This window comes from Bubalus kerabau, chromosome 1 (genome assembly GCF_029407905.1).
Source record: "Bubalus kerabau isolate K-KA32 ecotype Philippines breed swamp buffalo chromosome 1, PCC_UOA_SB_1v2, whole genome shotgun sequence".
Lineage (NCBI taxonomy): Eukaryota > Metazoa > Chordata > Mammalia > Artiodactyla > Bovidae > Bubalus > Bubalus kerabau.
The window spans coordinates 77,059,877-77,131,965 of record NC_073624.1 but is presented as its reverse complement, the minus strand read 5'-3'; the positions used below and the strand labels follow the sequence as shown (position 1 = coordinate 77,131,965).

Sequence of the window (72,089 nt, the reverse complement as noted above, 5' to 3'; positions counted from 1 at the left end):
CTTCATGAGCTCGCACAATCTGTGGTTTTGGCAGCATTCTCAGAGCTGTCCCATGAGCTAAAAAATTCTCTACCCACACTCCAGGGCTTCAGGCTGAAGTCACCAGTGACTCTCCATTCCTACAGCTGCCACCTTCTAGACCTTTACTTCCCCAGCTCCTCTCTGTTTATGTAAGCTGTCATTTCTATATGAAGTTCCTTATTCCTATACCACTTATAGTGGCTCTGTTTCCCTGACAGAACCATTCTGATACAGTATATGTAGCCCTAAGACATGTATCGAGCACTCTAAATATTAGACAATAATAGTAACACTAATCATAAAAGGTATTGTTTACAATAAATTTGAGATGAACAGATGAATGATGTTAGAAATGGGTGAAGGGGGTCAAAAGTTACAATCTTCTAGTTATAAAATAAGTCATGGGGATGTGATGCACCATATGGCAACTATAATTAATAACACTATATTGCAATTTCAAAGCTGATAAAAGAGTAGTTCTTAAAAGATCTCATCATAAGATAAAAAATTCTGCAATTACGTATGGGAATGGATGTTAACTTATTGTGGTGATTGTCTTGCAGTACATACAGTTATCACATCATCATGTTGTACACCTAAAACTAATGTAATGTTATATGGCAATTACATATCAATAAGAAAAAAGAAAAATTGTTAAACCATGTGAGTTCTACTGTTTAGGAACAGCAAACATGAGAAGTTGTATAAAAGGAGACCATTCTTAATACCTCATAACAAAAACTGCTCATTTCTATAACACTTTTCAATTTACGACGTGTTTACACATATCTTACTGCATTTGTCTAAGATAAAGCATATATTTGAAACACTTACTTTCTTAACAATAAAAGCCCATGATCAAGAGAATAGTACATGTAAAATATCATGTATGAAACGAGTTGCCAGTCCAGGTTCGATGCACGATACTGGATGCTTGGGGCTGGTGCACTGGGACGACCCAGAGGGATGGAATGGGGAGGGAGGAGGGAGGAGGGTTCAGGATGGGGAACACATGTATACCTGTGGCGGATTCATTTTGATATTTGGCAAAACTAATGCAATTATGTAAAGTTTAAAAATAAAATTAAAAAAATATATATATAAAATAAATAAATAAATAAATAAAAGTTAACATTTTTCCAACAACAACAACAAAAAAAGAGAATAGTACAACTACAATGACAGAGTGATTTATATTGGAAAAAGAACACTTATTTAAAACATGAATGTGTTCCACAGAGTTCTCTCTCATCAGAAGAGAATGAAGCTGCCCTCTGTCTCATGTGTTTCCTAGTGTTAAGGTGTGAGCCTTGGATCACAAGGGAGTAGTAACAAACACTAACAACTGTCCACAGAGTTGCAGAGTTTGGCTTTCCAATTAATATATTGAACACACACGTTATGACATGTATATGCGCTATTGTACTTCATGGTACTAAGTTGCTTCAGTCATGTTCAACTCTTTGCAATGCTATGGACTATAGCCCGCCAGCTCTTCTGTCTATGGGATTCTCCAGGCAAGAACACTGCTGTGGGTTGTCACGTCCTCCTCCAGGGGATCTTCCTGACCCAGGGATCAAACCCGCATCTCCTGTGGCTCCTGCATTGCAGGTGGATTCTTTACCGCTGAGTCACTGGGGAATTAGGCATAAATGGTAGTACGAGTTTATAAACGACCATAGTTGTAATTACTTTTAGAGAGCCAATATTTTTTCTCTTTTGGGCTCATTAATATTGATAATTTTCCTTAATGCTATGTTTTACACACCTATAGGTAGAAAGATGAGTTCTGGGCCCAGATCCTCAGATTATTTCTGTTTTCCTTGCTCCCCTCTAGAGTAGGGGTTCCTGTGCTCTTCTCATGTCTAATTCCCATTCTTCTTCTGCCTTTTGTCCAATTCCCCTCATCAGAATGTCCTGCTGGCCCCTGGGTCTGGCTTTCCTAATTGCCTTGTACCAACTTTGCTTGAATCTCTGGAAATACAAGGCTATGGATGATATTCTGTGGAGGCCAAGTATAATACCATGCCACATGGTAAGGCAGGGGAGATCAGCATAGGGAATGAAAAGCGCACAGCAAAATCCAGGCCTAGTGCCTGAACGAAGGGAGCCAAGTGCTGGCAGGTACCCTTCTTCACTCCTGAAGGTTTGGGGTCTAAGACTCTAATAGCTGCATTGAGACTAGTTGTCAGTGGGAACAGACATTTTTTGGCCTATGGCTTCAAATGTATGCTACTTGTTAGAACACTGACCATGTAGTGGGAAGATGCTTACAGTGATGCACTGTCCATGTCCTGCTGCTATTGGCTGTGTTGAGCTTGGCTCAATAAATATAAAAAATATAATAATGTATAAAGTATAAATAATTATATTTTAAATTAAAATAAAATTGTATTTAAATATATAATTTATAAAATTATATTTTAAATTAAATTATAAAGTATTAATAATATAATAATAAAATAATACAATAATATAGCTCAGCAGGCTATATCCTGCTTTCAGCCCCTTTAGGGATTACCTTCACTGCAGACAGCCACCGTGTCCAAGGCCATACACTTCCTAGGGAGGCCAATAGGGTCCAATGCAGGACAACTCTGATGGGCCATGCTAGTTTTGGACTCCCTATGGAGTTGGCTGAGGCTGTGGTGAGGCTGGTCTTGCAGCTGGACTTCTGCTCATTCCTGCTCCCTTGATCTCCCTCCACAGGTGTGGAACCCCAGGGCCCTCATTAATAAACATTTGACACACATAACTACATCTCAGAGTCTGCTTCCCAGAGAACCCAGTCTGCCACAGACTGCTCTTCATATCACCAGTATTGTTGATATCTCTATTTTGCCATTGTTGCCTCTGCCTTTCTCTTTGATCTTTTCAGTTTATACCTGTTTTCCTCATTTACTGTCATTTTTTAGAGTTTTAAGAGGGACTGGAGATAAATGAGGAGAAGGCAATGGCAACCCACTCCAGTACTCTTGCCTGGAAACTCCCATGGATGGAGGAGCCTGGTAGGCTGCAGTCCATGCTGTTGCTGTGAGTTGGACACAACTGAGCGGCTTTAATTTCACTTTTCACTTTCATGCATTGGAGAAGGAAATGGCAACCCACTCCAGTGTTCTTGCCTGGAGAACCCCAGGGACGGGGCAGCCTGGTGGGCTGCCGTCTATGGGGTTGCACAGAGTCGGACACGACTGAAGCGACTTAGCAGCAGCAGCAGCAGCAGGAGATAAACGAAAGTGTCGAATCCATCACTGTGCAACTCAGAATTACACTACAGAGAACATAATTTATTCTAGCAATTCAAAACAGAAAAAGTATTTTTAGTGCATTCAGTGTTGAGGCAGATTTATTGCAATGATGGCCCCAATTATTTCATTCCTCCTTTACAATGTGATTTTGTAACTCCTCACATCAAAGGATTGAGTCTGTTTCCTTCTCATTGAACCTTGCTTTGGCCTATGAAATGTGGTAGAAATGGTGTGCTGTTTCTAAGCTGAACCCTCAAAAGCCTTGTACACCTTGTTCTTCCTCTTGAAACTCCATGAGAACAATCCAGTCTATGCTGCTAGAAGATGAGGGCCCACATGGGGCAGTGATGAGTTGTCCCAGCTGAGGCCATCTGAGACCTGTCAGCTTCTGGCTAGCCCATCAGCTGACCACAAACACGTGAGCAAGCTCAGTAAAATCAGCCAAGCTCAACCTGAACCAGTAGAACTGGCTAGCTGACTGATAGATTCATGCAATAATAACGGTTATTGTTTTAAGTTGCTGCATTTAGAAATAATTGCTATACAACATTATTATGGTAACAGATACAAGTGGCTTAAAGATTCACTGGGATATCTGAAGAAGTAGACTCTGGATCCATGCCACATGACAGATTCACTAAAGTCATGAAGTTGTAGAAGCAGGATACTCCCTGCTAAACTAACAAGTCACTGCTACAAGCCCTGTTTCCAGAGCCCTGTCACCTCTCCTGTAATCAGGAAGCTGTTAACTCAGAATCATGCTGCTGCTGTTACTGCCATGATTTATGCCATGATAGCAGATACCTATGTTTTCCCTTTCTTCTGCTTAATTCATTTTCTTCCATCTAATTCATTAAGTGCTTATGAGCAGAATGTAAGTTTTAACTGGACTTCAGCTGCAAACCCTCTAAAGTGTTAGTCATTCAGTTGTGTCTGACTCTTTGTGACTCCATGGACTGTAGCCTACCAGGCTCCTCTTTCCATGGCATATTCCAGGCAAGAATACTGGAGTGGGTAGACATTCCCTTCTCCAGTGGATCTTCTCAACTCAGGGATTGAATCTGGGTTCCCTAAATTTCAGACAAGCCATCTAAGGTCAAAGGGAGTTTTAGCTTTCTAGTTCTGCAGGACATGAGAGGGAGGCTGGAATGGACTTGGAATAAGTCCTCCTCAGTGTCTGCCACAGCTGCTGCTGCTGCAAGTCACTTCAGTCTTGTCCAACTCTGTGTGACCCCATAGACGGCAGCCCATCAGGCTCCCCCATTTCTGGGATTCTCCAGGCAAGAACACTGGAGTGGGTTGCCATTTCCTTCTCCAATGCATGAAAGTGAAAAGTGAAAGGGAAGTCACTCAGTCGTGTCCGACTCTTAGCGACCCCATGGACTACAGCCTACCAGGCTCCTCCATCCATTGGATTTTCCAGGCAAGAGCACTGGAGTGGGGTGCCATTGCCTTCTCCGGTCTGCCACAGCTATGATTAACTAAAGTGAGCATTATACAACTTATTTCACAGGTAGTTCAATAATACTGAAACAACTTCTTTAAATTCAGTGTATTTCACAATTGGGCATATCACTCACTACACTGTCAATCACCATTAATTCAATAAACAGAAGTTAAGAGTAAAGGATGAACAACACAGTACCAAGAATTTGTGAACTCATTGCTTCAGCAAAATTCAAACACAATTTCTTAAGGGAACCAACAACTATCAGTCACTAAGGAGAGGAAAACTGATTTATATGCTGAGAAATTCTTGATCCCTTATTGATACTTGATATAGCAATGCTAATAGAAAGAACAGTGATTTCAGAAACAATATTTGGTCTTGATCTGTAATTATCAAGGTATATACACAACTATGTGATAAAAGACCATTTCAAAATTTATGTGGGCATAGACTAGAAATTTACAAGATTCTAAGGAAGGCAAGTGGGGAGCATCCTTCGATCTGATCTTTAAGATACAACATCTGGTTTAAGTGGTCAGAAAATTAAAGCTTCCAAATCTGCTGAATTAGCAACTCTAGAAAAATCTGTAGGGATGGTGACAAGATGATGAGTAATCAGTGAAGATAAGAGAAGGTAATTCTTAGATAATAGGATCTTGAACTGTGAAGGCTTTAAAATGGAAGGAATTTCATCCCCCCCAATTTCGTTCTCTGCACCTTGTTCAGTGGAGGCACAATGTTATTATGGTATGTAAGGCTTGCAGTGGTTTATGCCTTACTGAGAATTACTGTACTCAGCCACAGCCTTGTATGGCAAGGAGTCCCTCAGGCTTTCACACACAAAAAGTCTGTGTTGTCAGAAGAAACTGGAGTCCCTCCAAAAGGTGCCCCACTGATTCAAAAGCTAGACACTTCTTTGTCAACAAAGGCATACGGGGCTAAAAGTCTGAAGGGCAAATTGCATTTGGCTCAGTCGTAAGCCTTAATCACAGACTGTTTATTTGGTTCTTGCTGACAAAAATCGTGAAGTATCAGCAATTTTGCTTCTAAGGCAGAATCAATTGACTTAATATTTTTTACTTTTTTTCAGTTGTGCAATCAGAAATTCATTCATATGAGGAAAAGGCAGTTAATACCTATGGGAAAATGCCAAAAAAAGCAGTAGTCAGACTGATTTCTTTTTGGCAAAGGCTGAGCTGATGCTGAGGCTGAAACTCCAATACTTTGGCCACTTCATGCGAAAAGTTGACTCATTGGAAAAGACCCTGATGCTGGGAGGGATTGGGGGCAGGAGGAGAAGGGGACGACAGAGGATGAGATGGCTGGATGGCATCACCGACTCGATGCACATGAATTTGGGTGAACTCCGGGAGTTGGTGACGGACAGGGAGGCCTGGCGTGCTGCGATTCATGGGGTCTCAAAGAGTCGGACACGACTGAGCGACTGAACTGAACAGAACTGAGCTCAAGATTTACCAAGGGAAGCCCATGTAAGTGTGACCTGAGGGGAAGTTACAAGTGCCAGAGCATTGCTGAGCCTGGAAACTGGTCTTTCAGCTACCTTGTAAGGTATTTCAGAGAAAATTACACATATACATATGTGAGGATGATGTCTTACCATGTTGCTAAAATGATGATTTCTAAACCAGCTTTACTCTCATTTCTGAAGAAGTAAGAGAATAAAAGAGAGACAACAGACAGCAAGTAATTTACCTTTTGGGGCAAGAATCTTGAGCTAAAGTTAGTTAAAATCTTCCTGATCTCTGGCCTGGATTCAGCTCCTTGAGGGCATAACAAAAGAAAGCGAAACATCCTTTAGATCAGGTGTTGCCCATGATGGAATTTATTTATTTATTTATGAGTATTAAGTTCACAGATTTTTTCATTTGTTTAATAAAATCATTATTTTCCTGGGCAAGACCTACTTGTTTTAAGAGCAAACATTCTATGGCGGCTTGTTAAGTTATAATTCCAGATATTTTATAACACTGCTGCTAAGTCACTTCAGTCGTGTACGACTCTGTGCGACCCCAGAGACGGCAGCCCATCAGACTCCCCGGTCCCTGGGATTCTCCAGGCAAGAACACTGAAGTGGGTTGCCATTTCCTTCTCCAATGCATGAAAGTGAAAAGTGAAAGGGAAGTTGCTCAGTCGTGTCCAACCCTAAGCAACCCCATGGACTGCAGCCCACCAGGCTCCTCCATCCATGGGATTTTCCAGGCAAGAGTACTGGAGCTGGGTGCCATTGCCTTCTCTGGATTTTATAACACAAGGATTTATAAATTTTTAAAATTATGGTCAGTTGAAAAAAACATTGTTTTAATATATTTCAACTGTGACTCATTCAGGGAATTTTTTTTTGGTTTCTTTTTTTTAAAAATTTATTAATTTTAATTGGAGGCTAATTACTTTATAATATTGTAGTGGTTTTTGCCATACGTTGACATGAATCAGCCATGGGTGTACATGTATTCCCCATCCTGAACATCCCTCCCCATCCCATCCCTCTGGGTCATTCCAGTGCACCAACCCTGAGCACCCTGTCCCATGCCTCGAACCTGGACTGGCGATCTGTTTCACATATGATAATATACATATTTCAATGTTATTCTCTCAGATCATCCCACCCTCACCTTCTCCCACAGAGTCCAATAGACTGTTCTATACATCTATGTCTCTTTTGCTGTCTCACATACAGGGTTAACGTTACCATCTTTCTAAATTCCATATATATGCGTTAGTATACTGCATTGGTGTTTTTCTTTCTGACTTACTTCACTCTGTATAATAGGCTCCAGTTTCATTCACCTCATTAGAACTTATTCAAATGAATTCTTTTTAATGGCTGAGTAATATTCCATTGTGTATATGTACCACAGCTTTCTTATCCATTTGTCTGCTGATGGACGTATAGGTTGCTTCCACGTCCTGGCTATTACAAACAGTGCTGAGATGAACATTGGGGTACACGTGTCTCTTTTAATTCTGGTTTCTTTGGTGTGTATGCCCAGCAGTGGGATTGCTGGGTCATATGGCATTTCTATTTCAATTTTTTAAGGAATCTCCATAGTGGTTGTACTAGTTTGCATTCCCACCAACAGTGTAAGAGGGTTCCCTTTTCTCCACACCCTCTCCAGCATTTATGGTTTGTAGATTTTTGGATAGCAGCCATTCTGATGGGCATGAGATGGTACCTCATTGTGGTTTTGATTTGCATTTCTCTAATAATGAGTGATGTTTCTTTTCATGTGTTGAGCATGATGAGCATCTTTTCATGTGTTTGTTAGCCATCTCTATGTCTTCTTTGGAGAAATGTCTGTTTAGTTCTTTGGCTCATTTTTTGATTGGGTCATTTATTTTTCTGGAATTGAGCTGTAGGAGTTGCTTGTATATTTTTGAGATTAATTCTTTTTTCGTTGCTTCGTTTGCTATTATTTTCTCCCATTCTGAAGGCTTTTCCACCTTGCTTATAGTTTCCTTCATTGTGCAAAGCTTTTAAGTTTAATTAGGTCCCATTTGTTTATTTTTGCTTTTATTCTCATTACTCTGGGAAGTGGGTCACAGAGGATCCTGCTGTGATTTATGTCGGAGAGTGTTTTGCCTATGTTTTCCTCTAGGAGTTTTATAGTTTCCAGTTTTACATTTAGATCTTTAATCCATGTTGAGTTTATTTTTGTGTATGGTGTTAGAAAGTGTTCTAGTTTCATTCTTTTACAAGTGGTTGACCAGTTTTTGCAGCACCACTTATAAAAGCAGCTTCCTTAGCCTGTCTGCTCTTCAGTTCCCAGTCTTAGATAAAAGTTTCTGGCTCTAGATTTATAAAGCATCTTCAGAATACCAGGGTGCTCGCATTAGCCCCTTCCTAGCTTCCTTCTCTATCATTTCCTGGGGTCTTTGTATACATGTCTGTCCTACTGTGTCTTACTCATCTTTGTATCATTTTCCTTCAACTTCTGTTTTTTGTTTTGTCTTTTGTTTTGCTTGTAGATAATACATTTGTTGGTTAAATGAAAATATAGTTAGAGGCAAATACAAATTCTCTAATGTTTCAATTGTTACCAAGAAAATGATGGGATGTTGCTAGCTTTGTGAAGATGATTGACTTCCTGTTCTTAGTAGAATGAGTAGCATATTTACCCTTCAAGTACAAATAATTGCTTTAAGCGATTTTGATATGCTTTTGTCTCCAAAAGAATCAAGAGCCCTATTGGGATAGATATAAATCAAAGTGACTCTAGAAAGGCTCAATGGAAGGAGTCATTTTAAGTAGAAGGATAGCCCTAATGATAGCTATCAATACCATAAAATTTCCATATATTGAAAACTATGAATAAAACATTCATCTTCATACCTACTACTAATGGAGTTAGATTTGTGAAGAAAAAAGTGTTTATGAATGATACCATCTCTTTCTTTCTTTTTTTGTCCTTCTTTTATCCCAGTTAACAGGTATACCACACACACTCTTCTACAACTTGCCTTTTTTTGGTGAGGGGATGAGGGAGAATCATTCCAAGTCAGCTCAAAACAATGCTTATTTCTTTTTAAGAGTTGTATGGGAGTGTGTAAGTTGATAACTGTTGTCTCAATTCTAGTCTCACCCTTTGGAACCTATAGACCCTTTGGATTCTGCTAGTTCTCTGTTAGGTCTGCTAAGAGAGAACACTAGAGAAATAGGAAAATTCTCTTTTGCTACCTTTTCCTCTCTGCGGCTCCTTAACAATGACCTTTACCTCTGTGGTGGCAGTTGGTACAGTCTCCTTGTTTCCTTCCCTCTTTTTTTCTGGCAGCCTCATTTTGTCCCCTCAGAGGCATCAGCACCAGCTAGGCAATGACTGTTTTTCAGCAGTCTGACCAACTCCCATGAAATTTCTCCAGCCAACCTGGAGCTGTGCCCCAATGTGTGTGTGTGTGTGTGTAAGTCGTTCAGTCATGTCTGACTCTTTGTGACCCCATGGACTGTAGCTCACCAGACTCCTCTGTCTATGGGATTCTCCAGGCAAGAATTCTGGAGTGGGTTACCATTCCCTTCTCCAGGGGATCTTCCTGACCTAGGGATCCAACTCATTTCTCCCGCATTCCCGGCAGATTCTTTACTGTCTGAGCCACCAGGGAAACCCTGTGCTCCAGTAACCTCAAAATTTTCCCTCTGTTCTTCCAGCTTCAGGATGTGAGGTACTTCCTGGAATTACCATGCTCTCATTCTCTTTTTAGATTTTTTTAAGTTTTTAAATAACCCATAGCTTATATTTTCTCTGTTGAAATGCTCCTGGTAGTTTCTATTTTCCCTACCAGACCCTGACAGATATACATAATACCTACTTGACATCTGCTGAGTCAGAAAGCCAGAAGGAACAGAGCAGCCTGCACTGCTGTGCACACCTGTTGCATGACCAGTTCCTGCTCTGGCCCTGGAGGACCCATAATGTATGTAACTAGTACCCTGCAGATGGACATATAAGTTGCTTCCAACTTTTGTTACTATAAACAATGCGGTAAACAACATTAAATGAATTGGTTTTTCACATATGGTTAAGTATATCTGTAAGATAATTTATAAAAGTGGAATTGCTGGATGAAAAGCATCACCAAGTTGCCTTTTAACTTCCTGATGTTCAAGCTGGTTTTAGAAAAGGCAGAGGAACCAGAGATCAAATTGCCAACATCTGCTGGATCATAGAAAAAGCAAGAGAGTTCCAGAAAAACATCTATTTCTGCTTTATTGACTATGCCAAAGCCTTTGACTGTGTGGATCCCAATAAACTGTGGAAAATTCTGAAAGAGATGGGAATACCAGACCACCTGATCTGCCTCTTGAGAAATTTGTATGCAGGTCAGGAAGCAACAGTTAGAACTGGACATGGAACAACAGACTGGTTCCATAATAGGAAAAGGAGTTTGTCAAGGCTGTATATTGTCACCCTGTTTATTTAACTTATATGCAGAGTACATCATGAGAAATGCTGGACTGGAAGAAACACAAGCTGGAATCAAGATTGCCAGGAGAAATATCAATAACCTCAGATATGCAGATGACACCACCCTTATGGCAGAAAGTGAAGAGGAACTCAAGCCTCTTGATGAAAGTGAAAGTGGAGAGTGAAAAAGTTGGCTTAAAGCTCAACATTCAGAAAATGAAGATCATGGCATCCGGTCCCATCACTTCATGGGAAATAGATGGGGAAACAGTGGAAACAGTGTCAGACTTTATTTTTCTGGGCTGCAAAATCACTACAGATGGTGACTGCAGCCATGAAATTAAAAGACGCTTACTCCTTGGAAGAAAAGTTATGACCAACCTAGATAGCATATTTAAAAGCAGAGACATTACTTTGCCAACAAAGGTTCGTCTAGTCAAGGCTATGGTTTTTCCTGTGGTCATGTATGGATGTGAGAGTTGGACTGTGAAGAAAGCTGAGCACCGAAGAATTGATGCTTTTGAACTGTGGTGTTGGAGAAGACTCTTGAGGGTCCCTTGGACTGCAAGGAGATCCAACCAGTCCATTCTGAAGGAGATCAGCCCTGGGATTTCTTCGGAAGGAATGATGCTAAAGCTGAAACTCCAGTACTTTGGCCACCTCATGCGAAGACTTGGAAAAGTCTTGGAAAAGACTCTGATGCTGGGAGGGATTGGGGGCAGGAGAAGGGGACGACAGAGGATGAGATGGCTGGATGGCATCACTGACTCAATGGACGTGAGTCTGAGTGAACTCCGGGAGTTGGTGATGGACAGGGAGGCCTGGCGTGCTGCAATTCATGGGGTCAAAAGGAGACAGCCTTCAGAATGGGAGAAGATAATAGCAAATGAAGCAACTGACAAACAACTAATCTCGAGAATATACAAGCAACTCCTACAGCTCAACTCCAGAAAAATAAATGACCCAATCAAAAAATGGGCCAAAGAACTAAATAGACATTTCTCCAAAGAAGACATCCAGATGGCTAACAAACACATGAAAAGATGCTCAACATCACTCATTATCAGAGAAATGCAAATCAAAACCACTATGAGGTACCATTTCACACCAGTCAGAATGGCTGCGATCCAAAAGTCTACAAGTAATAAATGCTGGAGAGGGTGTAGAGAAAAGGGAACCCTCTTACACTGTTGGTGGGAATGCAAACTAGTACAGCCACTATGGAGAACAGTGTGGAGATTCCTTAAAAAACTGGAAATAGACCTGCCTTATGATCCAGCAATCCCACTGCTGGGCATACACACTGAGGAAACCAGAAGGGAAAGAGACACGTGTACCCCAATGTTCATCGCAGCACGGTTTATAATAGCCAGGACATGGAAGCAACCTAGATGTCCATCAGCAGATGAATGGATAAGAAAGCAGTGGTACATATACACAATGGAGTATTATTCAGCCATTAAAAAGAATACATTTGAATCAGTTCTAATGAGGTGGATGAAACTGGAGCCTATTATACAGAGTGAAGTAAGCCAGAAAGAAAAACACCAATACAGTATACTAACGCATATATATGGAATTTAGAAAGATGGTAACAATAACCCTGTGTACGAGACAGCAAAAGAGACACTGATGTATAGAACAGTCTTATGGACTCTGTGAGAGAGGGAGAGGGTGGGAAGATTTGGGAGAATGGCATTGAAACATGTAAAATATCATGTATGAAACGAGTTGCCAGTCCAGGTTCGAAGCACGATACTGGATGCTTGGGGCTGGTGCACTGGGACGACCCAGAGGGATGGAATGGGGAGGGAGGAGGGAGGAGGGTTCAGGATGGGGAACACATGTATACATGTGGCGGATTCATTTTGATATTTGGCAAAACTAATACAGTTATGTAAAGTTTAAAAATAAAATAAAATTAAAAAAAAAAAAGGAGTCGGACACAACTGAGCGACTAATCTGATCTGATCTGATTGGTTTAGTTGCTCATATGCAAAAACAGAATCTATCTGCAGGAGAAACAGAGAAATCAAGAAAGGGAAGAGGGAGCCAGCTGTGACACCCTTATCTTACAGAATGCTACCCATCCGTTAAAATAATTACTTTCTGGCCTAGATTTGAATTATGGACTTCACTTTGAGCCCTTTGGAGAGGAGGAAGGCTAAAACATAAGTGGAAGAACTCTGTAAGACACTTTGGTATTCCTTCAATAAGAGGGGTAACACAAAAAGTGTAGGGAGGTGCTTTGCCACAGATTGCCAGCAGGGCTGAGCAGGCCAAGGAAACTCCAAGCTGTCTGCCCAGTAGTGACTCAGTCCCCAGTAAATGTTAGTGTCTACAGGAAGAGTGACACCTAGAGATGTGTGACTATTGTAAGAAGTGACAGTGCTGCTGGGCAAATTACATGTGGTAGCTGTAAGCACATGTGAGACACTTCCTAGGGACTCCCCAGAACATATGGGTGGAACTTTGTAGGGAACTGGGTCTGCTGCCTGCAGCAGTGAAGTGTTAAAAGCTGGTAAAACAAAAAACTGGTTAAAAACTCATTTACTAAGGTTGTCCTTTTTTTCATGTCTGTATCTTTGGCTCATAAACTGAAGTAGCTGTGCTGTGTGTGCTGTGCTTAGTCGCTTAGCGACTCTTCCCTTCTCCAGGGGATCTTTCTGACCCATGAATCAAACCAGGGTCTCCTGCATTGCAGGTGGATTCTTTACCAGCTGAACTACCAGGGAAACCCCAAAGTGAAGTAGGATTTTCTTAAAAATAACAGAGTAAAACATTCTTCTTCCCTGGGTCCTTAATAACACATCTCAGCAAACTCAGGTTGTGACGAAGTAATTTTTTTTTTTACCATCTGCTGTTTGGTTTTCTTGTCATTTGTTTTCTGCTCAGCAGAGCCAGATTAGTTATTGTCCTTGTTTGGCAGATAGGCTACATTCTACATACATACTGATTTCACCTTAGCATTAAGTGGTAACAAAGCTTTGTGTACAGAGCTGTATCTTTCCTATCCTATAAGATCTGGTCTGCCTTCCTGCAGAGGATTTTATGTTTCATTGCATCTTGTTTGTGCCATTCTTAATTTACACGACAGAGATGCTGTCATCACCAATTAACATTTATCAAGGGCCCCTTGGATGCATGGCTGTACAGGGACTAATTTAATATTCTCTTTGTTTCAGATATCAGGTGGCTCCTTCAAATGAATTTTTAAGTATCTCAGATGATGAAGAAGAATAGAGATACCAATTAGGATTCAGAAGAGAAGCCTCTGCAGAAAATGCTTAAAGGAGGGCATCAAGGATTAATATTAATATTTGAAAGTTTACAAGAGGGTATCCTTTTCTTCAGTTAACAAGTGACGAAAGTAAAATGAGACTGCATTTGTTATTCCTGGAAGAAGCCTGGCAGCATTCCATCCAGACATCTACCCTTTAACTGTTCCATTTCTTTACTCATTTTAGTTCTTCTAATCTTTAAGGCTGAGTCTGAATCTTTCTTCCTGAACTGTTTTCTATCCATCACTTTTAGGGATGACTCCTTCCTCCAATTCCTATGTTGTTAATACCACTTATTTGGCAATTTAGCACATGATACATTGTACTGCTGCTAAGTCGCTTCAGTCGTGTCCAACTCTGTGCGACTCCATAGACGGCAGCCCACCAGGCTCCCCTGACCCTGGCATTCTCCAGGCAAGAACATTGGAGTGGGTTGCCATTTCCTTCTCCAATGCATGAAAGTGAAAAGTGAAAGTGAAGTCGCCCAGTCGTGTCCGACTCTTAGCGACCCCATGGACTGCCGCCTACCAGGCTCCTCCATCCATGGGATTTTCCAGGCAAGAGTACTGGAGTGGGGTGCCATTGCCTTCTCCCGATACACTGTACTATTACTGACTAAATATATGTTCACTCTCTCCAAGCATATTAGAGAACTATCTGGACAATTTAGTTCTTTTCCGTTGTTAGGGTCAGCATGGCATTCTCTCAAAGGTAGCATCTTTGAGATTCTATTGATGATGATAGCAATAATTCATAAAAATCAAACGAAATTTCATTTTTTAAAAGGATGAGAGGAGAAACAAAGCTGAGGCTCTGAGAGTTGAGACTCAAAACCACCATTAATGAACGCGTCCTAATCTAGGAGCTATATGTACATCTTCTAGGGGAAGGGGCTGTGAGAGGCAAGAACATCCCCGGAAGTCAGCAGTTTGCCTTTTGAGATGCAATAAAAAAATGGGCTTTGGCCTGCCTAAGCGCAGAGGAGCCTGTAGGGCTGCCGTCTATGGGGTCGCACCGAGTCGGACACGACTGACGCGAGTTAGCAGCTAGCAGTAGCAGCAGCAGCAAGCTATATTTATTTTCTGGCCTCTTCCTTTTGATGTGATAGTAAACAGTGTAGCATGGCTGTCCATGGCAGGAATTGATATTCCAAAGCACAGACCTGAATATTTTCACTTCATAAAAAGAAACATTCGGTTCTGTCATACACGTTGGAATGAAAAACACACCGTGCTGTTTATGACGTCAAGAATCAGGGCCCACCGAGGTCGGTGACTCAGCGAAGCCCAGCAGTTAGACCATTGTTGCAGAGGGGCCCACAAACCAGACGCCATCAAGAGCTCCTCAGGACGAAGCTCCCGCGGGGCCCCGCCCACTCCGGGTCCGGGAGCCTCATTGGCCAGCCTTCCGCCCGCCACTTCTACCAGCCCGCGGGATTTGGCTCGGGAGGCGGGCGTTTTCCTTTCCGGCACTAATTGGTCGAATCTTAATGACGGCATGGGATTTTTCGAGTCTCAATTGGTTCTTAGTCTTCAGAATGGGCGGGGAAAGGCAGAGCGACAGGGCTCAAGGAGGGAATCGCGGAGTGCGCCGGCGCGTAGTCGAGGACGCTGGGCCGAAGCTTTTGCTAGGGAACCTACTGTTGTCGCCCCGCCCCCTCGGAGCTTTTTGTCCCGTTAACTGTCGGGGTGGCGGGGGCTCCAGCTCAGGCCGACATGCCGGTGCGCTTCAAGGTGAGGACGGGGTCCCCGGGCCCGAAGCCTGATGGGGGTAGTTAAGGCGGGGCTGGTGCGGCGTGCCGGAGCCTCACCGGCTTTCTGGGCCGCGCCCCTCGGCCCCGTAGAACCTGTCAGCTCCCGAGCCTGTCTGTCACTATCCCGGAGGATGCTCATCTCCTCTTACCTAGCCCCCTCTCCGCTCACACTCAGTTCTGAGTTGTCGAGTGGAAGAGTTAGATGGTTTGAGATGGATTTATTTGGGGCGGGGGGGAGGTGCTCAGAGGCGTGTACATAGTGGGCGCTTTCTAATGGGAACTGCGGCGGCTTCAGATCGGGGCACCTGTGGACCACATCACAGCTTAGCATTTAACACCCTTTCCCTTTAAAACTTCAGAGTGTTTTGTGTCTTTTAAAGGCTTGAGAAATGGGACCCTGACAAGATTAAAGACAGGTTATATGAAACACATTATTCATAATCATGCATTTCTTTAAGGTTTGTTGATAGTTCCAGGTAATTGATAGCTGTCAAGGTCAAGCACCCTGCAGCATAACAGTTGACCATAGTGCTCCACAAGCCCTGCAGTCTTCTTTTATCTTGAGGGTTTGTATTCAGAATGGGAGGGAAATTTTTCTTTTCTTGGTTGACTTTACAAAACTTCACAAGGAACTAGGCATAATATTGCAATATAATATTGTGTACTCAGTGAGAACTTCATTAATTAGGATAATTATAGTGATGAGGATTTAAATTGCCACCGATTTTCAGACCAAAGCTCAAGCTTTTGATTCCAACATCCAGCAAAAGGGTAGCCACTCTGAGCCTCAGATTCCTAGTAGCATCTGCCTCAAGTAGTTGTGGGGATTAAGGTTATAACACTGAACTGCTTAGCACAGGGTTGCGTAAATATTAGGAGCTATTATTAAGGAGCTCTTCTGTGTTCAATTAGTCTTAAGTATGTCCACTCTTTTTAGAGGTTCAGAAATGATTTTTACTGATATATACTTTAAAACAACTTTCATTAATTACATTGAACTTAAATTGTACTTTGCATTACAGGGATTGAGTGAATATCAGAGAAATTTTCTGTGGAAAAAGTCGTATTTGTCAGAGTCCTGTAATTCCTCAATGGGGAGAAGACACCCATGGGCTGGACTTAGATCAGATCAATTAGGTGAGTTGAACAATTAGTTGTCATTATAACTTGAATAAACCTTGGGAAAAATGATTAAAAATATGTGGTTTCCCAGAGTGTGAAAGAAGGAGAGAGAAAGAGACTGACTTGATTCAACCTGCTTGCTTAATTCTCCCTCAGTAGAATATAAGATCTCTTAGATCAGAGCTCTGTCTTCACCACCGTGTTCCTGCCCAGTACCTAACATAGGGCCTTGGCACATTCTAAAGCTTATTAGAACTCTCTTTTTTAAAAATTGAATGCATAAACCTGGGTTTGAATCCACATTTGATGTGTGACTTTGGACAAATTGGGCCTGTTTCACCAAGCGGGACTTGGGAAGCCCCTTGCACAGGATTGTTGGGAGTGATGAATGAGATGTTCCTGTTAAGGGCTAGGTACTTCTACACAGATTGTGCTAGGAGCTCCTCCTGTGACCCCTGTAAGAGTGCTGATGTGTAGGATATAATTTCCTCCAATCTTAGATGTTTGAAGCCAGGAAAAGACTTAAAGAGTGGGGTGCCAAGTCTGGAAACTAGTAAGAAGAGCATATTTCCAGGGTTAGGTTTGGAGAACAAAGGGAAGGGTAGACTAGAGTGGGTGGTTCTTTTAATATTCCTCTGAATTGTCAGGCTCCTTTGCCCAGAGCCTGGCTTCAAAGCTCGAGTGTCCCTGCATCTTAGGCAGGGTGGTGCTTTAAGAAACACCTTGGTGAAACAGGCCCAATTTGTCCAACAGGCCCAATTTGTCCATCAAATGTGGATTCAAACCCAGGTTTATGCATTCATTTTTTAAAAAAGAGAGTTTTAATAAACTTTAGAATGTGCCAAGGCCCTATGTTAGGTCCTGGGCAGGAACACAGTGGTGAAGACAGAGCTCTGTTCTCAGATACCTATCCAGATGACCAGAATTCCACAAATTTGAGGCTCTATTAGATTAAATATCCCAACATAAATCTCTCAAATGTAGCTAAGCTAAGCCCATCGAGGGCCTTAAGGGATATTATGACGCTGGCCAACTGGTTAACCACATAACATTTTAGCTTAGATCAGCTACATTTGAAAGGGTGATGATGAAATGAGACTATGGGAACAGAGCCACTTTGGAGTATGATACCTTAATGAGAAAGGAATGTCTAGGGGGAGGGGCAGAGTGGGAACTCCAGGTTGCTCAAAAAGGAGGTGGAAAGCTAGCAAGGAACAGCAGCAGTGTTACCTGAAACTGGCTAGACATTCTCTGTGTCTTTTTCCTCCTAGTGTGTGCTGAGAGACAAGGGTGGACCACTTGAGAAGCTTCCCTTTTCATTTTGCTCTTCTTCCACCAGCCCTGCTCTGTTAAAGAGGGATGTCTAGGGCAGTGGTCTTCAAGTATTTTTGGTTTCATACCTGCTAAAAGAATTTAGAAAGTCTATCTCTCTTCACATTTTAAAGTTGATATTTAATTTTTTTAATAAAAAGTGTAATGAACAGTACAATCAAAGGACATATTTCTGACTTATTGTGCATACACAAATATCATACACATTTTACATGTATTTTGTTAACTTTGGAGCTGCTAGTTTAGTTCAGTTTATGGTAAATGTTCATCATTTAATTGGTAAAGTCAGTCCTCATTGGAAAACTAATCAGATAAAATTTGAATTATTTTCCATGAAAAGAAAGTCTAACTTTATTTTTTGGTTCACATAAGTACATTAATATGCATATATGCATTTCACATAATGACTCTCTTACACTTGAATTTTAGTTTAAGATAGGTAGATGGAAAAGGCATGGAGCTAGATAAAATAAGGTACTGTTTCTTTGTTATTTCTAATCTCTGCCTTCTTTGCTTTGCTGTCAAATATTCCGCATCAGGAGTTGTGCTTTCTTGAATTGTTCCTTTGTTTGTCCTCCCCACCTATGACAATTTTTTTTTTTTAATTCCATAGGGTGGTTGAGAGGCGTATCTTTCTTTTGTAAAGTGGGCAAAGGGTGATTATGAAAGGAGCGGTGAGAAAGGAAACTACAGATGGCAGATGAAGCCCTTAGGCAGATCATTGTCAGGAAATGGCACATATGGAAGTGAGGATCTGGAAAGTGATTCCCTTAAGCTGCTGTTTCTGCACCCCACACCCGGATGTCTTTATATGCCTCCAGACATATATGCATCCAGTGTGAAGACCGTGGTCTAGGGGAGACTTGCACCAGTGGAGACTTTGGGTCCAATGGCCAAAACATCCATGATAGAAGCTAAAGAGCTCTGATTTTAGCTAATGCCAGATTGGCTCTCCACCTTCCCTTCTCTTCTAGTCTTAATCTTTCTTCTCCATCCTACACCATCTTCTATTTAAAGAATAGCTCCAAACTAGGGCAGTATCTCAGTGGCTGTCATTCTGCAGAGCTCCTCTTACCTGGGTAGAAGGTTAAGTTTTTTGGGCATTTGCTTTCCAGAGAGAAATATAGAGAAATAGTATCTTAGCTCTGGTTCAAAGGGTTCATTCTCTTTAACTTCTCAGGAACTCAAGGCAGATACAGAGCCAAGATCCAGCATAATGACATCTCATCCCTTCTCATCTTGGTCTACACTGCATAAGAGAAGCTTTGTGAAAAGTTCCAAATTTTGACAGTACCAGGGCCCATTGTTCTGCTAAGTAGCACAGGAAAGTAATTAGAAACGGAGGCAACACATTCCGCCTGGCTTGCCAGGTCCATCACGTTGCAATTCTAGTGACTTGTGTTAGGATAACTTGAACATCATGACCCCAATTTAAATTTATGGTCAAACTTTTACTATTTCTTTAAAGCAAAATTAGAGATTTTTACATTGAAAAACTGTACTTTTTTTTTAATCCTGTAACTGGAAGGATATTGTGTATCTCAAGTGAATTTTAAATTCCATTTCTTCTCTCATACATGTGATTCAAAGTTGTCTTTGTGGCTTTATGCTTTGGTTTCTGCTAATTTTGCATATTATATTTTGTAGGAATCACAAGAGAGCCAAGTTTTATTTCGAAAAGAAGAGTCCCTCATCATGACCCACAGATTTCAAAATCTCTTGAGTGGAATGCAGCTACCTCAGAGAATGATGTGGTCCTATCACCAGAAACTGAAGCTCCTAGAACACCAGAATCACAGGAGGCAGAACAAACAGATGTTAACCAAGAAAGACTTCTTGCAGTAGAAGCCTTCAGGGGTCCCAAGAGAACCAGATCTCACTCTGCGGACTCTAGAAGTGAGGGGGCTTCAGATATTGTAGAAAATAAGGAGGATATAAAAGCAAATGACGTACCAGCTAATGAAAATGTGGAGCTGAAACATTCTACCAAGCCTCTTTCAGAAAATGTAGATGATAGGGTATGTGTATTTGCTGTATTTCTTTTCAGAAGCATAGAATTCTCTATAAGTTTTATCATCATTTTAGTAATATTACATTTTGTGCTTAATTTTTTTCTGCTGTTTTCTTGTTCAAAGTCTGTAGAATCGACTATAAGGTGATAGTTGACTTTAGTTATTATGAATTAGTTCTATTCTTAACAGTTGCCATTTTGTACTGGTTATTTTCAGATATCCCTTCATTGGGAAGACAGTCTGCCTCTGGATTTCATTTATCATATATCAGCACCTGAGTCCTAAGGGAGAGATCAAGTTGAGACAGAGAAGGGGAGTAGGCTATTACTTCTGGCAGGGATGGTGAGCTGACTTATACTTAGGCCCTTTTCAATTTCTTATTGTATACCAGAGGAAAAAAAACAGAGCCTCAGTTGGCAAAATGCAAAAGAAAGGAGGGGTCTGGCTGGATCTCAAAAGATCTTGCAGTTTGCTCTCTTATGTCACAGCTGGCCTGTGGAAGGCCCCTGCAAGCACATAAGCAGAGGCTGCGGGGCCCTGTGCAGACACCTCACTGCCTTCCACAGTTTCCTCCCCATTTCATGTCCACCACTGACTGGAGCCCTGGAGAGGCATTTAGAAGTGTTGGAAAACCAGGGGACACAAGGGAATCAAGGGAGGTAACATGTAAGTCTGATGGGCAGGGGAAGAGGTGTCCCAAAAAGCAAGGTGTGGATGAGGTGATGTGCTGTTGTTTCTTACTAGTAGATCCATTTATGCATAATTGGTAGGAAGGAACTGAGAAATGTTACCTTTTGTTGGGATGCACAATAATTCCTTGACAGTATTAAGAAAGGAATTTTAAAGAATCACAATTTAAAAGGAACATTATCGATTGGAAGTTTGCTCTATAACAATGTGCATATGGTTAACAATACTATACTATACACTTAAATTTGTTAGGAGTGTAGATTTTTATATTGGATGTTTTTTTAAAATCACAGTTAAAAAATAAGTTTGAATAGAAATTTTTAATAAATTTCAATGTTCTGTTTTTTTTTCTCCCCCAACAGTTGAATAGACTTCTGCAGAAGAAAGCTGGATTGACGGTTGTTCCTTCACATAATGTCTTGAGGAATTCTGAATATCAAAGGCAGTTTGTTTGGAAGACCCCTAAACAACCTGCTCCAGCTTTTGCAGCCAATCAGGTAGTTTAATGGATACAATACATTTTTGAGTGCCATTATCTAATCTAGTATTGCAGTTTACATAGAAATTAGATAGTAGATCTGGAGGTAGGTTCTAGAAAAGTGAAAATGAGAGTTTTGCTAAAATCATCCTATTACTTCTGATTTATAGCAGTAATATTATACTGTCCTAGGCTACTGATGATCATTGTTGCCAGATCCATCACATATACTAAATATGAGACAGGGTAATGAAAACTTGAGGACTGGTAAGTTTTTGCATGCTGTGAATTTTTTTTACTTATTAAAAAATTATTAAATTAAATTGGTTTTATTCTGAACTGTTGTGTTTCATTGACTAATACATTGCATGTTTTCTGTCTAAGAAAGGCACAACTGCTTTGGATATTTACTTTAATAAGTAAAAAATAGGTTGAGGTGATACAAGATGTATAATTTTGTCTTTATATCAAATGAGCAATGATAGGAATTGTCAATTTATGTTTATAAAATTCAAAAGCTAAAATGGTAACTAGAAGTGATATTAAGTTTCATTGTATTCTCACACAGTTTTAGTATTGGGCTACCATTACTAAAATATACTTTTTTTTTTACTACTGTAATTCTCTAGAAAGTTCTTAGCTCTTAACTCATTTGTGTTCTTAACCATATTCCTAGGTTTAAGTAGGAAATACTTCCATTTAGAATATCCCCAAAGGTTCATGGCAGCTTAGTTTTTTCTTTCTCACTCACCTGTGTACTTTATACATCCCCAAAGACTGAGAGGATAATTAGATTCAGAAAGACAATAACATGTCATCTTATACTAAGATAATATTTCCACTGTTATAAATTGTAGCAGATTTAGGTTTACTTGTTATTCAGTTTTTAAAAACCTGAAATATATATAACATTTTAGGAACACAAGAAATAACCTCAAGCAATACATTTCCTTTATAAACCTAGTGAATAGAATCAATACTTCTTTTGCTGGCTCACAAGTGTTCTTAGATAGAAAATGTACCACAAAATATGGCCTGAAAATTGTGATTGTTTAGTTTTTATGGAATATAAGCTAGAGGTAATTCAAATCAAAGCCCTATTGACAACTTTTACATATTTCATTGAAAAGCATCATGTAGAAATGTTCTTTTTATAGTATCAGAAGTATAAGTCACTAGCAAATACGTTTACTATTAGCTTTATTGCTTTCATTAGTGAAGACTTCAGATAATTTTTTGTAAAGAAATGCTCTGTTAGTTAAAACGTATAATCAGTTTCAGGTCTGTGGATTGGAGAGTTGTGTGATAGAAATTTTTTCCATGCTTGTTGATGGGGAAATTCCTAAAGGAACTATTCATTTCTGTTTTATCAGACACTTGTTTTCTGAAAGGATGTCTTATATATAAAGGAGTAAGAACAATTTATGACAGAAAAGTTCTTGAGATTATACTGTACTTAAAAAGATATGCTGTTTGGTTTTGAAGTGTAGGTGTATTATTCAGCATTATGAAGCAATTAAACACCTTATTTGAACTCCATATCTTTTCCGTTACTTTCTTTGTAATCAGTGGCAATATACCATAAAATGGAAACCATATCATGGAATAATAAGGATAAAAGGAAACATTTATAAATAGAAACATGATAATTACCTGATTTTTTTCCTTGCTTCAGGCTAAAAGTAAGTAAGCAAAGGAAGAAAAAATGAACAAATGCATGTCAGATATTGAAAATATTAAGAATATTTTATTGTTGCAGGAATAAAAAAGTTGATGTCAAGGAGGAAAAAATCTGTAGAGCTGACAAAGTTGCCTTGTAAAGCTAATGTGTATTTTCATGTGATTAAAATTTTCCCATTTTACTTATCCTATTGCCAAACTAACAGAGTGGTAGGGAACTTTGGGGAGAAAAAATATGATTTATTATTTCTCTTGACTTAAGTATTATTTTGATTGTAATAACTATTACTCAGAACATAGTAATGAGCATCAAAGTTGACCTTTGGATTTTCCTTCCAGTTTTATTGAGGTATAATTGAGAAAAATTAATGTAATTTTTATGTACAACATAAAGTTTTGATATATGCATTCATTCTGAAATGATAACTACAGTCAAGCAAATTAACACATGTGTTGCCTCACATAGTTACCATTTTTTTGTGTGTGTGAATGTACAACACTTAAAAATATTTGACATCTACCCTCTTAGCAAATTTTAAGTTACAGTACAGTATTACTGAGTTCTTCCCTGGTGGCTCAGATGGTTGAGTCTGCCTGCAATGCACGAGACCTAGATTTGATCCCTGGGTTGGGAAGATCCACTGGAGAAGGGAATGGCTACCCACTCCAGTACTCTTGCCTGAAGAATTCCATGAACAGAGGAGTCTGGTGGGCTATAGTCTATGGGGTTGCAAAGAGTTGGACACGACTGAGTGACTAACACTTTCACTTTTTTCACAGTATTTTAACTGTAGTCATGCTATACTTTAGCTCTCCATAACTTATTTATCCTGCACAGATGAAACTTTGTACCGTTTGACCAACATGTCTCCATTTACCCCATCTCCCAGTCCCTGGCAACCACTATTCTATGAATTCTTTTAGATTCCACATATAAGTGGGATCAAACCGTGTAGTATTTTTGTCTTTCTGTGCCTGGCTTATTTCACTTAACATATGTTCTCCAGGTTCATCCATGTTGTAGCAAATGAAAGGATTTGCTTTTTAAATGCCAAATAATATTCCATTTTCTGTATCCATTCATCTGTCCATGGACACTTAGATTGATTCTGTATCTTGGCTATTGTGAATACTATATTGACCATGGCAGTGTAGATTATCTAGAGATACTGATTTCATATGGCTTGGATATATACCTGGAATAGGGTTGCTGGATCATATGATAATTATATTTTAAATTTTTTGAGGACCCCTCATTACTGCTTTCCATATGAATTTACATTCCCACAAATAGTGGACAGGGGTTCCCTTTTCTCTACATCCTCACCAATATTTATTATCTTTTGTATTTTGTTAATGCCCATTCTAACATACGTGAGGTAAAGTCTCATTGATGTTGATTTACTCCTTGATGATTAGTGATGCATTCGTGTACCTGTTGACCATTTATGTCTTCTTTGGAAAAAAGTTCTTTTGCTTATTTTTAATCAGCTTGTTTTTTTTCTATTCAGTTTTATGAGTTCTTTATTATTTTGAATATTAACTCTTTATCACATATGATTTGCAAAATTTCCCATTCCATCAGTTCAGTTCAGTTCAGTTCATTCGCTCAGTTGTATCCAACTCTTTGCGACCCCATGAATTGCAGCATGCCAGGCCTCCCTGTCCATCACCAACTCCCAGAGTTCACCCAAACTTTTGTCCATCGAGTCGGTGATGCCATCCATTCCATAGGTTATGTTTTAATTTTGTTGATGTTTTCCCTTCTTGTGTGAAATGTTTTAGTTTGATGTAGTCCCAGTTGTTTATGATTGCTTTTGTTGCCTTTGTTTTTGGTGTCAAATCCAAAAAATCATTAAGATCCATGTCAAGGAGCTTAGCCTATGTTTTCTTTTAGGAGTTTTATGGTTTCAGGGCTTATATTCAAATCTGTAATCCATTTTGATTTAATTTTTATATATGGCATAAGATAGTGGTCTAGATTCATTCTTTTACATGTGGCTATCCAGTTTTCTTAGCAGCATTTATTGATGAAACCCTTTCCCCATTTTACATTCTTGACTCTTGACTCCTTTGTCATAAATTAATGGACAATATATGCATGGGCTTGTTTCTGGACTCATTCTGTTCCATTGGTCTATGTGTCTGTTTTTATGCCTCTTTGCCTGTTTTTTAATCAGGTTGTTTCTTGCTATTGAGTTGAGTTCCTTGATTTCTTTAAATATTTTAGAAATTGACCCCTTACAAGATGTATGCAGGTATTTTCTTGTACTCAATAGTTTGTCTCTTCACTCTGTTGATTGTTTTCTGTAGAGAAGTTTTTTTTTTAAGTTTGACACAATCCCATTTGCCTATTTTTGCTTTTGTTGCAATGGCTATTAATTAGCCATGTGAAATCAAATTATAGTCATATATAATTTTCCCTTTTTTGTATCCTGATGATTCAACTTTATATGTGGAATGCTCTAAGCAATTGAAGTTCTAAGTTCTACATATTTAACAAAGAAAACTAAACTAAAGTAATTTTTGTTTTAAGGTTTTCCACAATAAAAGCAAATTTATTCCACAATTCAAAGGTAACTCATTCATCCATGAAACTGAATACAAAAGAAATTTTAAGGGCTTATCCCCAGTGAAAGAACCAAAATTAAGAAGTCATTTGAAGGAAAACGGAAATTTTGAAACAATATCTCCTGAAAAGAAGGTATTTGTCAATTCTTTTTTTTTAATTTATTTATTTTAGTTGGAGGCTAGTTACTTTACAATACAATATTTTCTTTTACTTAGCACCATTTGCAACTTTATAAGTTTCCATTTGAGATTTTTGTTTTTAGCTAGTTCATTATTTTGTTTGTTCACTTAATGTCAAGTGTTCATTGAGCCCTTGGTAGAAGCCAGGCACTGGTAGGTACTGAGAATACAATTATAACCACACTAAGCCTTAAGCAGCTCTTGGGCCACGAGCTCTTGTTGCCTGGGGTAGACAGAGATGTAAATAATTAAGTATAATACAGTGCAACGAATGCTTAATAATATAGCATGTAAGTCTGCTATGCCTAATATCAAATGATTGGCCTTACAGTATTGTGAACTTCAGGGGTTACAGTGGTGATAGAAACACATACTTTAAACTAAATAATGGAAATTAAGACAGAAATACACATACACACATGTTATTTTAAACTAGAGCTTTAGTATACCAAATTATAGCCAGTATAATTCACACGACTTAACTTAGTACATACAAACACCTACTTCTGTAAAAAATTTACAGCTGTTTGAATTGCATCATCAGGTTAAAACTGTTGTAAATTATAGGTAAATCAGGGATAGGTCCTATTTTTGAATCTCCTGGAATGTCATACCTATTTTATGGATTCTAAGAGTGAAAACTATATGACTAAAAGCAAAATGATTTATATATATATATAATAAACATAGTTATATATGTATTATAAAAATCATACATATATATTATATATAATGTATGTGTATAATAATGTATAATACTTTTTTATTTGGACTTATGATATTCTTAAAGAGAAAAAGAATTGTTAAGTTATTCACTAAAGCAATGTGCTAACTTACTTTTTGGGACCTTCCATTTAATTATTGCAACAATTAAGTGTAGATTTAGAATATCAAGGGAAAATTTAAGACCAATGTTCAAAAGGTAGTTGAACATCTAAATAAATAAACTTGATATAATTAAAACATTTTTCCTAGCCAAGTATGTAAAATTTTTACTGTTAGAAAATGGAACCATATCCTGAGCTATATACTTCAAGAAACTAACCAGATATACTAGTTTCAGAACTTGCTTGTTGACTTGTGATTTCTGCATTATCTTAGTAGTAAAATCTTAGTTTTAAAAGCAATTATAATTCAGTATCCAAGTATACTTTATGACATCTGTATTTTCACATTAATGTATAACATAAATGGAGCATGAAAAGTTCAAATTATTTTCATTTTAGTGTAATAAAACAGATGATCCTTTAAAATCAGAAGCAGAGATGGAATCAAAAGACTCAAACCAGCCTAAAAAGAAACTTACTCCTTGGAGACATCAAAGGCTTGGGTATGTATTTTGTAAGAAAAATATCATAGTATTTAGCTGATCAGCATAATATTTACTCTCATTTCATTGAAATATTTACTCTCATTTCATTTCTGTTAGGAAGGTGAATTCAGAATATAGAGCAAAATTTCTGAGCCCAGCCCAGTATTTATATAAAGCTGGGGCTTGGACACGTGTGAAGGAAAACATACCAAATCAGGTGAGTATATAAGCTCAGTAAACCCACATTTTCTCTGATACTACTTGAGTTTAATTTCAATAGTTTTACCTAGTAGTAGAGACTACAATTTAAAGATATATGATGCGGTGATAGCACCAGAAGTATCAGTTGGATATTATTTATCAAGGTATTTACTTTTGTTTTTAAAATATCAACTAGCTCCTTAGAGATTAATTACAAGGTCTTTAAAGTTAAAAATGTTTTTCAAATCAACTATTTATGTTAATGAAGTCAGTCTATAGAATTGTAGCATTATAGACTTGATTATTTTATAATCTGCAGACCTCCACTCTCAAGTGAAGACTGATTAAGTTTTCAAGATTGGTTTGTCTGACTGCACCACTGTTAGCTCCTTGTTTTGGAAGGATTATCTCTTGGCCTGAGACTTTTTAAAATTAAGATGAGTTGGTAGTTAGGGTTTCAGTCAGTTCAGTAGTGTCCGTAGCTCAGTAGTGTCCAGCTCTTTGCAACCCTATGGACTGCAGCACACCAGGCTTCCCTATCCATCACCAACTCCCGGAGCTTATTCAAACTCATGTCCATTGAATCGGTGATACCATGCAACCATCTCATCCTCTGTCGTTGGCTACACCTCCTGCCTTCAATCTTTCTCAGCATCAGGGTCTTTTCCAGTAAGTCAGTTCTTCACATCAGGTAGCCAAAGTATTGCAGTTTCAGCTTGACATTCAGTCCTTCCAGTGAATATTCAGGACTGATTTCCTTTAGGATTGACTGGTTGGATCTCCTTGTGGTCGGAGGAACTTTCAAGAGTCTTGTCCAACACCACAGTTCAAAAGCATCAATTCTTTTGTGCTCAGATTTCTTTATGGGCCAACTCTCACATCCATACATGACTACTGGAAAAGCCACAGCTTTGACTAGATGGACCTTTGTTGGCAAAGTAATGTCTCTGCTTATTAATATGCTGTCTAGGTTTGTCATAACTTTTCTTCCAAGGAGCAAGCATCTTTTAATTTCATGGCTGCAGTCACCATCTGCAGTGATTTTGGAGCCTGTCACTGTTTCCACTGTTTCCCCATCTATTTCCCATGAAGTGATGGGACCAGATGCCATGATCTTAGTTTTCTGAATGTTGAGCTTTAGCCAACTTTTCAGTCTCCTCTTTCACTTTCATCAAGAGGCTCTGTAGTTCTTCGTTTTCTGCCATAAGAGTGGTGTCATCTGCATATCAGAGGTTATTAATATTTCTCCTGACAGTCTTGATTCCAGCTTGTGCTTCATCCAGTCCAGCATTTCTCATGATGTACTCTGCATATGTTAATGAGCAGGGTGACAATATACAGCCTTGACGTACTCCTTTCCTAATTTGGAACCAGTCTGTTGTTCCATGTCCAGTTCTAACTGTTGCTTCTTGACTTGCATACAGATTTCTCAGGAGGCAGGTAAGGGTATCTGGTATTCCCATCTCTTTAAGAATTTTCCACAGTTTGTTGTGATCCACATAGTCAAAGGCTTTAACATAGTTAAGATTTAGATCTAAACATTTAATGGACTCCGAGGATTGTTACATCTGAAGTTATGATAAGGTAACAATCCTTATTCTTGCCCTCATGGAAGAGGACATTTTTGTTTTTGTTGTTAAATTAAGATCTTTCTTTAAGATTTCTCTCTTTAAGATTCCTATGGTAATGTGACTTTTCTGGGGTGTTTGTTTTATTAACTACTACTGGTGGTTTAAAGTGTTTAAATTAGTGGAATAGTTTGCCTTAACTTCATGGTCAAAATCATTCAAAAAGCAAATTGGAGTTAGAAAAGAATAAGAGTTTTTAGTTATGAGATTAGTGATCACTGATGGTGATAACAATTTTAGTTGACCAGGTCATAGACATTTAATATTTTACTTAAATCTTATATACTTTTTTTTCCCTGGAAGATACTTTATGTGGCTGTTTTTTATGTACCAACAATTAGGTATACCCACATTATCCTACTCCTAACATTTCATGGAATATTATTCACACTCTTCAAATGCACCTGGACATGATAACTTCATTATTTGAGTATTAACTCAACTGAAGTCATGTGACAGTTTTCTAGTCCATGTGTCGTCTTCATCTCCCTCTTTCTTCTGTGAGATATTGTACTTTTTGAATCTATAAATAATCTAGTCACTAGGTATTTTAAACCAAGTCCCAAGTTCATATTCACATAACATTAAGGTGGTTGACTTTTTGGTCCAGTAATTGTTTGTTGCCTCCAAACTATAACCAGTGGCACTATTCCTCTTTAAAATGCTCACTTCAAGGGTTGTTTTTTTTAATAATAACCAACAATTGCAATTAAGTCGCATCCTCAGATTAAATGCTGGATCTGTGTTAAATCCCTTTTTCCCTTGATTTTTAGCTAGTCTTCTTATCATCCCAACTACATTGGTTGAGATCATTTTTTTCTGATGTGCGTCCAGAAATTGGACTTTGTTTCAAGATGAAGTGCCACTTTTGAGAGACGTTCTATAATTTGACAGGCTTTTAAGCACTTTTAGGTATAAGATGACTCTTCATTTTCAGGGGATGAATTTTGGAAAAAAGAACTATTTTATTCCCCAATTTTCTGAGTTTGAATTTTTACATTTAAATTTTAAACAAATTTAGTTGTGTTCTTAATTTACAAAGAGAAATTCAGAAAGGAAGACATTTATAGCATTTACGTCATGTAATCTGATTGTATTACTTGACCTGGGAAGGGGTGTGTGTATTGCTTTAATTGTTTGGCATGGCTTATTATATCTTTTTTAGTGACTCTGGTTTTTGGCTGTGAGGATTGTTTTTAACACTGAGTTCAAGCCACTGATTTTTTTACGCTTTATAGCGGAACAAACACGTTACTTTGAAAATATCAGCCTCCTATTTTTTCATATTAGGATTGCAGAAATTTAAAATTATGTATTTCCAAAATATCACAACATTAGCATGAAGATTATTAACAAAGATTGCTGATAAAGTCAATTTAAAGCACTGAGTTTTAAATGTCAGTAACAGACAAAGCTGAATCAAGTTTTTACAGAATTTCTGTATCTCCACTCCCTTTTTTAAAAAGAAATCAGTGTCAAATAAAACTGGGTCATTGTGTACATGGAGGGGATGTTTGTCCATCCTCTCATTCATCAATCAGTGATGTCCTCCCCCATGGACAGAATGTAGCCTTCTCCATGGCTCCTTCTTGCTCAACCCTCACTCAACTCAGGACTGGTAGGACCCCCTTTTGAAACCTTCCTTCAGTTTATATCTCATTTGTTTATTATGGCATAGATCATACCAGTGTTATGATAATGACTTATCATATAGGAGGAAGTCTGCCTCCTCTACCAGATTCTGAGTTCACTGAGTGCAGGCCCTTTCTTGCTTAGCTTTGTTTGCTACCAGCCGCGTAACTCAGGCATAGCACTTAGTCCACACTCAGGAACAGGTTGTGGAATCAGTGTTGAAAGGCTACATTATCCCTTACCTCAAGGGATTTGTAGGTTAGTAGGGGAGAATGACACAAGCAATAATTCCAGAAAAATGAAATAAGTACTAATGAGGGTATGCATGAAGAGCTTTGAGAGTGCAGAGGAGGAAGTGATCCTAAGACGTGAAGATTTTATCATGCAGGTGATGATAAATGACCATGATACGTTTGAAGCATGCAGAGACTTATTAGAAATAAAATCTGGATTCTATCAAGGCACTTTATTACAAGGTTCCTGTGCATTCAGAATACCCTGATTATAAGTTCAGACTCAATCCGTGTGTCTCAATTCTACCTGTTAAATGAAAAAAACGCTAACTAGTAATTTTCTGTAAGTTAAAAAAAAATGGTAAATGAATATGGCTCAATTTTTTTTGACAGTGAAGAAAACATTTGAAGAAAACAATGTTTTGAATTATCCTTTGGGAATGTTTCAGGTTTGGTTCATTAGAGCAATAGGATTCTATTGGGATTTTGTGGTTTTTTTTTTTTTTTGCCCTGGCAGGTGCTGTCCTTTGCTTTGGCTGATTCATTAGACATAGCGCTTGCCTCCCTATGCATCAGTAGTATCCTTAAGGAGCTGAGGATATGTTTCTCCAGTTGCTTTCACAGCACTTATTTCATTATATGCTTTTTTGTCTTCAAGTGAGAGAAGAGCAGCTTTAGCAGACAGCATCCAGATAGCCTTTTCAGGCTAATACTCTGTCTTTTTGTTAGGAAGAAATTACACAGTTTTTTTGAGAATAAATCAAATAGATTATTGAAAACAATTTTAAGCTGCAACTTAGTTTTTTTACATTGTGGAATTGTATTTAAGAAAGTCAGAAGGTGGCAGTATAATGTATCAAATGAAAGGGTTTCAGTGAGTATAAGAGACTCCTTTTCATGTGAAAATATATTATTTGCATATGAGGAAATTAATATGTGAGTCACCTCATATATAGTTCATCAGAATATTTTTGGGGTATCCTGTTACTTTGTCAAATTTATTACATCTATTATTGTGATAGTCTTTTAAATTATGTATTTAATACTGGTTTGGCTGATTACAAGGGAATGTTGAGGAATTTGGAGGGGGAAGTCATGCGACTGTCTCAGTGGTGCTTCTGTGGTAGTAGCAGCTGTACATAAGCCAAGAACTGAAGACTGAGGTAGGGCTTTCTGGCATGTCAGTACTCTTCCAGAGGTGGGGAAATAGTCATTAGGTTACCTTGTGGTGGACAGCATTCCACTCATGCAAGAATGTCGTTGGTTTTCAAGGCAATGTTAAGGTATCTTGGTTACCAAATTAAATGTTTTTAAAAATACTATAAAAAATATTGATTGACAAGTTTTGGTATATATTTAGAAGGAAGAATAATAAGATATTCCACTGATTCCCATTAATATTCAATTATGGCATTAACCTGTCATTAAGTATGTTTCTGTATTCCTCCCCTAGGCTTCTCTAAATGCCATGTGGTATGCGGAGGTTGGTCGCTTTCATGTTTTTAAAAATTGTAATAATGCATAGAGTACTTGTGTAATTTCAGTTGAAGAAAGAAGTAGGTGTCAGTGTTTTTCTTAGCTGCTGCAAATTTCTCCCTGCCTGCTGGCCTGAAATAAAATAATTGCATTGTGCTTAAGCTTGACTATTTTACTTTCTGCTTAAAAACGCACATAGCCTTATGAATGTATGTGGCTGTTTTGCCGTTCTTACTCCTTGGTCTCTGGCTGTATTTGTGCAGTGTCTCGGATATGCTACTTGGTGGTATTTGCAAGGAGCGTTTAAAATAATACATGGTATCTCAATTCTCCTGCATAGGTTAAAGAACTCCGAGAGAAGGCTGAGTTTTATAGGAAACGAGTTCAGGGAACCCATTTTTCTCGGGACCATCTGAATCAGATTCTGTCTGAAAACAACCGCTGTTGGGATGTCTCCTCAACCACGAGCTCAGAAGGAACCATTAGCAGCAACATCAGAGCGCTAGATCTTGCTGGGTGAGATGTTCTTAGTGGATGGTGGAAAAGTATGTTATAGAGTAATGTGGATCATAGAATTATGTAGGAACATGATATGAAGACTCAAAATTTGTATAGTCAAATGGAAATATATCAGCCACTAACTACTTTTAGTTTATTTTTTGTGAAAAGTAAAGCTATACGTACTTGCTTTACACACCTGTATAGAAATAATGCATAATTTAAATCTGGAAGTTTGGATTTTATCATATTCCTTGTTAGCAATTAAGAGTAAAATGGGGATGACTAGCAGTAGACATAAAACTTTAAAAGTAAAACAAAAAGACAACAATAATAAAAACTTAGAGAATATTAGCTATTAGTACATATCCATTATCATTCATTAATGGATCTTTGTGATTAATAAGGGATTTTGGCCCTGATTCTGTGAAACACTTCTCTTCAAATTTTAGGTTTTAAAGTGAACACAAACTATTAAGAGGAATAGCACATTGATTTGCATCAAATAAAATAGTTTTCTGTTTTCATAGAGTATTAGTATGATCATACATACCAAATTGAACTGTAAATTCTAACTATGTGACATCTGATTTTAAAAGTCCACAAAATTTGTTCTTTAACAGTGACTCAAAAAGATTAACCTAATCTAAAATACGAAATTTGAATTAGCTTATTTGGTGTATAAGTACACACGAGTTTGTGCACAAACCCTAACTGAGTAACTGAACAAGGGGGTCCTAGTTTATGTATGCATTTATCAATTGAAGATACATAGGAGTTTTGTCAGCAGTAGTACAGGCATATTTGTGTGATGGTAGGAGTAAAAGGACATAAATTTATTTTGGAATATTTTAATAGATTATAACTTTAACTTCCATAAAATGAACTCTTAGTTTGATTTTTTCCTTCACTATCTGGGCAAAGCAATATCAGTGGGAAACATAGTTGTGAACCATGGAAGGAAATGATGGACTTAATGAGTATCAACTAGAAACCTCAAAACTACTAAATTTAAAATAAAACTTATTTTGTTATGCAGAGATCCTACAAGCCATAAGACTTTGCAGAAATGTCCTTCTACACAGCTAGAAGAAAAAAGAACTATTTTGGAAGAACAGCCCCAGAAAACTACCACAGAGAAATTGGGTGTGTCAAATGCTCCCATACCTGTTAGAAGGCGTCTGGCGTGGGATGCTGAGGACACCACTGAAGATGTACAGAAACAACCAAGGGGGGAGGAGGAGGAGAAGGAGAAGGAGGAGGAGGAGAAGGAGGAGAGGGACAAGCAGGTTAATGTGGAAGAGCTGGAGAAGCTGGAAGTACAGGACAAGTCTAAAACAGACAAGATCCAAGAAGAGTAAGTGTTTAAAATTAATCAGTATGTAGACGCATTATTCAGAGAAGGCAATGGCACCCCACTCCAGTACTCTTGCCTGGAGAATCCCATGGATGGAGGAGCCTGGTAGGCTGCAGTCCATGGGGTCGCTAAGAGTCGGACACGACTGAGCAACTTCACTTTCACTTTTCACTTTGATGCATTGGAGAAGGAAATGGCAACCCACTCCAGTGTTCTTGCCTGGAGAATCCCAGGGACGGCGGAGCCTGGTGGGCTGCCGTCTACGGGGTCGCACAGAGTCAGACACGACTGAAGCGACTTAGCAGCAGCAGCAGCAGCAGCAGCAGCAGACACATTATTGTTCACAGATAATAAGTATTTCATTTTGTCATTAATGATAGTGGTTTACATTTTTGGTTTCATGACTAATAAAAAGCAGATTTTACTTTAATGTCATGAAATAGACATATCTACATGGTTTATATAATTTGATTCACTCAGGGGTTTGAGTCACTCAAAATCATTAGTCCCACTGCACTAATTGGGAATTGAACACTTCAACACTGAATTACTTGGGGAGGAAGTAGTTAGTGTTCTTTTTATTTATATCCTATTAATTATGATTTTCAAGATATGATTAGCTAGATATCTCTGAAAGAATGACTTCCTTTATGACTTAAGGAAAAATAACTAATGTTCTTTACTATCAGATGGTTATACTGAAAAAGAAAGAATTTTGTGATGTTAAAATAAATGATTTCTGTGAATAGCTAATTTCTGTTGATTTATATGCAAATTGTTTTGGGGAATGGTTCTCTACCATTGGTTATGGTGTTTTTTGTCCATAGTCCAACCCCCTTATTATTCATTCACGACTTTGGCAGCTAATGGAAGCTAGGCTCTGATTCAGGGGAAGAATTCTCCAGTGCGTTGCTGACTTGCAGTGATCTCCCCTTTTTTCCAGTAGTCAGTTTCTCTGAACTGCATGTGGATTTGTTTCTTATTTTTTCAGAAGCAAAATGGCCTTCTCTTACAGGTTTATGCTTTAACTGCATAATGATGGCACAGAATTTTTTTTTGTCATATTTTCTAGAGGACGTGCTTCATAATTGTCTTAATTTGTAGGTCGGAGTCGTCTTCTATGTCTTCAGGGAAAGGAGGCAGGCTTCCTACTCCAAAGCTGAGAGAACTGGGTGGAATCCAGAGGACTCATCATGATCTTACCACTCCAGCTGTTGGTAATAGGCGGACACCATACAGTTCTTATTTCACCTGCTTCCTCTATGTGATAATTTAGTTTAAATTGAAGCAGTGGCATCTTCTGTATTTTTCCAGGTGGTGCTGTTTTAGTGTCTCCATCTAAAGTGAAGCCTCCAGTCATAGAACAGAGGAAAAGAATATCCTCTCAGGATGGCTTAGAAACTTTGAAGAATGACTTTAGGAAGGTAAATACACTTTGGAGAAAAACATCTCTTTAGGAAGTGATTATTTTAGTCACATGCAATAAATACATGAGAGGTTCAGATTTTAGGAAATTCTGTCTGTCATATGTGGATGTTATTAACTTACTTTCAGAAGGCAAAGGCATTGAATTGTTCTTGAGGGTAGTGCCATTGTATTTTGACTGCATACTTTCAAAATATTGTCAGTAGTGACAACAGAGAGAGAGAGAAGAAAAACAATACTGTTGATTGTGCATCTACTCTGACAGTTTTGTCCAGGCACTGATTTAACTGGAAATGTAGCAGTGAAAGATGAAGGTAGAAATCCTGGCCCTCACTGAATTCACATTCTAGAGGAGGAGGGAGACAGTAAACAGGATAATTAGGTAAAATACACAGTATTTTAGATAGTGATAGGGGCTAAGAGAAGAATAAAGCAGGGGAAGTGAGTGGGAATTGGCTAGGGAAGTTCTCATTGAGAGGGTGGCATTTGAGCAGAATCTGAAGCAGGTAAGGGACTGACCTATATGCATATCTAGGAAGGCATTTTACAAAAAGAGCAGCAGGTGCAAAGTCCTCCAGTTGAGAAGGTGCCTGATTCCTTGAGGAACAGGCAGGGAGTCAGCATGGCTGGAGATGAGAGCAAGAGAGTGAGTAGAAAGGGCAGTGAGGTCAGAGGCATAAATGAGGGATTAAATTGTGTAGGGCCTTAGCGGTCATAGCAAACACTTTGCATTTTATTCTGAATAAAATGCAGTCTTTGGAGTAGCAGAGGACTGATATGATTTGACTTAGGTTTTTCCACGGTCACTCTGGCTACTGTATTGGGAATGGACAATAGAGGTGCAAGAGCATGTAATTGCAAGTAGTCAATTACAGTATCCAGGAAAGAGGTGACAATCATTTGGATCATAATGGTAGCCATACCAGGAGCTAGATTTGTTTTTTTACCCCCATTGTTTACGCTTTGGTTGCTGGTAGGCAGAGGAGTCATTAAACTTGCTATACACAATGATTTCCCCCCCTTTTTTTCCTTAAAAAAGCTACTATCATAACATTAAATCCATAAGTCATTAAATTATCAATAAATTGATATCGATAATTCATTTAGCAATTGAATTAGCAATGTATTCAGTTAGCAATAAATTATCCCTGTCATTCAGTTGCCATTGTTTAATATCATTCTATCTTTTTTACCATAGGAGTTAACAAGAATTACTATCATAATATCCAGAAATATTTTTTGCTGGTAACTTTTGATGACATACCTTGAATTGTGGGAGTATTATGGGGCAGCAGCAATTTGGGAAACTTACGTGCAGATGATCATAATAGCTAGCATTTACTGAACACTTACTATGTTCTAGGCTCTGTGCTAAGTACTCTACATGTATTAATTTGTTCAGTCTTCATAATGAATCTATGAGGTAAATGTTGTTAATATTCCCATTTAGGTGAAACTGAGGTGATACAGCTGCCAAACAGTGAAGCAGAATTTGTCCCCAGGCAGTCTCTTCTCAGAGCCCACATTTTTGACTCTTAAACAGCACTGTTTCATAAGACTTGAGAGTAGAATTTTCATGGTATTGGTTTGTCAAGTACCATCTGTACATTTTGTAAATGATATTAAAAACCCAAGTGTTTGTTAGCTTACGTTATTCAGCAGATGTTTCTTATCCATTTACTTACATGCTGGATTCTGTGCTTGTGATAATAAGTGAAAGTAGACATGGTACATTGAACTTCCCATGTAGCTCAGCTGGTAAAGAATCCACCTGCAATGCAGGAGACCCGGGTTCGGTTCCTGGGTTGGGAAGATCCGCTAGGGATAGGCTACCCATTCCAGTGTTCTTGGGCTTCCCTGATGGCTCAGCTGCTAAGGAATCTGCCTGCAATGCAAGAGACCTGGGTTCGATCCCCGGGGTGGGAAGATCCCCTGGAGAAGGAAAAGGCTACCCACTCCAGTGTTCTGTCCTGGAGAATTTTATGGACTGTATAGTTGATGGGGTTGCAAAGTGTCATCATGACTGAGTGACTTTCACTTTCAGACATGGTACATGATTTTACTGAACCTACACCCCCCAAAAAGTAAAATTAAAGCTAGTAATTGTTTCAGAGAAGTATATACTGCTATTCTGGAAGAAATTGACCCAGTAATGGAGATCAGGAAGCTTCTTGAAAGTCAAGGATGCTTCTTTGAAGAAGTCATAATTGAGTTGAGATACAGAGGAAGAAGAGCTAACTAGGTAAAAAGAGTGGGGAGAAGCATAGCATATGCCAGGATCTGTGGTGAGAAAGGACATAGGGTTTTAAGAAACAAACGCCGGTCCTGTGTGTGGCAGGAAGCAGATGCAAGATGAGGTTGGAAAAGAGAGCAATACTAAGAATTTCTTTCACCTCAAGTAAAATAGAAAGCCATTGAAATATTTTAAATATGGGAGTGTTGTGATTGATTCATGTTTTGCAAGTTCTGGCTGCCGTGGAAGGCAAGAATAGACTATGGATACCTCTGAAGGCCCATTGCAATAGTCCAGGTAGGAGCTATGATAGCTTGGACTAGGAAGGTGGGCACAGACATGAGTGAAATTAAAGAATTGTGTGAGGGGAACAGCATCAAGGCCTGGTTCTGGGTTGGATAATGACTCCTAGGTTTCTGACTTACCCAGCAGGATTGATGGAGAGTTCCATACACTGAGTAAGAGAACTCTGCACCGCAGCCATCTTTGAAGGGGAATATCAGGAGTTTCATTTTCATTCATTCGGTCCACAATTTACTGTGCTCTTACAATGTGCCAAGCACTGTTAGGATCTGGGGATCCATTGGTAATCAAGATAAAATCTCTGCTGTCATGAAACTTATATTTTCATTGGCAGAATAGACAAATGATTTTTTTTAAAAGAATTTCAGATAGTAGTAAGTGCTTTGAATTAAATAAAACTGCAGACAACCTCCAAGGGGTGGGTGAGACTGTTTTTTAAGTCATCAGAACAGGCACCTCTGAGGAGGTGACATTTTAACAAGACCTGGCTAATGAGGGAGGTGCCCAGTGCAGAGGCATGGGCCAGAGATTGTTTTCCAGATAGAAAGAACAGCAAGGGTGTGTGTACAGCAGTGACAGTTTCATAGAGGGAAAAGGCCTGTGGAGCCTGGAGGAAGGGGGCAGAGGAGAGGTGGGGAATGAAGGTGGGAAGGGAAGCTGGGTAAGGAGTGGGGATGTTATTCTAATGCCAGTGGGAAGCTCTTGGAGGATTTCAAGCTATTAAATATAAATCTCTGATACACTTGATAAATAAAATTACTGGCTACTCAGTGGAGAGCACGTTATACTGGGGGAGAGTAGAAGCAGTGAGGCCAGTAAGGAGGTTTTTAGGTTCAAGAACAGATCATGAAGTCAGTTAAATTAAACCTGGGAACCCCATGTACTACAAGTATTCTACAGATTTAATTCAGGTTTTAACAGTAATAAAACCAATTTGACAGAAATTCCAAATTCTCTCTATATATATGTACAAAAAGAAAAAAAATCAGTTTTCATAAGACATCTTCATGATTAAAAAGGGAAGCAAGTGGAAGATTTGTGTTTTTTATCTTATTAATAGATCTTGATTTTTAAAAATTTGTGTTTTTTTGGTGAGACCTCAGGCTATCTCCCCTTTGAAGCAATAAGCCAAGCTTTCTAATTGTAGAAAATGATGCTTAAGATCAGAAAGTAGTGTTTTGAACATTGCATTATTAAACTCGAAGTTAATAACTAAAGGCAACAATTACAAGGAGTAATCAGGAAAATTTGGAGCTATATTTGATTTTACTGGTTTACATTGTCCTAAAAGTGAAGTTATACAGGGATTTTGACCCTCGTGATACATAGTCATTGTGGAAAAACAGAAGATACTGACCAAACCAAAAAAGTTAAAGTCATCCCTACTGTAGAAACAGCCATTGTTGAGTTTGAGTTACTTAGATATAAAGTGTATTTGTTTATTATACTGTAGATAAGTTTTCATAATATATTTTTCCTCACCTAGCAGTGTATTATAAATGTACTTCCATGTCATTAATTTATAATTTGATTTTTAATTGTGAGTATGATATCTGTAGTTATACTGTAGTTTTTTTAAAGGCTACATGCTTATTGCTGTAACATTTTTTTAAAACTAGATGCCTATTGTTATATCTTAATTTTCCTGTTTTGAAAAATGCTGTAAAGAAATCATCCATCCTTTACCTACATTTTTGTTCTTATTGTTGTTACCTCTTTTTATGTAAATATTCCGTAAGTATTAATTTTGGGGTCAGAGAACCACAGTATTAAGGCTTTTGCTGTGATGTACCAGCTCCCCTGTGAGGTTGTGCTACCGGTAACACTGATGAGAGAGCCAGTTTTACCACATCTTTGTCAACTCAGGGTATTATAGTTTGTTTCTTAAAATTTATTTTTAAAATTTGTTAAGTAAAAAATTAGTACTTATATTAATACTTGTATTTTGAAATTATTTGATGAGTGAGGTGTAGAATGTGTTTGCTCTTTGTAGTTTGTATATGAATTGTTGATATGTGTCCTTATTTTACCTTTAAATTAGGTTTATCTTGCTGCTTTTAAAGAAATATTTATGTAACAATGGTGATTCATTGTCAATCCAATAAGTTGTGTGTTTTCCCCAAGTTTGTCATTTTTCTTTTTTTTAAAGTATTTACATATTGTTTTTATTTAGCTAAATATCATTATATTGGTTGTTAGTCCTATAAAATCTTCCCCACATGAAGGTTTCATAAATTTTCCCCATATTTTTCCCTATTTCATTTATGGTTATTTGTGTATTTAAAAGTTTGTTTTATTTATATATGTGTACCCACATATATGCTTTTTTTTTTTTGGTCGTTTAGAAAGAAAGTCGTGGTATATCCCTCCTGACTTCTCCAGCTGCTGGTATTAAAACAGTTGATCCCTTGCCTTTGAGGGAAGATTCTGAACCCAATATCCCCAAATTTGTTGAGACAACTCTTCCCGTTTCAAAAATGCCAGAATACCCACCTAACACACCTGGGAAATCTGCTTCTCCACCCTGCGCCACATCCTACTGGCATCCTTCTCGTCGAATTCAGGGCTCCCTGAGAGATCCAGAATTCCAGCATAATGGTAATTATTTAGGATTTAATTTTTTGTCTATTAAAAGGAAAGTGCTATATTGATAGATACAAAGGCTGTAAGTATACTATGTTATTTAGTTTTAGTTAACATAGTAGATTTCTTTAAACAGAAAAAAAACCTCATCTTTGACACACTAAGTTGTGCTGTACCCAAGTTCACTTTGGTCTAAGTGTGAGATGTCTCTCACGTTCTTTTCCAAAAATGTATGGGCAACCCATTAGATGCCATGGCACCTCTTTCCCAGGTATGACAACCAAAGATGTCTTCAGACATTACCAAATGTTACCTGGATAATAGAATTCAAGTCATAAAATATTTTCCTTCAGTTTTATTAGCTATTGCTCTGCTCTTTTTTTTACGTCCATTATTATTGTCGAGAAATCTGATGCACTTTTTATTTTTGATCTTTTGTGTGTGACTTTTTTTTTCCCTGACAGCTCTTAGCATCTTCTCTTTATTCCTAGTGCTCTGAAATTTTATGGTGGGTCCCTTTTCATTCATTTTGCTAGTACTCAGTAGAGCTCTTCAATCTGAAAAGTCATGTTCCTCAGTTCTGGGAAATTTTCTTAAATTATTTAGTCAGTAGTTTCTTCCCCTGCAGTCTCTCTTGCTCCCTTCTGGCACTGTTATTTTTCGGATGTTGGACATGTTGAAGATGCTCTTTTCTTATCTTAGCTGTCATATTTTCCATCTCTGTCTTTTTGTTTTAATTTGAAAGGGTTACTAATTTTTATCTTCTACTTGAGTTTTAAAATATGTTGCTACATTCTAATTTCTAAGTTTTTTTTAAAAAACATTGCATACTCCTTTTATATAAGCATTCTGTTATTATTTCATGGATAGCATGTTTTACCTGGTTGAGGAAATAAATGATACATATATATAATGCCCCTGTTTGGAATATGGTTTCTCCTTTCCCCTAGTTGAATCTGGTGTCTTTCAGTCAAAGTAGCTGTGATAAACCTTCTTTAGCAATAAGACCTCAATTCCTCTTTGGGGAGATGGGTAGTTACCCTGTTGTGCAAAATTAAAAATGGATCTGGTAGACTATTTTGTAGAAAGACAATTTAATTAGATTCCTGATTCAGTTTTCCCTTCCCTTCAACTCTCTGTGGTACTCAGTACTCCCAACCACCCAGCCATCAGGGGAGCAAATCAATTGCTTCTTGGTTTCCCTTCTCTGCTGCCTGAGGATTCAGCTCCATTGGCTATGGTAACCACACACTCACTGCCTTCCATTTGCTTTCCACTTTTCAAACTTTTGTTTCTGTTGTCTTGTTTCCCATTTTCTTTGTCCTAGGTTTATATTGCTTTTGTACATGTGTATAGTCCAACTATCATCTTTAAAGAGAAGCTTATTGTATTTCTTTCAAGTTAAATTAGTACTGTCATTGAGAAGAATCCCAGGAGGTTATCCCCTGTTTGTTTACATATTTGCTAAGCATATTATGAATTAATGAATGGCCCTTTGGCAGGAATTTCTATTAAAGGTATAAAATTAAACTTTTTGACAGTCTATCTTCTCTTCAAGTTGACTGTAAGATATATTGTTGGGTGGCTTTGAAGGATAATTTCTTATGGCTTTTGTTTTTTTTTAAAGTGGGAAAATCAAGGATGAACAATTTCCAGTTACCTCAGCATGAAGGCTTTAATGATGAAGGTATTTCAATAGTCAAATAACACAAGATAACAGTATTTTTTATTAGATAGTTTATAATAGTATAATGATTTTACATTCGGTTAGCACTTTATAGTTTACAGAGTACTTCCATAGATGTCTTTTCATTAGATCCTTAAAACTCTGTGAAGGGGGTAAACTATCCCCGTTTTATACATGAGTAAACTAGGCACTAAGCCTTAAAGAATCTGTTTTAAAGCAAATGGCAAGAGATGCATCACACCCACGATCAGTACTCTGTTTTCCACCCTGGCTGACTGGTGGCTCAGGAATCGGCTTAGCATTATATCCATCATTTTCTTCAAGTGTCTGTATATTCTCAAAAAATACATGATTAGGGAAAATGAGTGTTTTTCTCTTGTGTAGTTTTTATTCTGAAAAATTTGGTTACTGATAATGGTGGCAGGAGGAATTTTGAATTCTTAATGTTGAACAATTGAAATTACTATTTTAATGCAACCTAAGAAGTATAAAATTACTGTTTATAAATTTTGAATTTGAAAGTAAATTTGAATACTTTATGTATTATGGCTTCACACACATTGACGGTTCTTTCCTCTTAGCAAGTTTAACACTCCTTTCAGAATTCAGTGAGCTAGAAATCAAGTTGTTATGTATTGAAATGCCAATATCTAGACACTGAATCCTGTCTTGTTTTCTTTTTAATGGAAGAACAGTGTTTACAAATAACTTGATAACTGATTTGCTTACTCAGAATGAGGAATTTCAGTAATAATGAAGGGTAGCATATTAAAGTCAGACATCATTTCTATATTAAGTGAAATTACTTTAGAAATGTGATGTGGGTACCATGTGAAGGTATGGCATTTTGTTTTTAAAATGTGAGGGCTTCTTTTGCTCAAACAGCTGTGCTTTTTAAAGTAGGACAAGACAGTATGATGATGAATTGTTTCCAAGTAATACCAAAATCACAGTCCATGTGTTTGTGTAATGACATAGCGGGATTTCAGAAAAAAAACAGAATGCTCATTTAATACTGAAATGTTTGATTTCTAAATATGATAAACTTGGAAAATTACTGTGAACGATCCTAAAAATACTAATCTTATATTTTAATAGATTATGTGTTTCTGATAGTCAGTATTGACATTACAGAGCTTGATGCTTTTAATTTTCTCTTGATGTTTTGAAACATAGTATTTTTATAAGAGATTTTTTGCACTGAATATAATTCTTTCATTGCAGATGAGGACAGATTATCTGAAATTTCTGCTCGCTCTGCAGCTTCTAGTCTCCAGGCTTTTCAAACTCTGGCACGAGCTCAAAAAAGGAAGGAGAATTTCTGGGGCAAAACATAACTAGGCAGATACCTAGTTGAGTTGCTTTTATCTGGGGGAACCATTGGCATACTTTTTTCATTATTGCTTTACTATGTTAAGACTTCAAGTATTTGGATTTTTTGCTAACATTTCCCACTTAAAAAGAATTGTTTTTTTTTTTTTTTTTTTTGCAATACTCAATTCAGTCTACTGGAAAATTTTTAACACAGGTTCATGAAATTTTAACTTTTGAAGGATTCTTTTTGCATCTGTTCCCAAAGTATAAAGACATAGATTATATAGTTCTTCACATGTTCTAACTTGTATAAAGTGTCAGGGCTAGCTGGTAGAATTGTGAATTTCCCCTATCCAGAGAATATTCATAAATATGAATAAAGTAAAGTAAAAATTAAGATCTAAATGTGAAGTATAGATTACCTGAAGATTGGCTTTATGTATCTTTACAATTGTAGATGTCATAAAATGAATTTGTTGTTCCTTTACCTTTTGCTGTGGTGTTTATTTTAGCACCTTCTGTTTGTGGTTGCAGTGTTAAAATAATTGTACTTCATATTGAAAATACTAGCTTTTGTATATACTTTTCTTATTTATGTAACAAGGTTTGCTGAGAGAATATGTATATTTTTTATCTTTGTGTGTATTCTGTTTGTATAAGAACTTTGGCTTACATTTGAATAATGTCTGAATTTTGAAAAATTTGTATAATGGAAAATTAAAACTTTGTAGATATTTTGAAATAAAACGATCAACTGTTTCAGTTCTGTTTGTTTCAAGCGTTTCAAGGGTTTGGCTTCTCTAGAGAGTTATTACATGGAACAGATGATTATCTTTTAAAAACATTTTACTCACAACAGCTTAAGCACTTCATACTTCTTTTGCATTTATCCAAATGCAGCAAAACTGAGTCCGCAATGTTTTTGCACAAATATAGGAAAAAATGTAGAATTTCCAAGGCAGACTCATTTTTTAAAATTTGACACAAACTTTTTGATTATACTTCTTTACTCTTAGGACATGTTCTGTGGTCTTACTCTTTATCTTCCAAATCATGATAAACTTAATTTTCTAAAAAATACAGATTTCATAAAATATAATACATAAAATATTTACATAAATTTTTATAAAAGACAGAAGTTATTGAAGATAATACACAGAATATTGATGCCTGCTGGTTAGAAAACAAGTGTATAGTCTGTGTTCTAAAGTGCTTAATTTGGTCAAGAGTGCTTTTGCAAATCACTGGTTCACAATAAGGGCTTTAAAGATCTTATGTTATCATGAGATTATAAAGAACTGTAGGCATACAGACTATTTGCTTACATTCCACAGACCTTTTAAAACTGTTGATTTAAAAAGTTACTAAGCCCCAGCAATCTCACTACTGGGCATATACCCTGAGAAAATCAGAATTCAAAAAGACTCATGCACAATTATGTATAATAAACTGCAGTTATTAAAAATTTTACAGTTCAGGGACTTCCCTGGTGGTCCAGTGGTTAAGACTTTGTCTACCAATGCAGGAGGTGCAGGTTCTATCCTTGGTTGGGGAGCTGATATCCGACATGCCTTGTGGCCAAAAAACCAAAAACATAAATGATACTGTAAAAAATTCAAAACAGACTTTAAAAATGATCCACATAAGACAATCTTTAAAAAAGTATATAAAAATTGTACAGCTCAGTGAGTTTGGAAAGAATGTATACATCTATGAAACCAACACCACAACCAAGATACACTGCATTTCCGTCATCAGAAGTTTCCCCATTTCGCTTTGCAGTTCAATCCATCCCTCCCACCCCAGTCCTCAAAGGAAATCACTAATCTGCTTTCTGTCAGTTTATAATAATTTTATATACATGGAACCATCTTTTTAATCTGGCTTTCACTCAGCATGTTTTTGAAAGTCATCTATGTGTTGGGCACCTATGTTCCCTTTTAATCCACTCACTTGTGGACTTTTGGGTTATTTGCAGCTTGGGACTATAATGAATAATTAAAGTCTACTGTGCAAATCTTTGTATAGACATAAGATTTTTCATTTCTCTGAAAAATCCTAGGTAATTCAATTTTTTTATTTTTAATATAACTTCAATTATAAACTGGTGATTTGTTTTTTTTGTTGAAATTGGTATCTCAAACTAGACAGGGGAACAAACATCAGGATCACAATGGAAGTAGCACACCAATTGCCTCTGTTCTTTGCCCCTATCTTCACCCCAGATGCTGAGATGCTCATATCCCTGGTTGAGAGCTCAGACAAAAATGCACATACATATAATTCAAATTTTGTATACATGTGGGAGAAGGCAATGGCACCCCACTCCAGTACTCTTGCTTGGAAAATCCCATGGACAGAGGAGCCTGGTAGGCTGCAGTCCATCGGGTCGCTAAGAGTCGATCACGACTGAGCGACTTCACTTTTACTTTTCCCTTTCATGCATTGGAGAAGGAAATGGCAACCCACTCCAGTGTTCTTGCCTGGAAAATTCCAGGGACGGGGGAGCCTGGTGGGCTGCCGTCTGTGGGGTCGCACAGAGTCGGACACGACTGAAGTGACTTAGCATAGCATAGCATGGGAATGGATATTCATGTTGGATCTCATCTCAATCTCATGGGAGTCTGAACTCCCAAGTTAAGAACTCTTCAAGGATGAATTTTGAGGATTAAGGGTAAGACACATGATAAACACGCTTCGTGGGGCTTCCCAGGTGGCTCAGTGGTAAAGAATCTGCCTGCCAAGCAGGAGACCTGGGTTTGATCCCTGGGTTGAGAAGATCCCGTGGAGGAGGAGATGGCAATCCACTCCAGTATTCTTGCCTGAGAAATCCCATGAACAGAGGAGCCCGGTGAGCTACAGTCCATGGGGTCACAAAAAGTTGGACATGACTTAGTGAATAAACAACAACAACAAAACATGCTTAGTACTTGGTGGAATGTATTACCTTGAGATTTAAGTATACATATTATCATTTTGCAGATGGAAAAACCCTCTTAAATGGCTGGACTAAAACCTGATAGCTGGTGGGTTCGATCTAGGTCTTCTTCTTCGATCTATCCACACTGCCTACTCTGGAGTGTTTATACTAAAATTGTGAGTCCTGCTGTGATTCAATTTTCCCTGGTTGATTCATTTGGAAGTTAATTTTTTTTTTTTTTTTTTACTTCATCATCTTAGAAGATAAACATTGTTCTTTCTAGTCAGATAAAAAAGTATATGGGAAACAAGTTATTGTACTGGTAGAATCAATCAGAATAAAAGTGAGTTAACATTCAAAACAAACTTGTTCTCATATAAGTAGTGTTGCAGCTGGTTACACAGGGAGCTCAGGATGCATTATGTACCTCTGTTGCCGTTGCAGACACCCCCAAAATATTTATCACAACTTCTAGAAGTTTACCAAGGGAACAAATACTCTAAAATGGTGAATGATCCTAGAATCATTTATGTTTGGTGTTGGAATATGTTTTAGGACCTTTTGCATGTGGTGGCATTAGTCATGATGGCGTGCTCAGGGCACAGTCTTTGTCATCCCTGCCATCATCGCTCTTTCAAAATGAGTCAGTGGTGCAAAGGCTACCACAGGCAGAACAGTCCCTGTCATTGGATGAGCTAGGGTTGTGCCCTGCCTGAGAAAAGAGCCTGCAGTCTGGCCAATCAAATTAAAAGCAAGCCAGTGGTATCTTCACTAATGGTGATCCTGCAATCTGAGTTGACCTTATGCGTCTTTCTCCTATGGTGAATGGAGGCATAGAAAGCTCCAGCCTTTTTTGTTCCTTTCAGATTCAAACTGTCTTAAACTCTGTTTCATATTTCATTTCCACCTGATCCTACAAGTCCTGCTAAGGGTAGCAGCCTCTCTCAAACAGAGGACGGCTCCTATTATACTACACCTGCTATAATGCAGGTAAGAAGAAAGAGTAGTCATCCTAAACCTGGCATCTGTTCCCTGGCGGTGCAGTAGATAAGAATCTGCCTGTCAATGTGGGGGTCACAGTTTCCATCCCTGGTCCAGGGATGTGGACCTGGTCCACATGCTGGGAAGCACCTAAGCTCCACAACTACTGAGCCCACACTTCAGAGCCCAAGAGCTGTAACTACTGAAACCTGAGTGCCCAGAGCCTGTGCTCCACAACAAGAGAAGCCATTGCAATGAGAAGCCTGAGCACCTCAACCAAAAGTGGGTCCTTCTCACGGCAACTAGAGAAAGTTCACGCAAACAACGAAGACCCAGCACAGTTCTAAATTAACTAAATAAGAATTCTTTTTAAAAATGACTATATATAAAAATGGAATCTGCTTCTCTTCCACTAAATGCTCCTTACCCATTACTCCTCAGGACCATATTGGAGTGTGTTCTTGGCAATTGAGAGAGGCGTGGGGTCACCTGGGTCCCTCTGGAAGTCAGAGCAGGAAGCTAACAGACATAATGATGTTTGGGAAATTCGAACCACACAACCAATTCGAGCCACATAATGGACAATTTCGATAATCTTGGGAAAATTTTCAGTTTCTGACTATATATTTTACACCCAGTAGTATAGTGGAGCTGACTTTTGGGTCAATTGCTAAATATTCAGAACTTTTGTGAGCAGGTTGTTAAACCATCAGTAACTTGAAATTGACCATTTGAAAATGGTGGGCTAGGGTTTCCTCCCCATTACCCCCAAAGGCAGTTTATAAACTTACCACAGCAGCCACTACACAAATCTCTGTGTTTGTTTTTTTTTTTTCATATAATTTGCCTGATAGAGAAAACAGTCCACTTCAGGAAGGAGAAAAGAGCAGCTCAAGATAAGCTGCTATAAGATTTACTAAACCATTCACATCTTCCTTGGCTTATAAAAATAAAGTGGTTTAGTTTCCTTTCTTGGCTGAAGTCTGCCTAGAAAATAAAAATAAGCCACAAATAGCAGATACTAGAATGTAAAGGGACACTATCCATGATCCACCCATAAGACTACCCAGAGACGGGGCCTGGGAATCTGTATATGTCTTCCTTGGGTGATTTTGATATTCGGGTAGTTTGGGAACCACTGGTTTTGGGGTTACAGTGGAGTCCCAACTCAACTTTGAACAAGCTGGTTAAACTCCTTTGAGTCTGCTTCTCACCTATAAGACTTAACAATTAAATGACTTAAAGTCTGTAAAGACATTTCATGTATGTTACCCAAATGTCATTCTGCAACCAAGCAGAAGCCCCTCTCCCCCAAGTACAGAACCAAGCAGTTAATGATTAGGACAATAGAGTCTACCCACAGCAGCCCCCAAGCTATTCTGCAGGCAGATCATCCAGGCAAGACATCTGAAGATAGAGTCAGCCAGTCTGTACTCAACAGAGAAGGAGACAGAACTCAACCTCCTGCCTCAGTGATTCCCTGAGATTCTCTCCCCACCCCCCATCTACCATTTTTTTCCTTTAAAAACTGTCATGGCTGAGCAGAATCTTTGGAGTTGGTCTCAGGACATGAGTCTACCTTCTCCCCAGACTGCTGGCTTTTCCGATTAAAATGACTTTCCTTTCTACTACACTTGCCTCTCGAATTATTGGTTTATAAGCACCGAGCAGCCAAACCTGGGTTCAGTTACAATTCAATTGAAAATGTTACTTCTGTTATTTTGAAGGCAATTTTTTATTAAAACAATGGGAGAATGGGGGCTTCTCTGGTGGCTCAGTGGTAAGGAATCCACTTGCCAATGCAGGAGACACGGGTTTGACCCCTAATTGGGGAAGATCCCCCATGTCTCAGAGCAACTAAAGCCCATGCTCCACAACTATTGAGCCTGTGCGATGGAGCCTGAGAGGCACAATGACTGAGCCCATGTGCGATAGCTACTGAAGCCCAAACACTCCAGAGCCTGTGCTCAGCAACAAGAGAAGCCACCACAGTGAGAGGCCTGCTCATGACAATTAGAGAGTAGCCCCCACTAGCCTCAACTAGAGAAAAGCCTGCGCAGCAATATGTGTATATATGTATTATATATGTACTTAATATACATAATATATATAGATATAAAACAATGCAAAGGGAGAGGCTGAATTTAAATTTAAAAACCGGAGACAATGTATCCTGACTTCGTGGCATCTCCTATCGCAGCACTGTCTGCCATGACCTACATTCAGCTCACACAGCGGCAGTTTGGGGCAGGGGTACTGAAATGATTTGTCTGTTTCCGTTATGTGGTAAAGCAAAGAAGACTGTGACTCGAGTGTTGTGACTCAGCGATTCTAGAAGGTGGAATCAATTACCTGATACATGCAAACTGTATTAGAAGAACCATGAATTGGAGATGTTATCAGGTATGAGTCAGACAATGCAGAGATAGAGGACTCACGATAATTACTGATGAAAGGAAAGATAGGCAAACTTGGTCCCTGAATGAATGCACAGTCAATAAGGATTTTCTACATTTGCTACAAGCTTTTTTTTTAGAGATGAATTAACTAAAAACTCAGTTTTGTTAACTTTTAGAAGGAAATATAAACTAACCTAAATGTCACACACGATGGGAAAATGTAGAAGCACCACACTCATAAATTCAATTGCAGTCAGAGGCTGAACATATCATCCAGGAAAATTTTGCCCACAGTGAGTACCTTAGCAGTTAAGGTTCCCGTTAAAAATGACCGTATTCAGGTCAAAACATCTAAGGTTCTGGAAAAAACCAAAGAAAATTGAAAATAGGTTTGTATGACAATGCTCACACTTTTGTTCCATAAAGAACCAGTAATAATTTTAACTTGTAATTTTGCAAAGATGAAACATCCAAAGTACTGTACTAATTGGAGAGTATAACCCAGCATTAAACACTGCAGCTTGATCATTTAATTACAGTGAATTGTAGCTGCCAAGACTTTAAAAGCATCACAGGTCAAAGCCTTAAGAACATATCAGTTTTTTTTCATCATTCAGAATGAAGCTGTGGGGACCAAGAAAAAATTTTGTAATTTTTTAAATTTGGATTTGTGTTTATAGTTTGAATAGTTAAAAGATTAGTAAAGACTAATATAGCAACATGTACAGTTCTTTAATTACTTAAATAATATGTTAAAAAAAAAACTTAGAGGCAGAACACTTTTGATTAGAGAAGCTCCTAAAAATCTGACAATCCCTATAAGTTTAGTGATTATGTTCATTTATTTATTCATTAAACAGCATGCAAAAATTCCACAGATATTTTCTGCCATGCACAATGTTAATCCTGGTGTCTCTTTAGGATTAAATAAGTCACTGTTGCAAATTACAAAATAATTTGCTATTCATTTAGTTTTTTTCTTAATTCCATAGTTGGAGAAAAATCACTTTCCACTCATGATTAATGGATTTTCAAATTTTCTGTAACAACTAATTTCCATTGCCTTCTCTTTGAAGGGCATTGTAGCCAGCCAGCCAGCTGCTGCTGCTGCTGCTAAGTCGCTTCAGTCGTATCCGACTCTTGGCGACCCCATGGACTGCAGCCTACCGGGCTCCTCCGTCCATGGGATTTTCCAGGCAAGAGCGCTGGAGTGGGGTGCTGTTGCCTTCTCCAAGCCAGCCAGCTAGTCTTCCTTTTTTCTGCATCACGTTCCCCTTGTTAAACTCTGTTTCCTAGTCACTAATAACAAGTTCAGGTCTACATGGTTGTGTGTGTGTGCGTGGATGTTTGCATGTGTGTTACTGATGATACTAGAACACTACTGTTCCTTTACGTGCACTAAATAAGTAAGAAATATAAACAAATCTTGCATGCTTTTTCTCTACCAAATCAAGCTGCTTTAAAGAACATTTGCCCTGTCTCTGCCTTCTGGTTTTCCTGGGCTCCAAGATGCCGGTTTCTCTAGAACTCACATTTCCTTTGGCCTCTGAGGCCATCTCAAATCAAGACTTGACAAGGATTCAAGGTCAGATGTGTTAGAGTATATTACCATATTTTCCTCTGGGTGAATGGTACAATCTCCATAAGTCCTCCTACAATAGATTTTCTTTAACAATATTAAGAATACAATGAAGCTGGAAAAAAACCAAACACCCCCAAATATTCATTTTAAGCAGACTTATGCTCTTGGGCCAGAAAAAAGGATGTTTAAATCTTGGTTCTGCCTCTTGTTTGTTGTGTGATCTGGCAAGTGACCTCTCTTCTGAGCTCCAGTCAATGAGTATATTAAGTAGGGTAAGAAGCATAAGTAGTTTTTAATGGTTATTGTGAGAATTAAAGAATTCCATGCACCTGAAGCGCTAATGCTGCCACATAGTTAGAATTCAAAAATGTTAACTATTTTCTATTTTATTTCATAAAATTGCTCAATTTTATTGGAAATGAGGGAAGTTGGGTGGAATGAAAGTTATTTCAATTTAGCATTTAAAACATTTCTAATTAGAATTGAGACAGAAAGTTAGAGCAGTGGCCTAAGGACCAATGAGGGTCAATCCTAAGAGGCACAGTACATTTATGGGCCTCTTTTTTGTCTCAACCCTGAATACAGTCTCTCCTCTGACTCTTCTACCACCCACCCAAATGGAACTAGAAAGAGAAGTTTAAGAGAAGAGAGAGGGTGCTGTTCACACTGAAGCCTGCCACTACAGCAATGCACATACCCTGGAGATTCAGAGAAACATCCAGTAAATGAATGTATTGCTAAACCAGTTACCAGGCTAGATAACTGGAGCTTGGCACAGCTGGGAAAACTCTGGGAGCTCATATCTGAGCACTGAGGGTTGAGGGAGCTCCCATCAGTCACTGACGGAAGGATGCAGGATGGAGAGAAAGTGAATAAACATCAGTAGCATCAACATTCTTGTGACTCCTGCATGGACAAGAAAGCCCTCAGGCCAAGGAGAGCAGGTGCTGCAGTTGGAAGGCAGCCAGTGTACAGCAAAGAGATGGAGAGGCAGGTACACAGGAGCGCCTGTGTTTGCTGCAATGCTGTGTTCTTCTGTTCTCTTGTTTGCCAAAAGTTTTACTTTTGTTTTAGATTTGAAGGATTTGTTAACAAAAGAAACCACTGGTTACACACATTGTCAGTTTTTTATATAAGATTATTTGACTTAATTTCAATATGTAGTCATTAAAAGTAAAGGATTAATTGAGTAGGTCTGTTACCAAAACCAGGGTCTGGCTGCTCGCTGCTCAGAAGACTTTAAAGACAGTATGTTGGCTGAAAGGAAAGGTTGCTTTATTTTGGATGTTAGCAACCAAGGGAGAGGGCAGATGTCTGTCCAAAGGCCAAGTTTCCCAGCTGACGAGCAGAGGGTAAGAGCTTTTATAGACAGAGGGACAGAGCTATATGCAAAAACAGCACAGTCAGCTCTGACAGTTATCTTTAAAATCGGTCACCGGTGGTCTGATCAGCAACATCTTGATTGTTTTAGGTACAGTTAATCTTCAGTTCCAAAGTCAGTTTGTTTTCATTTCTTGAGGCCAATTCTCAGAATTGTGGCAGCTTATGTCATGGCTATAGTCTGGTTATCATGTAGTTAACTTTACCTGGGTTTTCAATATCTGTAGGACGGCTCACTGGAGAAGGCAATGGCACCCCACTCCAGTGTTCTTGCCTGGAAAATCCCAGGGACAGGGGAGCTTGGTGGGCTGCCGTCTATGGGGTCACACAGAGTCGGACATGACTGAAATGACTTAGCAGCAGCAGCAGCAAGACGGCTCACAGAGTATGGCTCAGGATATTATCTATGGCCCTTGAGAAGGAACTAAAGGTCCTTGACTATGCTTAATGACTACATGATTATTATTCTGTCTCCTTTGATTCTTTTCCTTTGTTTCTACATTTTCCCACTTCTCGGATTAAACTTACTCTTTGCCTAAAGTTTTCCGCAGACAAAAGGCAGGCTGAGAACATGGTGGGGGGGATTAGGACCACAGAGGGTCCTGCTCTGTTTCAGATCCATAGAGGATTCCTACACAGCACTGTGTACACAGCAAACAGACAGCAAACGCTAGCCATTACCAGAAGGGAAATGACAGAATTTGTCACCAGGTCCAAACGCATGTGCTCGCCGCATGAGAGGCCAATGAATCTAAGAGACAAGGTGTTGATGTGAAGCTACCAGAGAGCAACCCTGGTCAGAGTTCCTCAGTTGCTTGCACAACCTCTTGCCTGTTCACAGAGAAGAAAGAAGCAAGAAAACATAGAGTAAGCCTTTGAGGAAAGAGTACCAGATGTCTGCCTGTTACCAAAGTAACCAGAATAAATCAAAACCTAGCCAGCTTGTAAGTCACATCAATGTGACTTCCCAGTCCCATTAAACCTGCAGCCTTTCTCCAAAAGGTTGGAGTTTTTCTTCTATGGGAAGCTTCCCAAACTGGAGCTGAAGCTTCCCACTATCAAAGTTACCCAGGGCTCTTGCAGGAAAATTTAGAATCAGATGCCTCAAGTTCAAGGGAGTCACCAGGCTTCTTCATTATCAGAGTGTTCCTCTCTTTTGCAAAGTGATTCTAACTGCCAGCTTATTTAATTGTGAGCCATTCAGGGGCCATTGCTCTTCTTATCTTAACATATCTAATATATGCCCCAAAAAGCTTTCCTTTATGATAGATGAAATATTTACCATTTTTATAAGTTTGATAACACCAAAACATAAAAGAAATAGGCAAATTCTAACACAAATGACATAAATTCCAGCATAGATGCATAAATGAACTGATTCCCAAATCAGGTAAATAAATTTACCCTACAAAACAAATAACCTGATTCCAACTAGGGTAGGCTTGCCCCACAGTAACCAATTCCCCAGTGAACCAGCTCAAGGTAGAGTCCAACAACACTTCCTCTCTCCAGCAGGGTACCCCAACCAAATTGGCTTGTTTTGTAAAGGAAAAGCCCAAATTAAGGGGGAAATATATTCCCGGTGTATACACTGGAGCAACTTACTCTCCAAAATCAAGCCCATCAACCCATAACAGAAAAAGTGACACAAAAACAGAAACAAATGAACTGGCTGAACTGGCTAGACTTATCCTATCCTTATCAAATCCGTTGACTCAGGAGGAAGATGGGAGGGAGGTTCAAAAGGGAGGGGATATATGTATACCTATGACTGATTCACACTGAAGTTTGACAGAAAACAACAAAATTCTGTAAAGTAATTATCCTATATAGAAGAAATTATCCTATTTCTTCTATAAACAGAAATAAATACATTAAAAAAAAATCCATTGACTCAAAGTTTGTCAGTTCCTTGTCTCAATTGCCAAGTGCTGGGGACAGTCGGTGCTGCTTCAGGGAATCTTGAAGGAAAGATCCTCAGGACAAATGGTCCCAGCAGATGCTAGGGCCTTGCTCCAATATTCTCTGACTGGGGCCGGCTAGTCACAAGCAGCAAGGCTCCTGGCTGGCTAAGCCAAATTTGCTACCAACTCAAGCTTGCTCTGCTTGCCACATGACAGGCCAGTGAATCTGAGAGACAAGGTGTTGAGGCAAGAAATATCACTTTATTTGGAAAGCTGGTTGACTGAGAAGACGGCAGACTAATGTCTCAGAGGAACCATCTTGCGAGGTCTGGATGCCAGATTCTTTTATAGAGTCAGAGAGCAATGAGGAACTAACATCTAAAGGCAGCATAGAGAGGGAGAGGCAGTGGGGAAGGAAAGGGAAAGGGTCTTCAGTCTTGCAAAACCTCTCTGGGAATGGCCAGCCTTTGGAAGAGGTGTGTTTATCTGTTTTTGTTGTAGTTATTCACAGGTAGGCAGGGTCAGATTATCTCTCTATGAGTGGAACAAAAGCACTTTCATTTACAATCAGGTAGAGGATGCTGAAGCTCAATCTCCAATACCTTGGCCCCCTGATACGAACAAACGAATCATTAGAAAAGACCCTAATGTTGGGAAAGATGGAAAGCAGGAGGAGAAGGGGATGACAGAGGATAAGATAGTTAGATGACATCACTGACTCAATGGACATGAGTTTGAGTAAGCTCCAGGAGATGGTGAAGAACAGGAAAGCCCGGCATGCTGCAGTCCATGGGGTCGCAAAGAGTCAGACATGACTGAGCCACTGAACAAAAACAGAGGGTCTGGGTCCTCTGAGGCAGGTTATTATGTATTGGAGAAGGCAATGGCACCCCACTCCAGTACTCTTGCTTGGAAAATCCCATGGATGGAGGAGCCTGGTAGGCTACAGTCCATGGGGTCGCTAAGAGTCGGAAACGACTGAGCGACTTCACTTTCACGCATTGGAGAGGGAAATGGAAACCCACTCCAGTGTTCTTGCCTGGAGAATCCCAGGGACAAGGGAGCCTGGCGGGCTGCCATCTATGGGGTTGCACAGAGTCGGACACGACTGAAGTGACGCAGCAGCAGCAGCAGCATAGCAACAAAGCAATTGTTCTAGTCAAAGAAACAGTTTCTAACATGGAATCAGAATTGGCTTCTCTGCAACATAATCAACGGGTTTTATGTGACTTGTTCTTTGTTTATATTATTTAATTAAATATTCAGAATGATCTTATGACTTTAGCTCCCATCTTTAAGAAAGTGGAGGTTAAATTGGAATCTGAACCCAGCTCTTAACTCTAAAGCCTATATGTTCCTCTCCACTGCCATGGAGCAATGGAAAGGGTACCTACAGCCTTCCCTCAAGCTGACAGTTAACCGACTGCAGTAGATTTCTGAGGTCCTCAGAACTAGTCGCTGGTAGAGGAGGAATTTAAAGTGAGGTTGATCCAGTTCTGGGCTTCAGTGTGAAACCATGAAGTTACTCTTTCAACTCCTTTGCTTTTTCCTTTCTGCCTCTCCAGATCAAAGCAGCTTCCCCCTCTTCTGATACTTCAGTCTCATTAAGGACTTGATAAACATCCTTGTATGCACATTGATTGCAAATGCTTATTTTTTTGGAAAGGCATCATTGCCAAACTGCTTTCGAAAGTAGGCCAGTCAAGTGCATTGATTCCAATAAAGGTCTTACTAAATTTGATTCCCCTTTGAAAAACTGCAAAATTGTCATAAAAATACCATTGGAATTAAGTAGGCTGGATTTCTCTAAATGAGATTCCCAGATAAGCACCAGGCTCTTAGAACTTGAGATGTCTCAGCGGGTAACAGATAAATGCCCCTGCACCAAGGTGCCAAGGCAGTGATTTCTCTGGGCAGTGGCTCAGTTCTTAGTCACCAAGTACAGCATTTACTGTGTCTCCTCTGGGGTACAGATATTACTGTACTGTGAACAAGGGAATGAGAGAATGCAACCAAGAGGATTATACAGCAGCTAGAGCCAAACTATTGGAGAAGGAAATGGCAACCCACTCCAGTGTTCTTGCCTGGAGAATCCCAGGGACGGGGGAGCCTGGTGGGCTGCCGTCTGTGGGGTCGCACAGAGTCGGACACGACTGAAGTGACTTAGCAGCAGCAGCAGAGCCAAACTGCTTACACCTGTCAAAGAGCACTTATCAAGTGTTGGCAAGGGCGTGGAGAACAGGGAATCCCCCTGCTCTGTTGGTGGGAATGCAAATTGGTGCAGTTGTTATGGAAAAAAAGCAAGGAGGTTCCCCAAAAAGTTAAAAATAGAACTACCATATGGCCTGCAGGACTTTCCTGGTGGCTCAGCGGTAGAGAATTGCAGAATCAGACAGCCGAGCACACACACAGAGGACGATCCAGCAGTCTTAGACCAGAAGACAAGAGTACAGCCCTCTTGGAAAAGGGCTGTGGAACAGCCTTGGACAAAACAGGTCTCACAAGCTAAAACAGGCCCTAGGGGCCTGAGTCCCAGAAGGGGGAAACAAAAAAGCCTGCAGGAATAAAAGATTAACTTTATTTCACTAACAAGTGTATCTAGTTACCACAAGACAACAAGCTCAGTTATTTTAACCTTATCTGTTCTGGTGCATTCCTGAATAGAATTTTTATGCATTCCTTTTTCTTCACCAAAGTACTACTTGTTTCTGATAGCCACCTGCTGCTGATCAAAGATGTTTGATTTCTGGAAATCAGTGGTCTTGAGACAAACTCTACCTTTTGTTAGAAAAGTGACTCACCCCTTCCTACTCAGGGAGCTGGCATTTTCCTTCCTTCTCCCTCGTGCACAACCTCTTTTAATAAAAAGCTTTGCTTGCCTAAGAGTCTTGTAGAAGCGGTATTCATGTCTATGGTATTGCTGTCAAAATTCTGGAAAAAACCTCGTAATGCTACTTCTGGGTATTTATCTGATTGAAACAAAAGCACTGTCTTGAAGAGGTATCTGCATTCCCATGTACATAGTGACATCACTCACAATAGCCAAGACATGCAAGCAAGCTAAGTGTCCATGGAAGAATAATGCATAAAGAAAATGTGGTACATAGACACAGTGGAATATTTGGTTCAGTTCAGTCGCTCAGTTGTGTCTGACTCTTTGCAACCTCATGGACTGCGGCACGCCAGGCTTCCCTGTCCATCACCAACTCTCGGAGCTTACTCAAACTTATGTCCATTAAATTGGTGATACCATCCAACCATCTCATCCTCTGTCAACCCCTTCTCTCCCCACCTTCAATCTTTCCCCGTGTCAGGGACTTTTCCAATGAGTCAGTTCTTCTCATTAGGTGGTCAAAGTATTGGAGTTTTAGCTTCAGCATAGGTCCTTCCAATGAATACTCAGGACTGATTTCCTTTAGGATTGACTGGTATGATCTCCTTGCAGTCTGAGGGACTCTTAAGAGTCTTCTCTAACACCACAGTTCAAAAGCATCAGTTCTTTGGTGCTCAGCTTTCTTTATAGTTCAACTCTCACATTTCATACATGACTACTGGAAAAACCATAGCTTTGACTACACGGACCTTTGTTGGCAAAGTGAAGTCTCTGCTTTTTCACATGCTGTCTAGGTTGGTCATAGCTTTTCTTCCAAGGAACAAGTGTCTTTTAATTTCATGGCTGCAGTCACCATCTGCAGTGATTTTTGGAGTCCCAAGAAATAAAGTCTATCACTGTTTCCATTGTTTCCCCATTTATTTCCCATGAAGTGATGGGACCAGATGCCATGATCTTAGTTTTCTGAATGCTGAGTTTTAAGCCAGCTTTTTCACTCTCCTCTTTCACTTTCATCAAGAGGCTCTTTAGTTCTTCTTCTCTTTCTGCCACGAGGGTAGTGTCATCTGCATATCTGAGGTTATTGATATTTCCCCTGGCAATCTTGATTCCAGTTTGATTCCATTGTTGATTGAATCTTATTTAGCCATGAAAAGAAAATTTTGCCTTTTGTGATAGCATAATGCCCTCAAGGTCCATCCATGTTAAGTGAAATCAGAAAAATACTTGCCATATGATCTGAATTGTATGTGGAATTTTAAAAAGCTGAAATTATAGAAATAGAAAGTAGAGTGGTGGTTACCAAGGGCAGGGGGGAGTAGGAGAAATGGGGAGATGTTGATTGAAGAGGCCACACTTCTAGCTATAAGATGAATAAGATCTGCGCAACATAATGTACAGCAGGAGATAACAAATCAGGTTTGTCTTGTCCTGAAGCATGGCAAGTAAAGAAATGCTAAGAAACTGAGGTCTGCAGCAAAGAGAGAGTTGAGAGAAAACAGGAGAACAAGCCCTCCACTCAACACCCTTGAGGTGAGGAGCTAGGGGTATTTATAAGATGAGGAGTAAAAGCAGCAGGGTGGTCTGAGGCATGGGGAATATGGAGAAAGGAGATTTGAAGGCTGTTAAGAGAATAGATCTTAAATGTCCTCATCACACACAAAAAAGGCGGTTACATGAGGGAAAGGAGGTTAGGGTTAGGGAAGTATCACTACAAACAAAGCTAGTGGAGGTGATGGAATTCCAGTTGAGCTATTTCAAATCCTAAAAGATGATGCTGTGAAAATGCTGCACGCAATGTGCCAGCAAATTTGGAAAACTCAGCAGTGGCCACAGGGTTGGAAAAGGTCCATTTTCATTCCAATCCCGAAGAAAGGCAATGCCAAAAAATGCTCCAACTACTGCACAATTGCACTCATCTCACACGCTAGTAAAGTAATGCTCAAAATTCTCCAAGCCAGGCTTTAGCAATACATGAACCGTGAACTTCCAGATGTTCAAGTTGGTTTAAGAAAAGGCAGAGGAACCAGAGATCAAATTGCCAACATCTGCTGGATCATGGAAAATGCAAGAGAGTTCCAGAAAAGCATATATTTATGCTTTATTGACTATGCCAAAGCCATTGATTGTGTGGATCACAACAAACTGTGGAAAATTCTTAAAGAGATGGATATACCAGACCACCTGACCTGACTCTTGAGAAATCTGAATGCAGGTCAGAAAGCAACAGTCAGAACTGGACATGCAACAACAGACTGGCTCCAAATAGGGATAGGAGTATGTCAAGGCTGTATATTGTCACCCTGCTTATTTAACTTATATGCAGAGTACATCATGAGAAACTCTGGGCTGGATGAAGCACAAGCTGGAATCAAAATTGCCGGGAGAAATATCAATAACCTCAGATATTCAGACGACACCACCCTTATGGCAGAAAGCAAAGAACTAAAGAGCCTTTTGATGAAAGTGAAAGAGGAGAGTGAAAAAGTTGGCTTAAAGCTCAACATTCAGAAAACTAAGATCATGGCATCTGGTCCCACCACTTCATGCCAAATAGATGGGGAAACAGTGGAAACAGTGGCTGACTTTATTTTGGGGGTCTCCAAAATCACTGCAGATGGTGACTGCAGCCATGAAATTAAAAGATACTCCTTGGAAGGAAAGTTGTGACCAACCTAGAGAGCATATGAAAAAGCAGAGACTTCACCTTGCCAACAAGTGTAGTCAAAGCTATGGTTTTTCCAGTAGTCATGTATGGATGTGAGAGTTGGACTATAAAGAAACCTGAGTGCTGGAGAATTGATTTTGAATTGCGGTGTTGGAGAAGACTCTTAAGAGTCCCTCAGACTACAAGGAGATCCAACCAGTCCATCTTAAAGGTTTGAACCTGAGGTAGAACTCGAGGTAGAACCCTCCTGCATTGGCTGGTGGATTCTTTACCACTGAGCCACCAGGGAAGCCAAGAGGCATTTCATCAGCTTATAAAAATAACTTGTCAGTCTGAGATCTCAAGGATCTTAAAATCCCTTGTGTTAAGAACCTGGGACAGAAAAAAACAAATAATATAACAAAAGGTGTTCCTGTCACCCTTACTACCCAGGAAATTATAAGGGTTTTAGGAGCTCTGTACAAGGAAGCAGGAACCAAACATATTTCTTTTTATGTAACAATATCAGAATTGGTGATCTTTCCATATTAACACATAGAAGTCATTCACTTTTTACTATTTACATCTGTGTAGCTTCCCTGGTGGCTCAGACGGTGAATAATCAGCCTGCAGTGTGGGAGACCTGGGTTCAATCCCTAGGTCAGAGAGATCCCTTGGAGAAGGGAATGGCTACCCATTCCAGTATTGTTGCCTGAAGAAATCCATGGACAGAGGAGCCTGGTGGGCTACAGTCCATAGGGTCACAAAGAGTTGGACACGACTGAGTAACTAAGCACAGCACAGTATTCTACTGTGTGGCTATACTATAGTTTATTTAACTAGTCCCCATTAATTTGCATGTAGGGCATTAAGGACATCTATTTTTTGGGGGGGGTGTTAGTTCTAAAAGGTCTTGTAGGTCTTCATAGAAGTTGTACACCGTTCAACTTCAGCTTCTTCAGCATTACTGGTTGGGGCATAGACTTGGATTACTGTGATATTGAATGGTTTGCCTTGGAAATGAACAGAGATCACTCTGTCATTTTTGAGACTGCATCCAAGTACTGCATTTCGGACTCTTTTGTTGACCATGATGGCTACTCCATGTCTTCTAAGGGATTCCTGCCCACAGTAGTAGATCAGCCCTGGGATTTCTTTGGAGGGAATGATGCTGAAGCTGAAACTCCAGTACTTTGGCCACCTCATGCGAAGAGATAACTGATTGGAAAAGACTCTGATGCTGGGAGGGATTGGGGGCAGGAGGAGAAGGGGACGACAGAGGATGAGATGGCTGGATGGCATCACTGACTCGATGGACGTGAGTCTGAGTGAACTCCGGGAGTTGGTGATGGACAGGGAGGCCTGGCATGCTGCGATTCATGGAGTCGCAAAGAGTTGGACATGACTGAGTGACTGAACTGAACTGAACTGGGCATTAAGGTAAACTTACTGGATATTCAGATTGTTTGAAATCTTGTAATTATAAACAACCTTGCAAGAATAAACCTGCATGAATGACCTTTTCTCTTACACATCTATGTCTGTAGAATAAATTTCCAGAAGTAGGATCACTAGGTTGATGGGTAAATGCCCTTTTGATGGTTATTATCAAATTATCCTTCAAAGGATTCTCCCACCAACATTAGATAAGAGCCTCTCTCTCCTCTGCTCTGACAGTAGAATGTGTTGTCACACTCTTGGATTTTTGCCAATCTGAAAAGCAAGAAATAGTTTCCTACTACAGTTTTGATTTACAGTTGTATTTTTATGACTGAAATTGAGAATCTTTTCATATGTTTAAAGACATTTATATTCCTTTTCTTTGAAAAGGGAGTGAGGGATTACATTGCCTGAAATGAGTTACAAGTATCTTTCCCTGTTTCACTTATCTTTTGACTTTGCTCTTGGTATATTATTACCATAAATTATTACAAATTATTGAGTATAGTTCCCTGTGCTATATAGTAGGTCCTTGTTGTTTGCCTGTTTTATATATATCAGTGTGTATAGGCTAATCCCAAACTCCTAATTTATCTCCCCCATCCCCTTTGATAACAGTAAGTTTTTTTCTCTGTCTGTGAATCTGTTTCTGTTTTATAAATAAATTCATTTGCATCATATTTTAGATTCCACTGATAAGTGGTATCATATGATATTTGTCTTTTTCTTTCTGATATTTTTCACTTAGTATGATAATCTTTAGATCCATCCACGTTGTTTCAAATGGCATTATTCTTTTTTATGGCTTAATAGTATTCCATTATGCTTATATACAACATTTTATTAATTTATAATATTTCTATTATATTAATTAATATGAACATTAATTTATAATATTTCTTTTAGAGGGTGAGAGAAAGACCTTCTCTTAGTGCTTCAAATGAGAAAGTCACTCCTGTTCATTATATTGAGTCTGAAAGTCTCACCTTTTTACAGGTCGAAGTCAATGGCACCCCACTCCAGTACTCTTGCCTGGAAAATCCCATGGATGGAGGAGCCTGGTAGGCTGCAGTCTATGGGGTCGAGAAGAGTCGGACACGACTGAGCGACTTCACTTTCACTTTTCACTTTGATGCATTGGACAAGGAAATGGCAACCCACTCCAGTGTTCTTGCCTGGAGAATCCCAGGGATGGGGGAGCCTGGTGGGCTGCCGTCTATGGGGTCACACAGAGTCAGACACGACTGAAGTGACTTAGCAGCAGCATACCTTAGCACCAAAGTTGCTTCCATCACTAGCCTTCTAGCAAGGGAAGCAGCAGTGGGCAGTTATGTATGAGCTAGATAATGGATGATGCTCCTAATTTGCAGAGGGGCATGAGAAGTGTGAGAGGGTTAGGGGTAAGAGTGGAGTGGTCTCTTGTTCTATTCAGATGTTTGAAACAATTCCAACTATGGAACTTCATTGGAGGAGTTCTGAGAAACTAATACAGGAAATATCTAATTACTACCAGACAGAATCTAGGTTGAAAGTGTTATGCTCGAGGCATGTCTCTCAGAGTTCTAAATCTTTTGCTCATTGACTTTCAAAAATATCCTGTTACTTTAGAGCCTGGAAAAGAAAAGGGAATGCCCCCTTGAACTTCGACAAATAAGACTCCTAAACCATTTCTTGTCCACTGTGTTCTTAAAAAAAAAAAAGCAGAACCACCATATGGGAGAGTCTCCAGCACCATCTTTATGTAGGACCTGTGTACACCCAGCACTTCCCACTTCCAGACAATGCTATAGAACAGTATTTTCTTAAGAGAAAGTGTACCTGTAACAGAAAACAAATCCTGTGAGTTTCCCCAAGGTAATATGCAACATGAGGATTGCTTCTCATTCAGCCGCTGTGAAAATAGCTTATTATGGGTTTGCTGCTGCGCTTTTCTCTTTGCATGCATCACTGCATTGGATCCTCCAATAGCTCGGTGAAGTTAGCTCTGAGCGGTTTAGTAACTTACGAACTGTGCTCAAGCAGGAGCCTGGCAGAGTTGTGCGTGCGTGGATGAATGTGAGCTGGCTGAGGAGGTGGGAGTGGGAGCGGGCAGGAAACCCTCTGCTCTCAATGCTGCCAACTTCTGAGTCATTTTCTCAGTAGATGCCCATGTTATCAATCCCTAGATTTTCTGTGGTTTGTTTCAGGGTGACTTCACCACACCCCATCGTGGGAATGCCTCCATATTTCTCCCCATATCTTCTCTTTCTCCCACTTTGCAATAATACTTTTGTCATCTCTCATTCTCCTAGATCCCTCTGGTGTTTAAAGAAAACTTCAATGGTTGTTCCAGGCTGTGGTTGGTATCTTCCCAAAACTTGCTCTGTGTTTTGACTAAAGATCCACTCATCTACTTAGACAACATTTAGCCATTGTTAACAGTGGTGGACTTTTCTCTACAGGCATTAAACTGTTTTTTTGTTTTAGTTTTCTCTTAACTAAAGTAATACATACTCTTAGAAATATCCAAACACTGCAGAAATACATACTGTGAGAAGTGAAGGTCCTTTGTAATGCCACTTTATAGAGGAAATCAATTTTTTTCAAAGGTATGCTGGCTAGATTGTTTTTGTTTTATTAATCTAAAATAGTAGGGTCATGTTATGCACACTGTTTCGCAGTTTGCTTTCTTCACTTAGGAAGTCCTCCCAGCCTGCAAAAGTCCTCCCTCCCAGCAATGGTGATGATACAGAATACTCACCCCACTCCTTCTCTTATCTGGGGCTGGGGAAAAAAGTACACTGAAGAGTGAGGAGTCTTGGGTTTCTAGACACAGTTCTCCCACTAGCTTGCTGGGGGACTGCTGAAAAATTATTAGGCCTCTTTGGTCTCACCTTTCCTCTGTAAAGTTAGGGGGGTGGGCACGTGATCTCAGCTCTATCAGACCAGCCCTCTTGGGAGCAGTGATGCAATGAGCACCTATCCATGCCCGAGACTCTGTCCCAGGTGCTGAGGAAGCAGCCATGAACACAAGAAAATCCCTACCTTCAGAAGTTTCCATTTCAGTGTTGAATGTTGCCCCCGCCCCACCTCCCCCCACCTCTGCCACCTCTGAAGAACACACCCAAGCTTCCTCAAACAATTCTATCTCCACTCTCTCCATTTCTTCACCCTCCAATTATTCTCCAACCCTTGGCACCCGTGTTCTTGCTTCAACCACTCCCAAGAAAGAACTCTAACAAACGGCAGCAATTACCTTATGTTCACAACATCCAACAGATTTTTATTCGGTCTTCATTTTACCTGAGCTCTATGTGGAAGGTAGCACCTTTATAATTTTCTTCTTTTATCAGCAGTCTTCCACAGCACACTTTCTTCTGAAAATAACTACTTCTTCTGAATATATAGTCAATCCTCATAATTTGAAGATTCCATACCTATGAATTCACATACTCTAAAAGTTATTTGTAACCCCTAAACCAAAATCCACGGTGCTTTCGAAGTCATTTGCAAACATGCACAGAACAGTGAAAAATATGAGTTGCCCCCCTTGCTTCTTCTCAGCCAGTGTAGAACAAGGGGATGCTCTGCTTTCTTGTTTAAGCTCTCGTGCTATATACTTGTTTCCTTTTCCTATTTAGTACCACTTTTTTTTTTTTTTAATTTTAATGCTTCACACTAACAACTTTGCAGTTTAAAATGCCTGCCCCACCACACGCCCCTTACTCCCCCAGCATAGTGCTAAAGTCCTGTCTAGGGATCCTAAGTGCAAGGCACCTTACAGACCTTACAGATAAAGGTTGATGTGATGTGCCTTACAGAGAAAATACATGTGATGTGAAATATGTGTGTTAGATAAGTTTCATTCAAACATGAGCTATAGTGTTATTGGTTCCAAGTTCAATGCTAATGAATCAACTATATATATATATATATATATATATATATATATATGAAAAAAGGTGTTTTTAAACAGAAACACAGGTTTAAAAAATGGTTATAATTGATATGTTGATAAAAATGCTGTGACCAGAGACTTGCAGGAACCTAACCCTGTATTTTCCCTGAGAGCAATTGCTCTGTATTTGCCAATTCAGTGTTCATGGAGACTTTATGGACCATAACCACCAACCATTACGGAAAAAGCATGGGGGTTCCTCAAAAGATTAAAAATGGAACTACCACATCATCCAGCAATCTCACTTCTGGTTATATCTGAAGGAAATGAAATCACTCTCTTGAAAAGATATCTGTACCCCTGTGTTCGCCGCAGCATTATCTACAACAGTCAAGACATGGAAACAACCTAAGTATTCCTCAACAGATAAACACAAAAGCACATGTGTTACACATGCATAGAAATATACCCCATTGGATATTATTCAGCTACAAAAAGGATGAAATCCTGCCTTTTGTGACCACATGAATGGACCTGAGGGCATTATGCTAAGTGAAATAAAAGAAAAGGAAATATCATATGGGTCTCACTTGTATCTAATCTAAAAAAAAAAGTGAACTCCTAGAAACCGAGAGGAGAATGGTGGTTGCTAGGGGCTGGGGTGTGAGTGGGGCGTGTGGGAAATTTGGTCACAGGGGACAAGCTTCCAGTTGTAAGATGAATAAATTTTGAAGATCTAATTACAGCATGGTGACTATAGTTAATAATACTGTGTTATATACTTGGAAGTTGTTAAGAGAGTAGATCTTAAGTCTTACCACCACACACAAAAAAATAGTCATTATGTAAAGTGATAAAAGTGTCAATTAACCTGATTTTAGTAATCATTTCACAGTATATACATGTGTGTATCAAATGATCATGTGTATACCTTAAACTTGCATATCTTATATCAATTACATCTCAATAAACTTGGGGGAGAAAGAGTTTAACTACCTTGAATAGTGAGAGTTAATTGTATTTTTTAAATCCAGCTCCTCTTTCTCTGTCATTCCTTAAACATTGGCATTATTTAGGACTTCTTTTGGCCCCACTGCTCCTCTCATTTTATAGATGCTCCAAAACAATCCCTTTCTCTTCTAGAAAAGACTCTAAACCTTCTCCTAAACTCTATACCTGTATATCCAACTGCTTAACTGTACTCCACAGGCTTCCCCAGTTCAGAATCCTCAACTGTACTCACTACCTCGTTGCCGTTTCTCCCCCAAATGGTCCCCAGCTTCACAAACAGTGCCACCCAGGGAGGTGAGCCTGTGCTGCTTGACTCCTCTGATCCCATGCCCCCATCTCCAGCCCCCAGGTGGTTGATTCTACATCTGATATCTCTCAGCTCATCCTCCTTCACTTTGCTCCCCCTTTGAGCTAGCCTCTTGTTGCTTACCTACAGTGTTTCACTGGTTTCTCGATTCTCCTGTTTTCAGTATTGTACCCCTATTCTCATGACTTCAATCTATCTCCCAGACTACAGCCAGAGTGAGAGTTCTATCAGAGCAAAGATAGCATTTACTTCCTGCCTCTGTGTCCCAGGCACTGTGCTAGAGACCTGATGCACATTATACATACTTGTCACGGTGTACAGTTATACCCACTTGCCATCAGAGGAAACCAAGTTCCACAGGTGATGATATCCTGACTCCTGAGCACTAGAACAAGACCCTCTATGACTTAGCCTGTTTTACTTCTATTAGTTTCTTTTCTTGACAAATTTTTCTTACCCCTCTGTGCATCCTACCCTCCAGCAATTCCAAACTATCCATGATTTCCCAAACACCTTGTGCTGCTCCACGTTTCCATGCCATTCTTTAGTTATGCCCTCTGCTTGCCGTGATCTTTCTTTCCTTGTCCATGTGTGAGAGATTACTTGACTTACCACACTCAGTTTAAGCTTTCCAAGTAGGGTCGACCACACCCTTTCTGTTCTCACTATACTCCGCAGAAATCGCAATTTCAGCATCATGTTAGCACATTTACTGATTAAATGTCTTTACTTCTCTATGGAAACTCTTCATACTCTACATCCTTTCTCTGGGTGAGTTCATCCCTGCCCATGACTTCAGTAACTATCAATAAGATGATGAGTTTCTAGTCAATAATAATCTAATAAGCTGATCGGGTATTTCTGCTCAGATCCTTATCCTTCTATCCAATAGCTTACTTGGACCTCTGTACTAATGTGGTCCAAACCAAACTGACTAACCATTTTTCTCTCTCCAAGCTGCTCTTCTGTTAGCTGCCCAGTGAATGAGACCCCATTTGTTTGCTATTCAGGGTAGAAAACTCAGAGGAGTCAACTTTTTTCTTCTCCCTCTGTCTTAATGTGCCTTCTATCTGTAAATTCTAGTTGTCTTAGACCTGTCTTGTTCATGTGTTTTGCACCCATCACTTTTCTCTCCGCCCAAATCAGCCACTCTATCCCACTATCTTCCTATTTCTGCATCAGCCTCCTAACTTGCTTCTCTATCTCCAATCTTGCCAAAACTATTCTTTATAGTCTCATCAGAATGCTCTTTCTAAAGAACAAGTAGGAGCTCATTGGTTTCTGGCACTGTAACCTTTCTGTACCTTGACAGTGCATTACTAAGCCTAACTTGGGTCCATTCACGTGAGCGCAGTAAAACCCATCTGTGACACCGGGTTTGGTGAAGGAAAGTGCGGCATTTACTATAGGGTGCCCAACAAGGAATGTGAATGGCTAATGCTCGGAAGGCCTGAACTCTCCAGTGACTTTCAGGAAAATGTTTCTAAAGACAGGGTGAGGGAAAGGGTTGTAGTGTGAATTATTAGCTTGTGGACATCCTTCTGATTGGTTGTTGGTGAGGTAATCGGGAGTCAGCTTCATCAGTCTTCTGGTTCCAGCCAGTCTGGGGTCTACGTGCTTATGAGCAGCATACAGGTAACTTCTTCCACTGGTGGGAGTTTCAATATCTGCAAAACACCTCAAAAGATGTGGCTCAGAATATTATCTATATTCCTTTGAGTCAGTTCTAATGATGTGTATGGAGCCTATTATACAGAGTGAAGTAAGTCAGAAAGAGAAACACAAATACTGTATATTAATGCATATATATGGAATTTAGGAAGATGGTAACAATGATCCTATATGCAAGGCAGCAAAAGAGACATGGATGTAAAGAATAGACTTTTGGGCTCTGTGGGGGAAGGCGAGGGTGGGATGATTTGAGAGAATAGCATTGAAACATGTACATTATCATATATAAAACAGATGACCAGTGCAAGGTCAATGCATGAAGCAGGGCACTCAAAGCCAGTGCTCTGAGACAACCCAGAGGGATGGGGTGGGGAGGGAGGTGGAAGGGTGTGCTCAGGATGGGAGAACATACGTGCACCCGTGGCTGATTCATGTCAACGTAAGGCAAAAAACCATCACAATATTAAATTAAAATAAATTAATTTTTTAAAAAAGAACTAAAGGTCCTTGACTTTATTTAATGGTTAAACTATCATTATTTTGTCTGGCTTGACTGTTCTCCCTTTTTTCCTACATTTTCTCACTTCTCTGATTAAATTTATTCTTTGGAACTTGGAGAAGGCCTAGGAAGCTAAAGGTTTTCTACAAACAAGAGGAGGTAGGGGACATCGGTGGGTCGGTGGGGGGGGAAAGGTCTGTCCCAGGAGGGCCCCACAGGGTCCTGCTCAGGTACAGTTGCCCTCAGGATAAAGTACACACTTGCAAGAATTAGGATCTTTTAATATCCCTTGTGTATCTCTCCAGCCTCATTTCTCTCTAGTTCTCCCTTTCACATAAGCCTTTCATCCTCACATATTTGCACACAGTTACTCAAAGGTGATTTTGCGCATGCCTCTTGGGCTGCATAAGTTGTATTTCTCTTCACAAGTCAGCTCAGAGGATTTCTAGTTTGGAGTGTTTTCTCTATGTTCAGAAAACTCTGCCTCTGACTTTGTACACTTTAAACCCATTGAAGAAAAGAACTGTGTATCATCCTCAGAACATAGCCCAGATGCCAGCGTGGAGGAAGTAAGGTACAGCTGTTTGCTGAGTGAAGGAATGAACTTTCAATTTGGAAGGGTATGATAACTTGGTATATATTCAATTGACCAATTCATCGTACCCTTTAAAATTTAAAGTTCACTCCTTCATGTGAGTAAATAGTTCCCCTGACATCAGAGACTGCCATTTTTGGGGGAAAAAGAAAGTCAACCCCCTCATCCCACGTTTCTGGAATCTTTTAACATTCTACCTTTCTTATGCCTTCAGAAACACGTCTCAGCTTGGCTCTGCTTCCTCTCATTCCTTGAGTTTCAGCAACAACAACCATTTCCAGCACTGAAGAAAATTCCAGCTTTAAAGTAGGCAACAGATTACCTTTTGCATAATGTTTGCACAATGCAATGTTTCTATTTCATTGATTATTTTTGTGGAAAAATGATGGGCTTACAGCTAGAATTGTTGTATCATATTGACATACCCATCTTTCCTCCTGATGAAGATCACCATAGGGCTGAAGGACTCAAATACCCTATTTGTTGGATGATAATCCATAGCCACCAAGGAAAGAAAATATTCTTTCCTGTGGTATAATTTTTTAGACATGGTTATAAACAGGTTTAAGCAGGACTTTTTAAGAAAAATATATATTGACTTAAGCAGAACCTTAAAAAATGAAACACAAAAATAAAAATACAAAACTGTGTATGCCATGACCTCACTTTTGTAAAATGATTGAGTTAGCATACTTAGAGCAAAAATATGGAGGACTATGCACCAGGCTGTTAAAGAGGATTTTTCTGGAGGGCAGGATCACAAGAGAGCTTCATTTTTCAGATTACAGATTTCTGTTTTTGCTATGCAAAAATGTGCAGAAAATCCTAGGAATATTTTTATTCATAGCTTTATTCTGGGGGCTATTTTGCTTTTCTTCATCCTCAGAATGAAAGTGCTGCCTAAAACATCATTTAAAATTTTGGCTCATCATTGTTGCTGCCATTATTCTGATTTCACATGATGCTGGGGGAAATGCTTTTTTGCTTAGTCTCTTCTCTAAGCAGTTGTTCCCAATTTTTAAAAACAGAATGGGATATCATCCTGAGATCATAGCTCGGCCTAGTATGTCTCTTTTGTTTACGTATTTTGGAACATGTTATTCTTTTTTTTAAGTTTTTTTTTTTTTAATATTTATTTTTGGGCTGCAATGGGTCTTTGTTACTGTGTGTGGGCTTTCTCTACTTGTAGCAAGTAGGGGCTGCTCTCTAGCTGTGCTGCACAGGCTGCTCATTGTGGTGACTTCTCTTGTTGCAGAGCACGGGCTCTAGAGCACAGTCTCAGTGGTTGCGGCACATGAACTTCCTTGCCCGGTGGAACTTCCCTGGACCAGGGATTGAGCCTGTGTCCCATGCATTGGCAGGCCGATTTCCAACCACTGGACCATCAGAGAAGTCCCGGGACATTTGTTCTTCAATGATACGATGAAAAGTCTGAGACTTTCATGAGTCAGTGAATCATAATTTCCCCCACAGCTAAAATTTGTCATTTGTTTACAGCAAATAATTTCCAAATTGTAAGACTACATCATCAGAAAGTGGAACTCTGGACCATGCCTCCAGCAGTGGAGCTGATGAGGCTTGTGCCATGGTGATATGGACCACACTCTGAGTCAGAAAGTTCATTAGAGGACTGGGGTTCAAATTCAGCAATTGATAGAAGAATCCCTCTGTGACATCCATGATGTGTCAGATTCTGTAACTCAAGGACTCTCAACAGGAGTCATGGAAAAGAACCTTCAGATGACTGCAGCCCTGGTCATCTTGATGACAAAATCCTCATGATTTTTAGAGCCAGAATTTTAGAAATGATATGAGATAACATATGTTTGTTGTTTTAAGCTGCCAAGTTTGGGGACAATTTGTTACATCGAACCCAGGTCTCCTGCATTGCAGGTGGATTCTTTACCATCTGAACTACCAGGGTAGCCCTTGTTGCATAGCAAGAGATGGCTAATAAAAAAAGAAAATAGTGAATTTATATGGTGGGTGGTGTCTGCAGTTGCCAGGGTGGATGGGGGAGGCTTCTATGAGAAGGAGTTTTATAGCAAACATCTGAGGGATTTGGGGTGATAATAATGTGTAAATGGGGGTTTCCCTGATGGCCCAGACAGTAAAGAATCTGCCTGCAATGCAGGAGACCTGGGTTCGATCCCTGGGTTGGGAAGATCCCCTGGAGAAGGGAATGGCTACCTACTCCAGTGTTCTGGCCTGGAGAATTTCGTGGACGTATAGTCCATGGGGTCGCAAAGAGTCGAACGTGACTGAGTGACTTTCACTTTCAGCGCGTCAGTGGAGGTTCATCAGTGGTAACAAATAAGCCATTCCGGTGTGGGATGTTGATAATGGGGAACCTAAGCATGGGGTTGGAAGGTATATGGAAAAATCCCTTGAAATGAAAAATTGATCCTAAAGAGGGGGAGAGAGAAAG

At 39.3% G+C, this 72,089-nt stretch overlaps 1 protein-coding gene across 2 annotated transcripts; it reads left to right on the top strand.

The window, feature by feature from the left end:
- Nucleotides 1-15,458: 15,458 nt before the first annotated feature.
- On the top strand, nt 15,459-44,377 carry MDM1 (Mdm1 nuclear protein). Of its 2 annotated transcripts, XM_055579944.1 has the most exons (15): nt 15,459-15,651; nt 16,694-16,808; nt 19,773-20,143; nt 21,190-21,324; nt 25,522-25,689; nt 26,963-27,066; nt 27,166-27,265; nt 32,196-32,225; nt 32,559-32,734; nt 33,756-34,073; nt 35,178-35,290; nt 35,388-35,497; nt 40,380-40,632; nt 42,245-42,304; nt 43,529-44,377. In XM_055579944.1, exons 1-15 carry the CDS (start codon nt 15,634-15,636, stop codon nt 43,639-43,641), a joined length of 2,184 nt encoding a protein of 727 aa, XP_055435919.1. In that variant the 5' UTR covers nt 15,459-15,633; the 3' UTR covers nt 43,642-44,377. The 2 variants fall into 2 exon arrangements, with proteins under 2 accessions (XP_055435919.1, XP_055435927.1); XM_055579952.1 differs by lacking the exon at nt 32,196-32,225.
- The last annotated feature ends 27,712 nt before the right edge of the window (nt 44,378-72,089 follow it).

Excerpts from the sequence above, each read along its gene's own strand:
- MDM1 (XM_055579944.1), top strand. Across the intron at positions 27,067-27,165 it reads TGGAGACATCAAAGGCTTGG|GAAGGTGAATTCAGAATATA; the intron begins GTATGTATTTTG and ends CATTTCTGTTAG. Across the intron at positions 35,498-40,379 it reads TGAAGAATGACTTTAGGAAG|AAAGAAAGTCGTGGTATATC; the intron begins GTAAATACACTT and ends TTGGTCGTTTAG.